The sequence below is a fragment of the Gossypium arboreum genome, chromosome 9, assembly GCF_025698485.1.
Source record: "Gossypium arboreum isolate Shixiya-1 chromosome 9, ASM2569848v2, whole genome shotgun sequence".
Classification (NCBI taxonomy): Eukaryota; Viridiplantae; Streptophyta; class Magnoliopsida; order Malvales; family Malvaceae; genus Gossypium; species Gossypium arboreum.
Window position 1 is genome coordinate 77,100,383 of NC_069078.1, and position 72,089 is coordinate 77,172,471.

At 30.8% G+C, this 72,089-nt stretch overlaps 7 protein-coding genes and 2 long non-coding RNA genes across 10 annotated transcripts in view; 5 read left to right on the plus strand and 4 right to left on the minus strand.

Annotated features, from left to right (window-relative positions):
• The window catches only part of LOC108454813 (exocyst complex component EXO70A1), a 4,385-nt gene extending 3,226 nt beyond the window's left edge, over window positions 1-1,159 (plus strand). The window contains exons 8-11 of the mRNA XM_017753394.2: window positions 1-167; window positions 239-338; window positions 416-666; window positions 788-1,159. The exon at window positions 1-167 is cut by the window's left edge and continues 31 nt beyond it. Coding sequence (XP_017608883.1) covers window positions 1-167; window positions 239-338; window positions 416-666; window positions 788-905 — 636 coding nt within the window. The 3' untranslated portion in view covers window positions 906-1,159. The remainder of the gene's footprint in view (window positions 168-238; window positions 339-415; window positions 667-787) is intronic.
• A 4,823-nt stretch (window positions 1,160-5,982) lies between these two features.
• On the plus strand, window positions 5,983-6,870 carry LOC108455523 (uncharacterized). Its single transcript, XM_017754071.1, has one exon. The coding sequence runs from the start codon at window positions 5,983-5,985 to the stop codon at window positions 6,868-6,870; it is 888 nt and encodes a 295-aa protein (XP_017609560.1).
• A 2,468-nt stretch (window positions 6,871-9,338) lies between these two features.
• LOC108456430 (uncharacterized) lies at window positions 9,339-10,159 on the minus strand. Its single transcript, XR_001866914.2, has 2 exons — window positions 9,946-10,159; window positions 9,339-9,679 (listed from the first exon to the last, which is right to left on the minus strand). It is a non-coding gene; the product is annotated as an uncharacterized LOC108456430 (long non-coding RNA).
• A 7,018-nt stretch (window positions 10,160-17,177) lies between these two features.
• On the plus strand, window positions 17,178-18,300 carry LOC108455819 (NDR1/HIN1-like protein 1). Its single transcript, XM_017754369.2, has one exon. It carries the CDS (start codon window positions 17,375-17,377, stop codon window positions 18,002-18,004), a length of 630 nt encoding a protein of 209 aa, XP_017609858.1. The 5' UTR covers window positions 17,178-17,374; the 3' UTR covers window positions 18,005-18,300.
• Window positions 18,301-25,605: 7,305 nt separating this feature from the next.
• Window positions 25,606-26,791, plus strand: LOC108455990 (NDR1/HIN1-like protein 10). Its single transcript, XM_017754578.2, has one exon. The coding sequence runs from the start codon at window positions 25,897-25,899 to the stop codon at window positions 26,563-26,565; it is 669 nt and encodes a 222-aa protein (XP_017610067.1). The 5' UTR covers window positions 25,606-25,896; the 3' UTR covers window positions 26,566-26,791.
• Window positions 26,792-31,474: 4,683 nt separating this feature from the next.
• Window positions 31,475-32,421, minus strand: LOC108456089 (uncharacterized). Its single transcript, XM_017754683.2, has one exon. It carries the CDS (start codon window positions 32,305-32,307, stop codon window positions 31,636-31,638), a length of 672 nt encoding a protein of 223 aa, XP_017610172.1. The 5' UTR covers window positions 32,308-32,421; the 3' UTR covers window positions 31,475-31,635.
• A 5,820-nt stretch (window positions 32,422-38,241) lies between these two features.
• LOC128280619 (uncharacterized) lies at window positions 38,242-38,896 on the plus strand. Its single transcript, XR_008270712.1, has 2 exons — window positions 38,242-38,278; window positions 38,563-38,896. It is a non-coding gene; the product is annotated as an uncharacterized LOC128280619 (long non-coding RNA).
• Window positions 38,897-49,097: 10,201 nt separating this feature from the next.
• On the minus strand, window positions 49,098-52,500 carry LOC108454709 (protein SMAX1-LIKE 3). Its single transcript, XM_017753255.2, has 3 exons — window positions 50,865-52,500; window positions 50,510-50,762; window positions 49,098-50,390 (listed from the first exon to the last, which is right to left on the minus strand). The coding sequence occupies exons 1-3, from the start codon at window positions 52,055-52,057 to the stop codon at window positions 49,254-49,256; spliced, it is 2,583 nt and encodes an 860-aa protein (XP_017608744.2). The 5' UTR covers window positions 52,058-52,500; the 3' UTR covers window positions 49,098-49,253.
• Window positions 52,501-57,244: 4,744 nt separating this feature from the next.
• LOC108457413 (protein TRANSPARENT TESTA 9-like) lies at window positions 57,245-66,817 on the minus strand. 2 transcript variants are annotated; one of them, XM_053019447.1, is made up of 21 exons: window positions 66,680-66,817; window positions 66,485-66,565; window positions 66,170-66,221; window positions 65,781-65,857; window positions 65,556-65,689; window positions 65,234-65,330; window positions 64,991-65,048; window positions 63,859-63,967; window positions 63,590-63,710; window positions 63,303-63,492; window positions 62,217-62,566; window positions 61,599-61,687; window positions 61,366-61,421; window positions 60,701-60,763; window positions 60,390-60,530; window positions 60,025-60,130; window positions 59,796-59,870; window positions 59,601-59,650; window positions 59,017-59,167; window positions 58,759-58,925; window positions 57,245-57,809 (listed from the first exon to the last, which is right to left on the minus strand). In XM_053019447.1, the coding sequence occupies exons 2-21, from the start codon at window positions 66,535-66,537 to the stop codon at window positions 57,534-57,536; spliced, it is 2,415 nt and encodes an 804-aa protein (XP_052875407.1). In that variant the 5' UTR covers window positions 66,538-66,565; window positions 66,680-66,817; the 3' UTR covers window positions 57,245-57,533. The 2 variants fall into 2 exon arrangements, with proteins under 2 accessions (XP_052875407.1, XP_017611953.1); XM_017756464.2 differs by having other exon boundaries at window positions 66,485-66,811.
• Between the last annotated feature and the right edge of the window lie 5,272 nt (window positions 66,818-72,089).

Here is a 72,089-nt window from a genome sequence, read left to right on the forward strand (position 1 = left end):
GAGTTTGAGGAGAGTGATACGGAAGCTCAGTTGAAGACTTTAACTACAAGGATAATGGATGCCCTACAGACTAACCTTGATGGGAAATCCAAGCAGTATAAGGACCCTGCACTGACACAACTATTTCTGATGAACAACATGCACTACATAGTGAGATCTGTGCGAAGGTGTGTTTTATGTTTTTACTGTGTTTCGTTGGGATGATTCAAAAATAAACTCTTTAATATTTCATTGACAGGTCAGAAGCCAAGGATTTGTTGGGAGATGATTGGGTTCAAATCCACAGACGGATTGTTCAGCAGCATGCAAATCAGTATAAAAGGATTTCTTGGGCAAAGGTTCTGTTTGCCCCACTTATACTATGCATTCATATAGCTAAAATAACATGCTAAGTGGTTCTCTTTTAGTCGTGCAGGTCCTTCAGTGTGTCACCATTCAAGGGGCTGCACCAACTGGTGGTGGTGGAATATTGGGAGGTGATTCCGGCAGTGGAATATCAAGAGCAATGGTAAAAGACAGGTTTAAGAATTTCAATGCCCAGTTTGAGGATCTTCATATGAGGCAGTGCCAATGGAATGTCCCAGACAGTGAATTGCGCGAGTCCTTGAGGCTTGCTGTTGCAGAAGTACTCTTGCCTGCCTATAGATCCTTCCATAAACGTTTCGGGCAAGTTCTGTTTATAATTTTTTTTGTGGCTTCTTTTCTTCCTTTTCACCTCTCTCAATCTCATCATTTAACACTAACTCTGTTGTTTTGGTTTCTTGTGCTTGAATTAACAACACCACAGGCCTATGGCCGAGAGTGGGAAAAGCCCTTGCAAGTATATTAAATACAAGCCCGAGGACCTTGAACGAATGCTAAGTGAGTTCTTTGAAGGTAAGACGTGCGTCGAACAAAAGCGATAAAAAACAAAAAGGCAAATGCTGGTGAGAATCTGTTAAGAAATTTAGATACTGATGAAATGGAGCTTTCAACTAATCATTGTAGAATGACGAGGTTGTGTGTATTTTTTTCTGCAAGGCTTGCTTTGTTCTTCTTGTGTCTTTTTCATCTGAGTGAGTTTTGTACAGTTCTGTGAAGGGGAGAGGGAAAAAATGAAACTGAGAGTTTGATTTCAAATTTCAATATTAAGTTAATAAATGTCCAGATAAATTAAAAAGGTTGTGCATCTTAGTCACAGATATTCTGTTTTTTTTTTTTTTTTGTTCACATTCCAAGTGTTTTTTGGTGTAGCGTCATTAATGAAAAATGTAGTGATATATTATCACTAATTAACTGTGTACTTGGTAAAACTTAATTTAGATTTTTTTTTATGAAAATTAAGTATTGAATTTATTTTTGTTAGGTAAAGAGTAATGAAAATTTAATATATTTAAACTTAGTTCAGTAACCCTTTGGTCGGCATGGGCATGTGATGTCTAATTCACACGCTTTTTGCTCAAACCAAATCTCTTCTCCTCAAAATCATTATTTAATCAATCCTATTAAAATTATTTCCAACACTCTCAATCATTTTCAAAAATGTAAAATTTATAGATGAAATGGGATGAGTTTTTCTGTACAATATAAGTTAAAAAGCGTCAACTATAGATGTTGTAATAGAAGTTCATGAAGCGGTCACAATGAAAAGCACCACTTGTGTACGCTTCCAATATGAGCGGCTCTCGGTTTTCTGCTTCTTGTGTGGCCAGTTGGGCCATGGGGAGAGCTTTTGCAGCGGACGTGCCCAGGATTGGGATGTGACATTGCGAGCAGGGCCTCGCCGGGGGCCAGTGGTGAATAGTTGTTGGTTACGTGGGGATCACAGGGTTCCTCTTGCTAATTTGGGGGTGAAGAATAAAGGGTTTGAGGATGTGGGGGAGGTTTTCACAAGTTCTACTTTTGTACAATATATTAGCCTTAATTTGGAAGTTGGCGGGTAGTTCAAATGTGGGGTTGATGGGTCAAAAGTTGAATGATCAGGGTGAGTTGAGCCGTGTCATGTTCTCAAAGCATAATTTGGAGGACCGACCTGGGGAGGTGGATGATGGTAAGAAGCGAGCTCGTGTGGCATTGGGAGCAACGTCTGCTTCTGACACAGTGGATTCGAGCGTTTTTGGCATCGATCATGTCATGTCTGTTGATCATCCTGTATCAGAAGATTGTGAGTTATGCCAGTCGGGCCCAATGAAGTTGTTATGCTAGAACGTCCGTGGATTGGGGAACCCGCATGCCGTTCAACGCTTTCAGTCAGTACTGAGAAAACATAATCCCACATAGTTTTTTTTCATAGAAACTAAATTAATATATCGTAAAATGGATGGTATTCATCGTAAGCTTGGCTTTTTAAATGGTATTGATGTTGGTTCTTTCGGATTTAGAGGTGGATTTTCGATTGGTTAGAAACTCGGGATTGATATTTGGTTGCGGTCTTACTTGCAGCAGTAAATTGATAAGGATGTGTTGACGATGATGGTGGGATGCCGTGGAGGTTTACTGGTTTTTATGGATCCCCAGACGAGAAGTCTCGATCGACATCTTGGGATCTTTTACGGCAGCTTTCTTCGCAGTCCACAGGACGGTGGTTGGTTGCAAGAGATTTTAATGAGATTGCATACTCGTTTGGGATATCCGGTGGGCAAGTCCAGGATGAGCGACAAATGGTAGCCTTCCGTCAAGTGTGGGATGATTGTAATCTTGCTGATACTGGGTACTATGGATCCTGGTTTACTTAGGACCGTCGGCTTCTTGCTGCTAATAATAAATGGGAAAGGCTTGATAGATGTTTGGCGTCGGCTGATTGGATTGATTTTTTTTCGCATTATGCAGTGAAACATTTGCCGCACAGTGTATCGGATCATTATCCTTTGTTGTTAAGTACTGCAGTTCAATCCAATGATTTTGTGGCACATCAGTGTCGATTTGAAAATTGTTGGGTCTTAGGATTCTTGTGAGGAGGTCAATCGAGCTAGTTGGAGTGGTAGTGTCGGTAGTTTGCCGGTTAAATTATCTCAATTGGGAGCTTATTTTCAAAATTGGTTGAAGAATACTAGGTTGAATTGGCGGCGGTTTACTACTACTTTGCAACAACGCTTGATAATTTGAATAGTTTGGATCCGGATGACTCTGTTTTAGGCAGGTGAAACTGGCTCTTAATCTTGAATCAGGTAAGCAAGAGTTGTATTGGGAGCAGAAGGCACATGCTAATTGGATGAAAAATGGTGACCGTAATATTGGTTTTCCATTCCTTTACAAGGGCTAGAAAGTGACGAAACAAAATTGATAGTCTTGTCAATACAATGGGAGTGGGGGCTAGGAACCAAGTGGAATTGGGGAAGGTTGCGCTGCGGGTGTGCAATTAATACTGAATTAATCGATGGAATTAAATTATTTTCAGAATCTAATTTCATCATATCAATTAAGAGTTTTTTTAAATTTCAATTAACAATTAATTCGACTCGTAATTTGGTAAATAATTAAATTAACTAATTAATCAAAATTAATAATAATAAAATATTATAAGCCTAATATATTTTATAAGTCTAATAAATTAAGTAAGCCCAAATTAAATAATAAGCTTAAAACTAATTGGATTTATACAAATTATTATAATTTACTTAAAATCATAATAGATTTATACATCTTTAAACTAAAAATATATATAAAAAGTGAAAAATAAAAGAAAGGAGCCTTAATTTTTTTTTCTTTCCATTGTCAAACTCAAAACAAAGTCTCGGTGGGCGCTACTTGACACTAGAGCATCTTTTATTCTTCTCGACTTCTTCGAATATATATATATTTTTTGCATTTTCAAACTTTTTTTGATTTCATCACTTAAGTCTTAGACATTCTTGTTTTTAACGCAGTGTTTGTTATGATGGTTTTAAATTAGTGTTGTTATTGTGTTATTTGTTGTTTTTGCTTACTTTTTTAAAATTAGAAATAAAGAAAAATAACATTGCAATGGTATTTTTTATATTTCAAACTTATTTGAGCAAAACAAAAAAAAAAAATATGTAAATTTTTTTATTTTGTTAATAGTTAAAACTTTTATGATTTTGGTTAATTCGATAATGATAATTCGGTTTGAATATTAATCGAATTGACCGTTTGATCACCCTTATGTGTTGTTATTTTTCAAAATTATTTACTTCGTAGGGGTATGTGATTTTTCAAAATTATTTTACCTTACAACTTTTAGTTTTGGGGGTGTTAATTAATTTAAGAGTTAAATATAAAATTAGTACCTAAACTTATCTATTTCTCCTAAATTGATATTTATGAATTTTTTTTTCTAAATTAATACCTAAACTTTTTTTCCGTCCACTATATTAGTAAAAAAAGCCTAATGTCGTTAGCTTTTTATTGACATGTCAACACTATCCAATCACACGTAGCCTCATGGCATCCTCTTGTACATCTTTTTCTTTTTCTTTTTCATTTCCCTCATTTTCTCCCTTTCTTTTTTTCTTCTTTACTTTTCTTTTTCCTACCCTTGTCTTCTTCACTGTTCTTCATCTTCTAGTTTAAGGGACAACTGCAACAAAGAACCAACGCTAGATTCTTGGGTTTTTTTTTCTTGACTTTTTAAGAAAAAATATTAATTTTCGGTATTTCAAGTTCTGGGTTTTCAACATTTTACTTTGAATGAGGTTTTTTTTTTTTTTTAAAAATCCCCTCCCAAATTTTTTCCTTTTCATGGTTCTCTTTAAATGGGTGTTAAATTGTGCTTTAGCTAGTAATCGTAAACACAGTGGTAGTAAACATCGCTCCTTACAAACGGTGCAACATAGTTCATCGTCGATATGGGTTTCGTTTATTTCCACCATCGACATTGCTTTCATAGCCGCTTTTGACGTCGGCGGTTGGTCATTTTGTCCTCATTTCGAAAGGGAACAGTAAGCTGGAAATTCACCGCGTCGGTAGAACAAAGATACGGCTAAGAGATTAGAGGTTGAGAGGGTTTAGTATTTTATTTTGCTTAATAATTGGTTTAGTTAGAAGAGTAATATGATTTATTTAGTTTTTAAAGTTAATAATAAAATTAAGTGATAATGGCTGAGAAACGGTTTAAAAACAAGAGAAAATGAAGGAAATGAAAAAGAAAAGAAAAAGAAAAAGTGTACAAGAGGATGTCAAATGGCGGCAAGCCCATTTTTGTAATTTTTGAGGCTCTAGGAGAAGGGGCCCTTTAAAAAAAAAATTATAGAATGTAATATAATAAAAGCTTAAAAGTTTAGGGGGCTCTAAGAGATGAAGCCTTTTATTGTGAAAATTTAAAAATTTTAGACATTTAATTAATTTATTTTAGTCTGACATTTTTCCCATATTAAAACTGATAGCATTAGGCTAATGTATTAATATAGTAGACAGAAAAAAATTTGGATACCAACTTGAGACAAAAAAAAATCATAAGTACCAATTTGGGAGAAGTGGAGAAGTTTGGTTACCAATTTTATATTTAACCTTTAATTTAATTGTAATTTTAGGTTGTAAGTTATTTATTTTAATTAGATTATTTGGGTAATTGGATTTATGTTTGAGTTTAGTTGGGATAGGTGTATATTGGATATAGCTTATTTGATATGTAATTATTAGAGGTTGAGTATAGCTATGAGTTAAAAAGAAATCGATTTATTCTGGAAATTAAAATAAAAATAAATTATAAAATTGAATAATTATATCGAAAAAGCAATTGAGTTAACCTATTTTTGACATATCTCTCTACATAATTCAAACATAAATAGGTTTTTATGATGGGTACAAAGTAATAGATGTTTCAGAAGAAGTTTGAAGGGAGTAGGAATGAAATGAGATGATTGTCTGTCGGTTACCAAATTGAGGTTTATATGAAAATGAAAATAAAATTATGAAGTTAAAAATAGGTTTGTATCCAAAATATAAGACACGCTCCCCACTCGTTTTTAAGGTTCACTTCTTTAACCTTTTCTCTCTCTATTTTACGTGAGAGAGAAAAACAAAGATTGCAACCCAAAAAAGAGAATGGCATCTGATCATGTAGGAAAACCAAATGAGCAGACGACAGATAAAAATACAACACCCACATCATCACAACAACAACAACAACAAGGACCTCCAATCCAATGGCCGCCACAAAGTCATCCTCCGCAGGTCTGTTATCCTCCAGCAATTGTGCCTCCCAATGCCCAATTCCATGGCTACAATGCACTTCCTCCCCGCGGCGGATACGGCCCTTACCCTTACCCTTACCCTTACCCGCCACCGGGGCCATATTATGGACAGGGTTACATACAATCAGAGCACCGTCATCGTTGTTCGGGAGCTTGTCGTTGCTTTTTGGTATTTTTGATTCTGGTAATTGTGATTTTGCTGCTAACAAAGCTGATCATCTGGGCAACTCTTCTGCCACGATTCCCAGTTTTCCACGTAGAGAACATGCATGTCACAAATTTCAATACCGACGCAAATCCTTTCACGGCAAGGTGGGAGACGGAGATTAGAATTGAAAACCCCAACACTAAATTGTATCTTTATGTGGATGGAATGGAGGTTTTTATGAATTACAACGACAAATACGACGTGGGGTTTACTTGGATCAACCCCATGTTCATGGAAAGCAAGAACAAAACCTCGATGCAAGTTGTGATTAACACAGGGGAGTCGGCTCATCACGCCGTCCCCATTTGGATAGCCCAAGACATGGGCAAAGATCAAAAGAATGGGGGCGTCAATTTTGTGTTGAAAATTAAGGTCTGGGCCACCTTGAAAAGTGGGATGTGGTTGTGGTTCAGGAGGAGCTTGATACTCAATGTTGAATGTGATGATTTGAAGGTTAATTTCGGGAATTCCTCAAGGGAAGGAACTTTGGAATATATTAAAGACCGTGAAGATTGCTATGTTAGCACCTGAATGAATCCTCTATTCTTTTACTTTTAAATTTATATGCAATACATCCTTTCCTGCATCTATGAAGTGGGTTGCTTTGGGATAGTTATGTTAATAGACTAGTATCTTGCTCATTCAATTTCATGTTTTTGTATCAACAAGACCTGCAAAATGTCATATGATTTTTAAGAGATGTAACTTTCCTTTTTCTCTGCTTTTTTTTTTTTTTGGGGGAGGGGTGCATGGGGTGATTATGTTTTCATTTTCCTCCTATTTCAATTTCTATTTTATTAGAAATAGTTACAATACCTTCTTTTTTTTTCTTTTCTCTACCCAACCAAGGTCATGAAGGAAGTTGGTCCATCCAAGAAGGAATGCCACCTTCATTTCCTCTTCTCTTCAACTAATCACTGCAATTTTTTTCAATTATTGTTTATTTTTGTATATTCAACATTTTCTCTTTCGCTGGGTAAATCTTTTTAATGCCACGATTTAAGAAGTTGTTGAGGTTTAATATAAAAGGAAGAGAAATAAATAAAACTTATTCAATTTTAATATAAATTAAACTAATTTAAAAACTCTTAAAACTTCTTAAATTCCAATGACAACTTCTTAGTAAAATAATAGACAAAATGAAATTTCACTACCCATATTTAGTTAAAAACTTAATTTAATTTTAGAGTCCATATTGATTTTTCTTAATTTATAAAATATTGAAATGAAACTATTATAAAAAAAAAGGAAATTCAAAGACTTAGTATGTATGTACAAAGATAAATTACAACTTCAATTTTTTAAATTGAAAATGTAGTATAATTATTAGAGATAAATGATATGGTTTATTTGGACATGAAATGTAATAATAAAATTAGAATAATTTAATGCTAATAATTTCAATTTTTTATTAGTAATTTTTTAGATGCCATTTAATTGAATATGTTTAATTATTGGATGCTATAACTTAAATTTTAATTGATACATAGTATTAATTAAGTGATAATTACAATGCTTATAATTTTATTCGAGTAATAACTCTATTTTACATCAATTAAGTTAGCATAATTTTTTTTAAAGTGAGCACAACTTTTTTACTTCAAAATTTTAACAAATAATTATAAATTAAATTATAATTATCATAATTGTTTTATATATTTTATGCTTAGAGTTATATTTTCAAGTAATAACTCTATTTTAAAATTAGCACAATTTCTTTTAACTAATAATTTTAAAATAAATTATATTTAATTTTAAAACTAATTTAAAATACGATAAACAATAAAAAGTATTCTTATCAATTCAAAAATTTCTTCAAGCTCATACCTTTATATATATATTATAGATAATGACATTCATATTGTATATTTTTCTTATTCTATATATTTTAATATTATAATTCTCTATTATAATTATTTTATTAAATTCCAATTTTGGAAAATTCTTTCTTAAAGTATTTGTCTAAGTGATGCAATTATATTTAATACTTTTTAATATATTAATTCTAAAATATCATTCTTTTAAAAACTTTGATAGATATATATGGGATTTTCATTCTTCATTTAGGTAGATGTGATTAAACTTAAGTTCAGATAAATTTAAATAAAATTTACACATAGAGTGAAAATTAAACTTGATTACTTAAAATTGCAAATCCCCAAACTTACTAATACAAATAAAACTTCATTGACTTCGTTTATCAAATCCTACATATGACTTTCTTTCCCAAAAAATAAATCCTTTTCTTCCCTTTAAATTCTCATTTTCCATCTTTTCCTCTACTTTTGTAGCTTGGATTTTTCTGCAGCCAAGATAATTCCCTATTAATCAAGAGTTCCCTCCTTCCTCTTTCCCTTTTTCTATTTCCTTAATTTTTCAGCTTAAGCCATCAATTTTTTGATGATGGGGGCAAGCTGTTTTCTTCATAGTTAACAGTCTAATAGGACGTGTATTACACGCTCTGAAATGTTGATTATATGACAAATAATCAAAATAGTAAAAATAAAATAAATCTAAAAATTATATATAAATTTTAATTTAATGTGTAATTTGATAATCAATTTTATTTTAGTAGAGGCTATAGCATAATTCTTCATGTTCCCCTAGAAATATCATAAGAGAAGAAAGTAAAAAAGAAGTATAATACGCCTGGTTCACGAGGTTCTACCACTTTCGTTATAGGCCCAATCATAGTCAATAGAAGAGTTTGATCCTATATAAAATAAAGAATTGCAGTAACAGCTTAATCAGCAACTTTGGTACCGACATCCACTTTTTTTTGTTCTATACTCTCCACTTGATGTGGAAGTACAATTATACACAAAACTTTGATTGTGAAACTTTAGCTGTGATTCAAATGTATACATGTAAATTTAATTTGATTCAATTATACATATTTATATAAATAAATTATTCAATTTGTTGTGTCTTTAATATAATTATTTCTATATGCAATATAGAAATATAAAACTATATTATATCAATAATTGTGTTAATAATTTATGAGAATTAAATCAAATCAAATTTTTATATATAAAATTGCACAAAATCAAAATGTATGTATACTGTAATCAGCCAAAATTGTTCGGCCCAAGACCCATAAACAATAAACAAAAAAGAGACCAAAACAGTCCAATTTTTAAGCCGAAAATACAAAAAAATAGAAAACTAAACCACTACCCAAACCCTAAACCCATCAGACCTAAACCCAAAACAAACCCCAACCCCAACCCTTTCTTGCGTCGTTCTAGCAGGCCACCTCCCTCGCGCGCCGAACGCCATCACCCCGCAACGTGCGCCACTCCACCACACCACGTCGGAGTCGTGCTCGATCACGCACCTGTAAACAAGCAAGAAATAGTTGTAAAAAAGGCTATAAAAGCTTTCGAAAACATTTGTAAAAAGGGATCGATTTTTTTCAAAAAATATACAAGAGAAATAGAATACGAAATATAATATAAGATACACATGAAAATCAGTAGAAAAGCGACCAAGAATATTTCTAAGGTGATTATTTACTGCAATTTTGTTCTATTTTTCCTTTTTCTTTTTTTCATTTAGATCCACAGCATATACGAATAATCGGAGAGAGGAGAAGAGGCTTACCGTGCGTTGTGCTTGCACCGTTGGAGGACCTTGCTTCGCCGGTTACAAGGGGGGTTGAAGGCCTGAACACTAGCCTTTCGACTGGGAAACAATGAGAGTGAGGGAATGGAGAAAATAATAAGAAACTTTTAGGGTTTTCTAAAAGCTTCTTAAATGTTTTAAAAATATATATATAAAATAAATGTTTTTTTTTAAATTTGAAATAGCAATATTTGGGGGGGGGAGAAAGAAGCCCGCGTAGTGACCCGATTAATAGGCTGGGTCCGCGCATTTTTACCTTGAATGGGTAATTTTCGCTACCAGTCCTTCCCATTTGCACTATTTTTTAATTTGGCCCTATTTGAATCCTATTTGTTTTTAAATTGCCCCTGGATGTTGCGCATAAACTCATTTTAATCCACGCCTGAACGCTGCATTTTGTGGGCTTGGAATATTTTTCCTATCGGTCCTTCCCCTTTGCACGTGCGCCTACTTTGGTCCCAATTCATGATTTGGTATTTCTTGGTATTTTACGACTTGCACCCCATGTTTCATTTTGATTATGATTAAATCCCAAACCTTTTATAACTCCAATTATTTTCATTTTTTGTTGTGCTTATTAAATATTTTATTACTTATCGCATTACTTCCATTATTATTATTTTGTTTTTGTTTACTATTTCGTTTTTACATGCTTTTCAACATTGGATTGCTAATATATTATTATTATTAAGATTATTCTTGCTATCATATATTATTGCTATTATCGAAACTATCAGATATTATTATTATCATTACTATTTTCGTTATTATTCTTATTACTATTTACATTATTATTATTACTATTTCTGTTATTATCACTTTTACTAATTTTTTCCTATTATTATTTTACTATCATTTTTTATACTAAAGTGTTTCTTTAATATTATTATATTTTCGTTATTCTTATTGTTTTAAAAAATTTATCATATGATGTGTTCTTAAAATTATGTATGATATTTAATTAGGTCACCTTTATGTATTATTACATACACAAAATTTATATTAGCTTTATCTACATACATTATAAATCTCATGTTATTTCATATTTGTATTTTCTTAAGAATTTACTTATATACCATCTGTTTCTTTTAAAACCCTATTTTTCCATATTTTTAAGCACTCTCATCAATTAGTATTTTCTATATTTTATTTTTATTCATTTTATAACCGCTTGCGTTTTAAAAAAAAAAACCCTCTCAACATAAGGAAATATTTCATGTTTGGAAGTTTGAGAGATCCGGCCCAATCGTGCTGGGTTCCGATTTTTTTTTCATTCAACTGAAATATGGAATACCCTTGTGAAATTTCGCCTACGTTTTCTTAAATTAAAACAAGGTAATATTTTGTGTTTGGGAGTTTGAAAGATCGTGCCCAATCATGCTGGGTTTCAATTTTTCATTCGACAAAAGTACAGAATATCCATTTGAAATTTCATCTATGTTTTTTTAAATTAAAATGAGGCAATATTCCGTATTTGGAAAATCGATAAATCGTGCCCAATCGTGCTGGGTTTCGATTTATCGTTTGGCCAAATAGCCAAATATCCTTTTTAAATTTCAAATACATGAGTTTCGAAAATTATGAGGTAATCTTGTATTGAGGGTTTGAAATGTTGTATCCAATCATGCTAGATATGATATTTTATTCCTTCTGAACGAGAGGATCTCGACTTTCAACCTAAACGTTTTTAAAGGAATCGCATTTTAAAATCTTTTTCAAAATTTCAACATTAGGAAGTTAATTGATCAGTACGGTATGAACTTTGGGCATTGCAAGGGTGCTGATCTTTCCTCGTGCGTAACCGACTCCCGAATCCATTTTCTAGTTTTTCACAGACTAAAAAACGTTGTTTTAATAAACCAAAATGCTTTATTAAAATGATCGATCACAGGGTGACCCGATCACACTTGAACAAAAAGGATTGGTGGCGACTCCATACCTCGTTTTAAAGTCGATCCCCATTTTTCAAAATAAAAATGGTTTCGACATATACAATTGCACATTAAATCGAAGTTTATACATAGATTTGAGATTTATCCAGAGAGAGAGAGAGAGAGAGAGAGAGAGAGAGAGAGAGAGAGAGAGAGAGAGAGAGAGAGAGAGAGAGATTAAAAAAAAAGGCTTATAATTCACACATTGGTACCTAAACTATACCCTTTTCACCATCTTGGTACCTAAACTTTTTTTTATCACAATTTGTACCTAAACTACTTTTTTTCCCAAGTTGATACCTCCGTTAGTTAACTCATTAAATCTATTATAAAAAAGGCTTAACTCGCATACCTAAACTATTCCCTTTTGTCTAAGTTGCTATCTAAACTTCTTTTTTTTTGTCACAAGTGGTATTTAAACTATTCTTTTGTTACCCATTTTATGCTAAAATATTATATTCATTATAAAAAAATGTCAATAATAAACTGCTATATCATATAAACTTAAAAATAAAAATTATATTTTTAAAATTCTTTTTTTTATTTTACATTATTTCTCTCTCTTTTTTTTTTCTTTTTTCCTTTTTTTTTTCCTTCTTCCTTTATAATGTTTGACAATAATTGCTTAAAAGCTACCCTTCCAAGATCTAGATGTTGGTGATTAATTTTGATTTTGGACTTCACAACTTACATGCTCTACTTGACGAGATCAAAAAAATTATTTTATCGATCAAAATTATATTTTTAGAACCGGTCGAGATATTGGTCCAGGGACAAGGACAGGTCAATTAACTAACAAACCAATACAATTGATTGAACCAAGCTAAAAAAAACCAGTGGAACCATTTTCTCTGTTTTTAAATATTTTTTATTTTATGTATTTCTAATAATTTATTTGATTGAACCATACGAGTTGGTCAAACGGAGAATGGGTAGCCTGACAGGCTCAACCATTGATATAGTTCTAAAGAAAAAAAAAAAATATATATATATATATATACAAAAGAAGAAAATAATAAAATCTTTTTGAAAAAAAAGTATAATTTAAGCATGAAATTTCAAGTTAAGCCAAAAAAAAAATCTGAATGCAAGAAATAAATAAATAAATAAATAAGAAGAATTGGGAAAATAATACTATAAAAAAAATTCAAAGGGTAGAATTAAAAGTTTTGAGGTTGAAAGAAGATGTGTGGTGGGCACTTGGTACAATCAAACAATGTGTAGGGTGGGAATCAACTTAAATTTCTGTGCCCAAAAAGCTGACTTTTGGGGATCCTAATATCCCTACCCACGAACCCACAGCTCGATCCAAAGGGTATATATCCTTGCCTTCTGCTACTCATTTTTCTATTTCACTATGCTTATCTTGTCCTTCCTTTTTCACTTTGATCAAATCAATTTTTATATTTCTTTTTATAATTTTATTTCGAAAAGTTTTATCTTGAACACGAGAGTCTTAAATTTAATTCAGTAAATTAATTTAATGTAATTTTGACTTAATGGTAAATTTAAAGTTTTGAGAATTTTTAATTCTAAATTTTTATTTTATATAAATTATGTGTAAATTTTAATTTTAATTTTAATTTATTTTAAATCTTACATGTATGAATTATATTTAAATTTATTCTAATTTAATTATTAATCTTATCGAATTTTACAATTTTAAATATGTATTATTTATATCTGCAATTGTAATTATACTTGTATAAATAACTTTAAAAAACCTCAATAAATGAAAATTACACACATGATTTTGGGTTTAATTTAAAAGATTTGTGAAAATTACTTTTAAGAAATTATATTATTAAAATTCTTCTATTTCTCCTATGCACAAAAATGCATAAATGTGTCGTTCAAACATTTGTTTTATATATACTCACTTATTAATTTAAACTGTACTTTGCACTAAATAAAATAAAATTTGTATTATTGATATTTGATAATCTATTACTTACCATAGAAGCTCATCGTAGGTGAAGCTTCTCCAGATCGGCAAACTTCTATCCAATGTTTCTGTTATGAGTAAATAAGGTCCAATGTTTTATTTAGATATATTCAAGTTTTTATACAATATTTATTTTTACTTATAATTCTTTTAAATTCTTAAATTAGAAAAATTACACGCTTAAATACATTTGGATCCATATCTTCATTGTTATTATAATAACAACGGTATTAATTGAGCTAAGGTTGAATTAACTAATATATCCAACTTAGTTTCTTGTGCCCACTTAATTAATTCTAGCCCAAAGAGAATTTAACATTAATGGCAAAGACTAACATCTTAGGTCTTTTAGTACCCAGGTTTGAATTCTACTCTATGTAACTCTCATGTGTGGTTCTCAAATCTCACCATACACAGTTACAATATGAAGATTGTATTCGATTCATCGTCCTTCTATATTTATATTAGTTTAATTCTACTTTTTAATTACTCTAATACATTTATAATGGTTGTATTCATTTATACTTGTAAGAAAAATCTAGACAGCTGTTAATTAAATTTTTTTGTAAACATTGTTGTTTCAACCACCCTTCCAAACCTTTGATATATAAAAAAAAAGAAATTCAAAAATTTGAGATGCTTTTTTGTGCCACATTCAATTGTCAATGGGAATAAATTCCTGGGAAAACAAAGTTACAAGCATATGAATTATGAAATAAGATATTGAAGGTTTTGTTAAGATATCGTTATTTCAAGCATTGAAAATTCAGGCTAGGGGTACAAAAAGAACACTTTGGTTTGCCTTGTTTTCTTGTGTTAGTTAGAGCTTTTACATTTTCCACAATTTCAATCCTTACATACAGTGGGTTCCATTCTCTTCTGTCTTTTGTGCTCCAAGGGAAGAAGTCTTTTTTGCTTTGCTTTCTAATTATTTTATTTTGGGGGGTGGATTCATCTGGTTTTCACATTCCTAAGTCATGAGCTTCGAAGACTAATTTACCAAGGGAACATATCAGACAAGAAGGGTTCATTCTGAAATTTCCAAGCAACCTTTAAGTTTGTTGACTTTTACTCTTTACATGGACGAGTACCCTAAATTTGGAGGTGTAAATGTTAACAATGCTCAAGTGCTATTAGCTTAAATGATATATAATTTGTATTTTTTTTCTTTAAATCAATGAAAATACTATAAAATGTAATTGTTAACCGGACTCAATTATTAGTAATGCTGATAACAGTTGAGGCGATTTGTGAGCTTGTTAATTAAAATAACATTGGTTGGTCAAACGTCAAGTAGCAAACAATAATTTAGCTAGAGAAAGACATTAAAAAACTCACTCTCGATGGATCAAAACAAAAAAGAAAATGTGTGATAGAATCTAAAATATAAAATAAGGTTAGGATTATTGTGATTGATTTGTCGTAAAGGAGGTGCTAGAGGGCGTAAATAAATGGATTCCCCCACCTGCTGTATCATCAAGAAAAGCATAAAAATATGGTATCAAGAAAAAGAGGATATTCGTATATATGAAAGGGAAACCACTTTAAAACCTTTTCAATCCATAGAAATACAAAAGCAAGCGGGGAATGGAGTCATTGATTCCTTGCCCTCCTCCCACTCTTAAGCCTGGGATGGCTGAAGAGAGATGTGGGTGTATATTCTATAGTGGGTGGCCGTGGCTTGGCTGGATATACATATGGAACCTCCAAAAAGAGGGTAGGGCCCCGCTGGTTGGCTGGCTGGCTGGCCGGGAATCCCATGGATACGTGTTACTTGGACTTCCTCTTCTTCTTCTTTTTTAACCAATATATGATATGGAAATTAAATTAAATTTTAGTTAATAACTAATATTCTCAATAATATCATTTAAAAATACATAAAATTTTCATTAAAAATACAATACGCATCTAATACTTGATTAAACTCATCCATCTTTTTTAATCCAATCTTAATATTTTATAATAGACCTAACTGGTTAATCTTTTCATTCGATCCACCTTTACCATTTTATTATTTTAAAACGATAAGGGTAAGCTTCCCTTCTTGACTTCATTATTCATTTCAAATGGTTGTTAATATATCAAGATATATTAAATGGAGAAAAACTAAGGATTTTCATTTTATAAATATCTAAATAACATTAATTACTTCAGAGAAAAATATCTCTTTACAAAATAAAATTTTAACTATCTTTTTAAAAAATATTTTTAGCATGTTGAGATTTAAGATTCACATATTGTAATTGTGAATGGTAAAACGCGAATATAGATATTTAAAAACCTAAGACCTCTGCTTTTTATTTTGTCCAAATCAAGATGTTCACTGTCAATAGCAATAACTAATCTTCTCAATATGAATATTCTTCAAAAAGATAAACAACTGATCATGTCGATTGCTTTAATCAACAATACCAATGCTTTCATATGAAATTTATCTTTTTACCCATATAAGTGTCTCGTAACCTGACACTAATAATGTTTTTGACAAAATTTGATTTCATTAATTTAGTGAAAACTATTAAAAGAATCAAATAAAATATTTTTAAAATATTATACTAGTAATTTAATTATTATTTTTAAAAGCTGTATGTTCAGTTTTCATTTTAATTTTTCAATTATCCTACTTTTCTTTTCTTTTTTCATTATTACTGACTTGTTAATTTCATGCACGTACTAAGTATTAAAAATAATATATTTTAAAATTTTATATTTAATATATTAATGGTGTATAATTTTATGCACGCCATCACTAAAAATATTTTAAAACTAGCTTTAATTAACATTATTCTTATAATATGATATATATAATTTGATTCATTAATATTACATAAAATTATATCGCATTAATGAATCAAATGATAAGGTTTTAACCATTTTAATTTTTTATTCTTTTTCATTTAATTTTTATTTTTCATTAATGAAAACAAAAAATATTGACAAAATTTTGTTGTAACATGCATGACAATCCAGCAAAAGAAAATCAAAGAAGGATAAAATAAAGGGTGGAGACCAATCATTTGAGTATTTTCTTTTCCATGTCTTTGAAAAAGTTATAACTATTAATTAGATTACGACATATTTAGGATATAATATAAAAATAATTGAGGTTTTAATTAAATGATAAAAGTGAAAAAGTGAAAATAATTAAATCTTGAGATTATATTTTCTAGATTTTACATAAAAATAAAATTACCCATCCCTAATAAATAATGTTTATTATTTTATAAAATAACTGATTTTTTATAATTTTATACATGAATTGATAAATAAATATTAATCCAACACTTAAAACTAATATATAAATGCATCGAGATGAATTCATAATATCTATACTATAAATGATTTTTTTTCCACCATGCAATAATAATAAACTCTCATTTTATATTATAGAGATGGTACCCTATATGTAATTATATATATCAACACAGGCAACATCTGTATCTCATTACACAAACCAAAGCAGAGAGGTCCTCACTCTGTTTCAACCCCCCCCCCCTCCCTCTTTAATTTTCACTCACACTTTCTATCTACCATGTCGGCAAAGGAATGCGGCCACCATGGCAAAGGCCACAATAAATTCCGCCGAAGACTCCTCTTCGGCATTCTGTTCTTCATCCTAATTGTTCTGATCACAATCCTTCTCATTTGGGCAATCCTTCGTCCCAGCAAGCCCAGATTCATTCTCCAGGACACCACCGTCTACGGTTTCAACGCCTCCGTCCCCAATTTCCTTACTTCCAGTTTCCAAGTCACCGTATCGTCTCGAAACCCCAATGACAGAATAGGAATATACTACGACAGGCTCGACCTCTACGCCACCTACAGGAACCAACAGATCACACCCCGGACTTCACTCCCTCCCACTTACCAGGGTCACAAGGATGTCAACGTTTGGTCGCCTTTCATAAACGGGAACATGATACCTATCTCCCCGGACTTTTCCACGTCTTTAAGTTCGGAACAGGCTTCCGGGTCGGTTTTTCTTACCATTAAGATTGATGGGCGGGTGAGATGGAAAGTTGGAGCTTTCGTGTCCGGGAGATACCATCTTTACGTTCGATGTCCGGCAATAATTACTTTTGGAAGCAAATTTAACGGTGTTATTGTCGCACAAAACGCTGTTAAGTTTCAGTTTGTGACTAGATGCAGCGTCAGTGTCTGAAGTTTGAACAGACTGAGGATTGAGGAAGAAGAAAGAACTAAGGACGTCAAGTACTATTTGTTTTTTTTTCAATCTTAATATATCGTCTATCCCTTCGTTTTTAGTTTTTTTTTTTTTTTTTTGTAAGGGAATTGTACACTTTGCTATACAATAAATGGAGAAAAAAATTGAAAGCAGAAATTGATAGTAAAAAAGTAGTAGAAATTTTTATTTTCTAAAACCAAAAGAAAAAACCCAAGTGTGATTAATAAGAATCAAGCAGTTTGTGGAGGTTGTGCAGTCTTTTTCATTTAGAAGTGACTTGTTTTTCTTCTTTTCTAGTCGTGGATCTTCAAAGTTTTTTTTAAAAAAATAAAAAAAAAAAAGAATAATTTCAACCTTAATTAGGGTGTCGTTTCTATTCATAAATCCATAATTTTAATTTGATATGATTGGATCCATGCACATGATTATACACCGGATGTATTTTTTACAAAAATTATTTTAAAATTTGGTTCGCTGTTTGAAAATAATTTCATTCAACAAAATGTTGAAAAGTCGTGATGAGTTTAGATGAGAAATAGGAAAAGGACATATAGAGGGCGGTGTTTAATTTCTTTTTAATTTTTAAATAAAATAATAAATATATTTTAACATATTTAAATTCACAAATAATCATAATAATAATAATATCAACATGAACCCTGATTTGTTGAATGTGTGAATCCAATGCATTTCCTTTTATACATTAACCCGAGTTGTTGGTAAATTTGGTGAGCTCCATTATTCACAAAAACTAATCAAAGCTTACCATATCCGTTTTCCATTAAGTATTTGGAAAATGTTTGAAATATTTACAAAGAACCAATATCGTAGGGTCCTAATCTCAAATGCAATTCAATCTTTTCTACTACCAAACCAAAAGTTCACTGGAAATTTGCTAAACATTACAAAATAAACAAAAAGGCAAGAAAATAGTGATTGAATGTGGAGGTCAACATCAAACGGTTGTGCTGTCTGGCCTTAGAATTCACAAAGGTTGAATATTCTTCACTTGAATCGGGGTTACTACAAATTTAGCATTCATCCAAGAAAATAAAATAGTGCCTGCTTAGTTTTCGTAATATATCTCAATTTTAACTGAATTCCCCCTTATTATTATTATTATTCCAAGTACTAATAATTACGTGTTTGGGAAATGGGTCTTTCCCCATGTTACTGTAGTGGCGTCGCTTTCTATGGATGAAAAATTATATAAAATAATATTTATAAAATTTTATATAAAATAAAAAATTAAAACTGATGTTTTATAAAAAAAGATAAAACCACGTAGGATTATTTATACAACTCTACTCCGATGAAATCATATTTTCATTTAAGGATAAGAGTAGAGTAGAATGAGAAAACGAAAGGGGTAAGCAAGCAGAGCATATGGAGGGGTTTGAATTGTTTAATGTGCCCAATATTTTTATGCAAGGAGAGGATAGTTTATTAAGGAATTTTAAGGTGAATAACATGCAGTTCATGCACCGCCATCTTTGCAGAGCTGGAACAACACTTGCTTTCACCAACACCTAACTACCGAATATTAGGATTATAAGTGTTTTTGTGTTCTGAGTTAGGCGAAGTTTGAATTTAAATAATTTATTTTTGGGTTTAATTTTGACGGGCTAAAATTGAATATGTTTTTAGATGGGTAATGTGTTTTCTTTTATAAAGTTAAAAATAATAATGACGATAAAATTAATTACTATAATTGTCAAATAAAAAATTTCACTTGTTTTTAACTGATTTTGGAGATTAGGCGTGTTTTGTATTATAACAAGTATGATTCTTCCGCTTTCGCTTGGAATTTTTCATTAGAAATTATATATTAAATAATATTATAAACCATAATAATATAAATAAAAATATGAGTTAGTATTTAATATATTTGCAATGTTTTTTTTATTATTTCGCAACTATCTTTAAAAATTGTCATGCCTCTTTTTTTTTTTTAAATATTTATTTTTTCTAATATTTTACTATACTCTTATACAATAATTGTCAACCCCTAATTCTTTATGGAGTCTAAAACTTCACTAATAGTGTACTAAATATTTTCTCTAAAATATTAATTAATGGCTAAATCAATATATTTTTATTTTAAAATTATAATTTTACTTTTATTAAACGAAATTTTACATCATTATAGTTTTCAAATGATTTAATAAATTTCATTCATTTTTTATTACTGCTATTCAATATATAGCTAGACGTTCAATCTGAATATTCAAAATTTTTATTGTTATGGATAGCTTAAACTTCACTAATGAATTTAAGTAAAATATATCCATTTTTATGTTCATGTGTATTTTAAATCAATACCAAATAATAAATTTAATATTCAACTATGTAATCATATATATATATATGGGCAAAACAATTTGCTTGTTTTCACAGGGACGTGTCTAGACAAAAAGATCTAATTTCAGTAGCTAAGGTACCAGAAAATTGGATCAATCTCTACACTAATGGGGCTGCTCAGGTTGTTTCTGGAAATGTTGCAGCTAGGGGAGTCATAAAAAATAGAAACGTGGAGTGAATTATGGGATATAACAAATATTTGGACAAATGCTCAGTCTTTGATGTTGAATTGTGGGGTATTCTTGATGGATTGGCTCTCTTTCAAGACAAATGATATGATGGTGTGCTGATTCAAACAGATAGTTTGGAGGCGGTCAAGGCCATTCAAAATTCCTCTATGACAAGTTTGAACTTTGCTCTCATTAAACATATTCATCACCTTTTGATGAATGCGTGATTTTTGGTCATTCAAGATTCTCTTAGGGACCTCAATAAAAATGCTAATTGCTTAGCCAAAATGACATTTGAGACAAACCAAGGACTAAAGATATTTGAGGAGATTGCAAGGGAGGTGCTAATACTTTCTCCTATTATTCAAGCAAGTGACACTCTTGCTCAAAGAATTCTTGTGTGGTTAATTTTATTTGTCTGTTTTATTTAAAAAAAAAAAAAAACTATACACATGAAGGTTGAATTATATTTAATTATTTAAATTATTTGAGTTATTCAAAAACCAAAATTGTACATTTATTATCTAACTTGAACTAATTATTTTTACTCAAAAACTTAAAAATTAATTTAAATTTTAAAATCAATTTTACTCAATTAATTCATAAAAATAATTTTAAAATGTAACATTTAATAACTTTTAAGTTCAAATCTTAACATATATAATTTTTAACTTAATTTTATGATTGTTTAGTAGAAAAATACTTTAATTAAACAAAGCTTTCAATCACCGGTAATACCATTACTTATGGTTTGTTTGGACAACATAGAGTAACCGAATGAAAGTGTAATTATTAGGGTAGTAATTACACTCTTTTGTAATTACAAAATTGTAATTTCCTAGACATTTTTGTTAACAACGCGTAATTACATCGTAATTACCTGTCATGTTTGATATTACAAATTTTATTTACACAATAAAATAATTTATGTTTTTTAAATATTAATTACTATAAAAATATTAGTATGAAAAAATAATTTCTAAACAAGTAACAAAAATTAAAATTAAATCATTATATTTATCATATGTTAGTCTAAAAAGTAATTGATAATACGATTACTAAAAAAATAATAAGAAAAATAAGCATATGCAATTTTATCTAATTGTTCTAGTGCATATTTTTGAGTTATTTCCTATTTACTATTTAACATATGCTCATTATCATCAATTGTTGATTCTTGATCGAGTTCATTATCATGTAAATTTGAATTTGCATCTTTAAAATTATTAAGATCTCATTTTTCATATATTCTTCAAGTATGGATATCTTATTCTATCTATGATTAAAGTTATGATATATGCAACACGCTAGTACAATCGACCTTGTTTTTAAGCTATACTAATGTGATGTTAATATGAGAAATATTTTTTTAGAAAAACAAATATATTCTCAATCACATTTCATAGTCTCAAATGTCTCAAATTAAAGAGTTCACAAGATACCTATGATGCTTTTGTCTGACACCATTCTTATAAATGGTATCATACTGTACGATATGATGCAAGAAAATATTTTCTATTTGCATAATTAGTATCAACCTTAAGATATTTGAGTTCACAATCCAAATAATATATAACTTTAATTATAAAAATTTATATAAACTTAATTTGGAGAAAAACTAATGTTTGGTTGTATATCTTTTATTATATGTAAATTAAGTAAAACATAATATATAATTTATAATAAATAACCTTTATAAATACAATTTTATAAAATGCCCACTAACTTTCATAACACTTCTTATAAATAATAGATTTTTTTGTCATAACTATAGAAAGTTATTTTTTATATATATAAATATATTATAACACTTTTATAACATGTAAATTACTTTTTAGAATAAACTATATTTTCATAATTTTAGAAATTTTTTAGGATTTAAATAATATAACTTTTTATAATTTTATAAAATACATAAATTATTTTTATAATATAAGAATTTTTTACCATAACTATTCAAAACACTCATACATATTCATGCTTATAATATAATTTTTAAAACTTGTATAAAATATATATTTTTAAAATTAGATTTGAGTGTAATTACATGTATAATTGCTCCAATTCTTACCTTCCTCTTAAGAATTGAAAAATGTAATTAGAGTACTTTAATTACACCCAATTGATAGAACTCATCAAATACAATTACAACCCAAATATAGCATTCTTATATAAAGATAAATAATTTCATTCAAATCTAATTAGGAAGTTACAGTTTGATTTCGTTTGGAACAAGTCTCATTGGGCTACGCCACTTCCATACTCTATGCTTAAAACCGAGTTTTAAGTTGACAAACTGAAATCAAATTAGGCCCAAATACGATAAAATGCTCCAACTAAAATACTAAGGGACAGAACCCAAAAAGGGCTAGAACGACCCTTATTACGTACCAACTGCGCGAATTATGAAGGGTTAGTGATGGGTGGAGACACATTACAGGTTGATGGTCTTGCAAGTGCGCAACTGGCAACAGTAGCTGCTATCGAACATGCCCGCAACAACGGCCACCGCAATAAGTTCAAGAAAGTGATTGGGCCACAATCATCACCAAGCTTTCGATCAATCCGGGTGCGTTCTCCGTTGCGGTCATAAAATTAAAAATACTTGATTTTAAGAGATAAAATATGGTCAAAAAAGTATTTTTCACTCAAATATAAAAGTTAAAGAGTTAAATGTTTTTAGCTTTTGCATATAAACTTAAAATAAACTACATCTATGATTGCTTTTGTTTACTGCAAATTACATTTTAGTCATTTATTTTTGAAATATTATATTTTAGTCACTTGCGTTATCGTGTTGTAACATTTTAGTCACTGAGTCGTTATTGTTGTTAACGGTGTAACAATAAGCTGATGTAGCACGTTATAAATTATCATTTCAAACAAAATTTTTAAGTTCAATGATACAATCAGTCCCCCTTTTTTTTTTTGAGTAATTTTTTTTTTCTTTTATGTTATTTAAACTTTCTTTTTCTTTTTTTCTTTTTTTTCCTATTCTCTTCTGTTTCTCCTTTTGTTTTCCTACATTTTCCATTTCTTTTAACATATCAGGAAGTCAAATTGCCTGTGAAGAAAGTAGGAAGTCAAAAGCCATCATTGCCTATAACCAAAACCCATACCGTGCTTCTTTCTTCACTACTAATTTGACCTTTTGCTATGTTCAAAGAAATTCAGAAGGTAGGAAAACACAGAGAGAGAAGAGAAAAAAAGAATAGAAAATAAAGAAAAAAACGAAGTTAAAAGAACATAAAAGATAAAAATTAAATTGCTCAAAACGAAAAGATATGGGGACTAATTATACAATTTAACCAAATTTTTTACTTGAAATGATTATTTAACGTGCCACGTCAGCTCACCATTACACCGTTAATGACAATTAACAGCTACGTGACTCAAATGTTACAACACAATAACGTAAGTGACTAAAGCGTAACGTTTAAAACATAAGTGATTGAAATGTAACCTAAAGTAAACAAAAGCGACCATGAATATAGTTTACCCATAAAAATAAAATTATCAAAAATATTCTTATTTATATTAACTATTTAATAAGTGTATAAAAATTAGATTAATTCTATATTTTATGTATCATTATATTAAATTATTTAAATATTTCATATCTCTTTATATTAAATTATTTAAATTTTATTTATTATATTTAAAACTTTAAAATATTTTATATAGCATTAATTTTAAAAATAATTTATATTAATTATTTTTATAAAATTTATATTAATTACTATTTTAAATTTATATTCCATGCATCATTAGAAGAAATTACTTAAATATCATCTAACTTAATTAATTTTTTATTATTTATTATCATATCTAAAAGGATATTTTAACTTTCAATTGTAATTTTAGACAATAATGGAGATTACTAAAATTAACAAACCACACTTTTTCATGGTATTTTTTTACCACACTTCTTCCAAAAACACTTTTGAAATGCATATTTCAATTGCAACAGTAATAGAGAACGAGCCTTTAGACTATTTTGTATTAGGTAAAATTTTTTAAAAAAGTAAGATGCATGTGCAAAGGCGAATCTAGTGGGGCTGGTAGGGGCTCTGCCCCCTAAAATGGAAAATTATTATTTAAGCCCTTAATTTTTTTAAAAAAATTTAAATTAGTAAAGATAAAATTACACTTTGCCCCCTAAAATTATAAACTAAAATTATAAAAATTTAATTTAATCCTTTAAAAATCATAAAGATATAGATTATAAAAAAATTAAAATTTCATTCAGCCCCCTTTATAAAATTGTTTTGGCTTCACCCCTGTGCATGTGCTTGTGTCTTATTTCGAGTGTATATCTTTTCTCTTTGTACGGAGATAAAAGAAATAAAGTTACACACTGTCTTGCTAGCATGGCTTAGAAAGAGATATTTTCTTAATGTTTGGGATAAAAAATATCTGAAAGGGTATTCATAATCTTATAATGTTTGATGCTATCAGTGATGATTATAAAAAATTATAACGTAAATTAGAAATTTTAACATACACATATGTATGTGAAAATTACATATTTAGAATATATATGTGTTTAAATTAAAATAAAGTATTGATTAAGTGGTAATTTTAAAGTTTTAAAGTATTAATTAATTGTAAATATCAATATTGAAACAAATAAGCTATCTGAAATTAAATTAGAATGTTGGTTTGAGTAATATGTCAATCTGAGATGGTAATTTTCACAAGTAGAGTTGATAAATTAGTACCCAAAACAAGTAAGAAATTTCTTCACCTAATGTGGGATTTGAATTCAGGAAGATGGGTTTTATTCAACCTCAGCTCTCAACTTTCCCATCTTTAGACTACGTAACCTACCCTCCCAAACCCAACACTTAAATGACTTATTCAAACTATTTGGCATTACAAAAAGAATTTAATCCGTACACGTCAATCTCAGATACCCTTATTATTCAACACCACAATTACCTGACCCTCTAAACAGGAGCATTAAAGTCAAAGACAAGGAAGTTGGAAGTTTCCAAGCATCCCCAACCCAAAGCTTATATATTACACACAAGATTGAAAAGGAAGTTGCGGGGCATTGTATTTTATTACATAAATCCCGTAAAACCTAGGGTGTGAGACTTTGCCCTTCAAAGTCTTAATGCGCCCAGACTTGACAAAGCAACCGCGTCTCATCGATTGACCACGCGGCCTTTCCCAATTTTTCATTGCCCTCTTTTTCATTACGCTTCCTATTCCTAGTTCCCACCCTTTGCCTCTCTATAAATACCTTCCTCTATCTTTCATATTCTTCCATTCATTTCTTCTCTCAGCTCAGCTTCCAAAACAAGCAGATTTTCTCGGGGTTTTGTAGTTTACATGGCAGAGAAACAAGCTCATCTCAATGGAGCCTACTATGGCCCCTCAGTTCCACCAGCTCCCGCGAATTACCGCAGCCATCGTCGTAGCTCGGGTTGCGGATGCGGCTGCTGTCTCCTGAAGCTACTGTTGAAAATCATAATCACCCTTGTCATCATTATTGGCCTTGCAGTTCTCATCTTCTGGCTCATCTTCCGCCCCAACGAGGTCAAGTTCCATGTGACTGACGTCTCGCTCAACGAGTTCAACCTCGACGGTAACAACACCTTGCGTTACGACCTTGCTGTCAATATCACAGTGCGCAACCCAAACAGGAGAATCGGAGTACACTATGATCGGATCGAGGCTAGGGCTTACTACGAGGACCAACGTTTCAATACCCAAACTTTGCCCTCGTTTTATCAAGGACACAAGAACACTAGTTTCTTGAACCCTGTATTCAAGGGCGAGCATCTGGTTATCCTTGGTGCGGATGAAACTGCGGAGTTCAATGAAGAGAGGGCTAGTAATATTTACAGCATTGATGTGAAGCTGCATTTGAGGATAAGGTTCAAGGTTGGAAGCGTGAGGACTGGCAGGTTCAGGCCCAAGGTTTCTTGTGACTTGAAGGTTCCATTGAACGCAGCCAATGCTACCTTTTCCACCACCAAGTGCGATTGGGATTTCTGATTCATGATCTATATCGAGTCTTTTGATTGGATATTTCCATTTTGGGATTCACACACTTTATTCTTTTGTACCTTGATATGTAAACCAGTGGTATTCCTTTAGGAGATACATGCACTGATGATTATATTTTGTTTTGATTATATTCTTCATTTTTGTTTTCATTTCATGGCCTTCCATTTTGTTACGTTTGTGTGAATAAATAATGAGTTTTAGTGACTCTTTTTTATGTTTACCTTTTCTAGCTTGATGATGATGAGTTGATGGTGCCTACTTTCTTTTATCTTAATCCAAAGTGATATTTGGAATTAGAAGAATAATTTCAACCTTTGAAAAAGTAAAAGGCACCATGGGGAACGGTATATTGAGCTTCCCATTGAAAAATAGTTGTTCCTATTTTATTTGTTTCATCAATCTGCTACCTCATAAACTAAAAATATTGATTATTAAAGGTTCCGGGGTACTCAAAACATATGGATTATAATATAGAGAAGAAAATACTTCTGGGAATTGGTACAAACAAAATCTTTCCCTACCTCAAACCCACTCAATTTTGTTCCTCATTACCCTATTTCCAATAACACATCTTTTACCTTCACTTTTTAGAGCTTGATGAATTCGACGGAAACCTTAGAGTTTCCTAAATTGGATGGATAATTTTGTGGGGTTCTTAAGATTGAATTCCAGAATGGCGGCTTACTGATTTTTATTTTTTATTTTTTATAAGTTATTTACTATTTCGCTCTTTTAAGTGTATTTATTTTCTCATTTTGATATTAACTTTTTTCTTAATTTAATACTTAAATTACACTCTCTTCTTAATTTGATTCCTAAAATATGTCTCTATTATATTTTTCTAGTCTAATTTTTAATAGACATTAAAAACATTGATCCCAATCACATGGCACCATGTGTCATCGTTTTGTAAACAGCAAGTATTTTTCTTTTATCATATGTATATAAATATAAAAAATATAAAATAGAAATAAATATATAAAGAAAATTCAAATATATATAATCTAGGGATAATGGTATATTTGGTATCTGAACTTTGACAAATCTTTTAATATAAGAAAATAAATATATAAAAATTCAAAATAAAAATTGATTCGGTAAATGAAAATACTTACTCTTTTACAAAAAGGACACCACATTATGTTATGTGATTTGGCCACTACCCTTTTTGCTTTAACCTCTATTAAAAATGAATTAAAAATATATAACGGGAGCATACTTAGTCTTTAGGTACCATATTTGGAAGCAAGTATTATACATTAGGTGTGAATTTGAACTTAAAAAATTTAGACACTAATGAAAAAATAGTATATTTCTAAAGTCAAATCATAAATTAAACTTTTTATATTTAAAAATTATATATTTTAAAAAATTTAATATATATTTAAATTTTAGATGATGGTAACTTCATTTACACGTGTCACAAACTTAGGCCGTTACAAAAAAGTGTTAAAAAGGAAAATAGAATTGATATCAAATTGGAAAAAAACAAACATAAGTATCAAATTGAAAAAAGCCTACCAAAATCCAGGACCAAATGAGTATTTAAGGGTTTCTTTTTCCTTTTTTGTAAATTTCTTTTTCTACTTCTTTTCTCACTCCATCCAATGGGCCAATTCAGCTTTGCCCACACAGATTTTTTTAAGATCGGTTGATGGTCCACTCATCTTGATAGATACAATTTGGATTGAGTTTAAGTAAAAGATAATTTAATATGTCTTTTTGATCCAAATTATTGTTAATCTTCAACTAAATAAAAGGTTAAAACATGATATTTTATTGAATTTAATTAGAATAATTTTTTAACATTATCTTTAAGTAAAAAAACAAACTTTACCGATTGAGTTTTAGTTGATATCGGTACTATTATCAGTATAAGAGGACGTGAGTTCAAGTGTATTGAAATATATTAACCTCTTATTTAAGGGTTGAAGAGGGGTTATAGATAATTTTAGACACTATATAAAAAATTAAAGATTAAGAATCGTGATGCTACACTCATATAAAAAAAAAAGTAAATTTAAAAAAAAAAAAAGCTTGAACAGTCATTTTCTAGCAAAATGGAGATGAAAACGTGGCGAAAGGAGCAAAGATAATTGAGTAGAAAACGGTTGGTTCTTGGAAATTTCTTATATCTACTATTCTCCTCCTTACCCCTGAGAAAATCGATTTAAATTTTGAACCAAAATTTGGTTAATTTTAAGATATTTTAAATAAATAAAACGTGTTAAGTTAGAAAAATAATATAAATATGATAACCATAAATAAATTTTTTTTTATATAATCTAGTAATTTAAACAAAACTCATAATATGAACAACACACAAATATATTATTTTTAATTTAAATTAATAAAAAAATTACGAAGAAAAACCGTAAGATGCATTGATATACAAGATGAAACATGACCTGAATCATGCAAAACACATTTCTCTCTAAATTTAATCATTATGCAAAACAATATAAAATAGCAATAGCATACACATTACGCCCAGAGCAGGCCCGCAGCCTAAAGGTGAATTTTTTTACCCCTAATAAACTAATGGCCTTTGCGAGTCCATATCATCACTCGCCTTTAATTTTATTTTCCTTCTTTATATTATTGTAATTTTTATAATGATTTAATTTCATAATTACATTTCATGTTTTATGCCGGTTAAATTTTACTATTAATTTATGTATTTTGCAAAAGTTATTAATTTAATCTTTATACTTTACTTAGATTAATTTTAATTAATTTATTTTAAAAATTTAAAATTTTGGTCATTATAATAAATTCATTAAATTAAATTTTACTATTTTAAAAACTTGATGCGACAAATATATTAATGTATGTATAATGTCATAATTTTAATCAAAATTAATTATTAAAAGTAGTAATATAAATAACTAAACTAACCAACGTATACTTTTATAGAATGCGAGACTCAAATATGTATTTTAATTAATTCATTTATCTATTGAATATATGTTCCCCACTGATATAATGTAAATATCATATCAATTTTAAAATCCAAATATACAATTATAAGACTAATCAACGGTTGAACTTTCTTCTTAACTAATATGATCAGATGGTAGGCAACTTTGTTTTCAACTTTGGAGAAAGTCAAATCTCTTTTGATTGCATTAAATACCACTTAAACACCTTCATTATTGTATTCAAATTCCACTATATGTAATTATAACTGTCATTTTTATTCATATATGTAATTAATTTTCCTATATGTGGGATGTATGAGTTAATTAAAATATTTTAATATGGTAAAAATAACTTTTAGATATTTAAATTTGGTAATTTAAAATTGTTAAGAAATTTTTAACTTAATTCATTTCTGTTAAAAATTACTTGGAAACAATCATGTTTGAATTGTTAATAGTCATGCAATTGGGGGAATGCAAATATTTTGATAGATAATAATAAATTTAATAGATAATTATGATAAAAACATTTTATGTTATATGAGATTTAAGAATTTTGAATGTAAAGGAAGTTGAATTTTCTTTGAATATTAGAATTATGATTTTGATGTATAATAATAATTTTAAAACATAATTATGAATATTGAATCTAAAATATTTTGTTTCAATGTTAAGATAAATAAATGTATGCACATTTAGGGGTTAATAATAATTGTTTTTGTTGTTAAAATTTAAAACAGATACTTTTGAATGGAAATATTTAAATTCTAAAGATTGAGGTATTTCTAGATCAAATTTATTTTGAATTTTTATTCAAGAGAAAAGAAATCAGATCAATGTTTTATTTTTTTAAATTTTTATTAACAACTTAAAAGCTATGCTTCATATTTGAATATTGTGTTTTTTTTTTTTTTTTGCTAGATTGAGAGTAACAATTTTTATTTTCACATCCAAATTAAGAAATAATCATATTTTTATTTTTTATTAATTTTAAAATTTTCATTATACTCTAAAAAAACGTGTCTTTGTGAAGTCTTAAGTATTTTACTGTAAAAATGTAATAGTTTCTCAGCTAATTATATTTATTTAGGATTAATCTCACAGGAATATGCATGTTGGAAAATTTGCTTTAGATGACCCAAATATATATATAGGAGTAGGTAGCCCAAAGAAAATATAGATTTTCCGCTTTCTTAAATTCAAATAAATTTGTGGGGTTCAATTCAAAGAAAAAAGAATAGAAACTAATAATCAATGAGGTGAACAAAGGGGAAAAAATGATGGTTTGATGAAGAAAGGAGTATGAAGGTTGGAGGAAATTGTGATTTCATAGAAAAAGTTTAGAGATTCAGTGAGAGATTGATAAAATCAGCACATGAGTTATATGCATGACTCTTTTATAATGGGAAATAAATTTAGTTACATATCTTAAGACAATTGACGTAAAAATCTGATTTAATATCTTTAATAATGACGGTGATATAATGTTTTAAGATAAGAGATATTATGACAATAATCAATCAATTATTCTAGACTTTCATATAATACTTATATAGTCTTGCATAATTTTGAAATTCGTCTCATTGTGATTCACAAACTAATTACAATTTTATAATATATTAAAATAGACGTATTAAACTCTTTATAGGTGCTGGATAAAAGTTCACTACAGAAACAATAAAATAACTTGTGTTTTTAAAAAATACACTACTTACCCAAAAACAAAAATAGAATAAATGTAATTGTAGGATTATTTTGGGATAAAAAGTTAAAAAGTGTGAAAGAGATTTTAAATACAAAATAAAGATGGTGGTGGGTTTTAGAAACTCAGATGCCTAGACGGAGGCCCACAAGCAACGGTTACCTTACCGATGTGCCCTTGCAGTGTCTTAAAATCAAATCGTACCCACTTTTAATGTTCACCTCTCCTATTTTAGTTCCTTCACCTACTTTTCTTTTTGCCTTTAATAACGGGATTTTATATTTGCAAAATGTTGATGGTGTGTATTAGTTAAAATGATATAGATTCACAAAACTTGTTCAATCTTACAAGTAGAAAATTACGAGTCAATTAGAATATATTACATGCTAAATATATTATATTTTATAACACTAAAAATGGCTGACTTTTACCTCACTACCCTTCAATTCTTAAACTCACAAACCCAAGTTTTCCATCTGACAACACATCATTTTCCGGCGAGCTTACTTCGTCAATTCCCGGTGAAAAGATCAGAACCCCAATATCACGATCAGGAGAAGGCGAGGGTGTGAAGTAAGGAGGCGATGCGCACGGCGTCGAAAATGGAGTCTCCACGTCACCAGCTGATTCTGTCCCGCCCGAGAAACAAGCCCGCTTCTGGGTTTTCGCTTCACTCTGATCAGCGGAGTTCTCGACGCTGTCGTTTCCTTCTCTTTCCTCTTCTGTTATCGTATACAACACCCTCGACTGCCCGTACAACGCCTGCCACTTCGCTAGCTCGTCGTCATCATCTGTACCGGCTGCCTCTGAATCCGGCGCCGTGGCAGCCTCCGTCGGCGATGGAGACACCACCCCAGAGGAAGGTTCCACACGAGCTGGTTGGTTTTTCCAGCAGAAGAAGTAAAGAAGTTCCTTAGAGGGAGCAGCAGAGTAAAAAGGTGAATCCGAAAACTCGGAGTCAATGGAACGTGCGCCGCCGCTGACGATGCTGCGTTGACGAAACCTTCGTTTACTCCAAAGGACGTAAACCAGTTCTAGGAAAAGAGCTAAAAGACATGTAGCGAAGATAACGATAAGGGCTATTCCAAGCTTGCTCGGAGCATTCATGGCGACTCACAGTTTTAGCAGTATGTTTAATGAAAAAGAGTCAACTGAGGTGGGGGAAGGAAAAATGATAACTTTTTATTATTTTCTTAGGGATGAAAATGATGTGGGTTTTTTCTGGGAAAATGTACGGGGAAAAAGTAAGAGTGAGTAATGACGTGGAAGTAGAGAAGCTAGTGACGTGGCCTTTTCTTTTTTGGGATTTTAACTTTAAAAGACTTTTCGAATTAGCTAGGCCATTGGAAGTTACATTCTTCTACTAAATGTCCAAACGCTATTGTGTATCATATGTTTAAGAATTAGTTTTTTTAATCATGAAATGGGTTTGATTGTATTTAATAATTATTTTTATTTAGCAGTGTACAATAGGTGTGTTATTATTAAAGAATTTAAGTTATGCTTAAATAGTCTTAGAACATATAATTATATAATTGTAAAAAAGAACCCTCAACATTTTGAGGTTTGAGCCCTTAACTTTTTTTTATTAATATTCTCAACGTTATGATTTTTTTTAAAATTGGTCTAATTTTAACAGTCAATGTATGTTGACCGTTAATCAAACTGTAGGTTAACATAGTAGCCTACGTGGCATGCCATATAAGCACACGACATCATAGATGACAGTAATATCTATTTAACAAAATTCTTTTTTTTTTTTTCATTTTCTTTCCATTTCGCCTCTTCTGCTTACATTTCTAGTCCCAAAATCCATCGACATAGTCGCCTTCATCTGCCACCACCACCAACAATAGACGGTTCACATCTAACCCTCTTCTGAGTTACTTCGATGGATCTGTTTCTATCACCAATAACAACAATGCAAAAAAAAAAGTAAATTTACTTTCAAGATGATTAACGAAATATAAAAAAAAATGATATCCTAAGATACCCAGATCTAAATACCCCCACAAAATATCAATTTTGCTTAAGATACTCATGGTTATTTGTGAGCTAAGGAGGTTTATAGGCTTAAGCATTTGCAAAATAGAAGGAGATCTATCAATGTGGGTTGGGACTGGTTCAGGTGTGGTTTCAGTTTCATTGGTTTGTTATTGAAAAGAGATGGAAATCGGCGTCGGAATATGGGATTTTGGCAGTGGTGGTGGTGGAAGTAAAGGGTTGTTGGGATCTGAAAGGGTAAAAGTTGATGTATTTGAGCCTTTGTAAAACAATGGGGATGGAAGGAGTCTAGGATTGTTTGTGAAATTGGACCGATTTTTTCAAAAATTGTAACTTTGAGGGTGTCAATAAAAAAAAAAAGGTTAAAGGCTTAAACCCAAAAGCTCCCAAACATTGAGGTTTTTTTTTTTTTTTTTGCAATTATGCCAAAACAATACATACTTACAATTAGAATTTGTGAAATAAATATTGATCCGACCAAAACCCAAAACCAAATTTAAAACTTTTAGATTAAAAGATAAATTATGTAACTAAATTAAAATCAAAGTTCATGTGTGATTTTAATATTTATTCTGTATTAATTCTTAAATATATGAATTTATCCATCACAAATTATGTAAAATATGAGAAGAATTGAGAACAAGAAGAGAAAATAACGGAAATATTATAAAGTAAGAGAAATATAGAATAAACAAGAAAGAATAATAGAAAAATGAAAGGATGATCCAACTATCACTTGGATATCGAAAAGCTTGTACATGCCCTCTATTTATGGGGCCTCAATCACCATAGGTTACAAACATATAATAAAGATAATTGTAGTATCCTATAAATTCTTTAAGGGGGAGGGGGGTTAAGATTTATATGGACATTCATTTAGATTTGCAACATTCCTTATTGGATGTTAATATCTTGTTAGGGAAACCCTGTGGGATAGAAACATAATGAAGGAAAAAAAGTACATAGCCTCCTATTACAAATTGCCTCGTTAAAAATATTTACTAGGAAAACCTAGTAAGATAAAACGTTGGTTAAAGGAAAAGAGTACAATGTGTTTTAGACTCCCCTTAATAACATCACATTACATCTTTGAGAAAACGCATTCCAATCTTGTATGCTAGTCTTTGTGGTTGGTAATGCCTTGGTAAAAAATAATCAAATTATCACTAGAACAAAATTGTTAAACTTCTTTACTTTTTTTTTTCTCAAGATTATGAGTGAATAATAATTTTAGTGAAATATATTCCGTTTTGTCACATTTGATGTAATCATCCTTTAATTGAGCTATACATGATGCATTATCTTCATATAAGATTGTTGGTATCTTTTCCTGTAGAGACAAATCACATATCTTCTCAATATATTAGTTCAACAACCTTAGGCAAACACACTATGGGCTTGCCTCATGTATTGCAATTATTTGTGCATGATTTGAAGAGTGATTTTAACTGCAAGCATATAGTGTCAGTTGTAATATTTATAGTTCCGATGGAACACAGAGTATTCCAAGGGATTGAACCCAGAGGAGATGACAATTGAGTAATAAATAGCGTGCATTATAGAGTCTAAGCGGCTACTGGTACGATTTTATAGTACAACAATCATAACAAGAAAATATTGCAAAGAAATTAAATATGCTACTCTACGGACTAAACTATAAAGAGTATAAAACTACAAAATTAACCAATAAATGACTAACGGTGATCGGTTGACTTTGATGTGGTTCGTCGATCTTCGAATGAGAAACTTAAATTGCTTAAATTACTAAGGTGGTTCAATTTTATCTTTCGGTCTCAATTTTACCAAATTAGACAAATTAGTTCGATTTATCTCTCGATCTCATCGGGTAACTCGGGACTAATGAATTGGTGCACAAGAAGATTACCTCTCGATCTCACTTGTTTAGATGTTCCCTTAGGGGCATCAATCCTAAGCTTTTAGGTTAATTCTAATTAATCCAATTTATTATGATTTGGTCCTTTATCCAAAAATCAGCTCACAGCATCTGCATCAACCAGCCCCCTTAAAGGTTTAGCTATTCATGTTGGAACTACAACTAACAACCATAGAAATGAAAAGTAAAGAAGTCATTAAAGTAAAGCTTAAAAACAATATAAAAGTTGAGATTTTTATACAAGAAAGCTTAAAAAACACGAAACAAAAAGCATTCAATAAGAAAATCTAAAGCAATAAATATAAAAGGAACAAACTTTAATAGATTTAAAGTAAAAGAAATTGAAATACATTAAACTAAAGTTAGAAATGTCATTACAACCAAAATACAGGGACTGAAAGTCTATATAAACCTAGGCTACAGTGATAACTAACTTAACTAACTATAAGAACACCAAGAACAAGAAGAAAGTGCAGTAAAATAAACTTTAAAACTAAGAAAGGAGAAGAGAAAATATAAACCTTAGAAAAAGTTACAGAAAAACTAAGAGAAAACCTAGAGAAACTAAGACTAAAACTAAACTAATGTGTGTATCACCTTTCTCCTCGACTAAAATTGGTTATTTTAGGTTGATGGCTAATGAATTTTTGTTGCCAAAATTGCCCCTAAACGAGCCTTGAGTGATTGGTGCTGCGTTGGTTGCGATACCCTAGTCAATTTTGAAATTTTAAAGGTCAATGTGGTCAAAGATGAAAACGGTTAACGGAGGGGCTTAATTGATTATTTTAGTTAATGACAATAAATTAATTGAGTGCAAATTTAATACTGAGGACTTAATTATTATTATTATTATTTACATTTTGTTAAGACCTTTTTAATATATAAGCCTATATATATGATTTGATATATGATCTATATGATAATTGATGCAATTATATTATTGTGGAATTCTAATTTTAAATTCTAATTCTAATTATAATTTAATGCATTATATTTAAAGTTATTTATTATTAATGGTAAAAAGCCACATTTAAAACTTAATATTAAAAATGAGATACAGTTTAAATATAACTAAAAATCTATTTTAGAACTCAAAACACTATCCCAAAACTTAAAAATTTCATATATATTCTTTTATATATATGATATAAAATATAAGTAAAGTTGGTGAAATGAGCACGTGAACCGGGCTAGTTCCTGTGAATGCTTATATACTTTTTACAAATAGAACTTGCGGTCTGTATTAATGTGGTGACTTCTTGTCCATACAACAAGGAACTCTATTAAGGTTATATGAATCACAAAAATAAGTTTTAAGGTACATAAATAGTGCTTGCCCTCCCATATTATAGCTTTACTTCAAAAAAATTGGTTAAATATGTTTTTTTAAGTATTTGTACTTTAGAATTTAATTTTTATATTTTTTTAAGAGTTCTGTTCTCTACTTTTTAGGTTTTAAAATTTAGATTCAACTGTTAACACTATTTTTTTTTGTTAAATTTTTAATTACATGACTATCAAATGAGTATTTTTTTTTTCAAAATGTCACACCAATAAATTTAAAAACAAAAAAGGTTAAGAGTATTAACAGTTGGGTATGAAATTTAAAAAGTAGAGGGATTAAATTTGTGATGCCTCGAATTTAGGGTTAAAAGAATCAATATTTGTAGGATGAGTCACTGGGTGTGATGGTACTTTTAAATTTGTTTTCGTGTTTTAAAGACAGAATGAGCTTACTGGTTTAGTGATAAAATGCTTGTTAGTTTACTCTTAAATCTCGTGTTTGAGTTCTCGTGGAAGTTAGAGGAGGTTAATTTTTTTGAATTTTAATTCTGTTATAAGAAAATGATAATTTCTAAAAGGTTAGTTTTATTTTAACTTATTTTAATTTTTGAATAGAAAGAAAGAAAAAAAAGAAAATCCCAAATTTTTCTGTCATGTGCTCCTTTTGCCATCGTTTTTATTTTTATTTTTTTATTCTTTTCTTTGATTCACCATTCCTTTAGTTTACCGATTTTATTTATTTGTTGTTTTTTCTCCAAAGCTCTAATAATTTTGAGCCACTTTTTTTTGTTTCAATATAATTGTTGATTGTCATTTCATTGGAGTTCATTCGTTTTCTTTTTTTTTTTCATTGTTGGCATCAAAGTTTTATCGAATTAGTATTGTGGTGGCAAATCAGTCGTTTGTTAGTGTTTGGGAGCACATTAATACTCGTAATTGCGAATGAATATTGTGGTTTAATTTCATGCTTTGCAGTAAGGGTTGGTGTGGTCCTATGTTTGCAGATTTTTCAGCATTTTACAATTTGTAATTTTCAGTTTCACCTTTCTTGCAAGTGTATTGTCAGGTTATTTTATTTTATTTTTAACTTGACTTACAACCTGCATAACTATTTTGATAGACTTAAGACCTACCCGTTAGCACTCATCTACTCTATGGTGTGCGAACCACAAACGAACTATTCTGTATTCTTGGAGTTATTCATTTCTTATGGTTTCCCACTATTAGCTAATTTTAGTTTTCTTTTCTTTTTATCATTTCTTATATTACAAAATACTCATTTATTATCATCAACACAAGGATTTTTCATGCATCCAATTCTTGACCGCTTTAGATCCTGCATTAGGCTGTTTAGTTATTAGTAATGTTGGTTCCTCATTTTTATTTACAAGTTATCTTTGTATTTTATGTGGATTAATTGTCTTTAATGTCACACTCAAAACTGCTTCTCATGAATTCATTTATGCTTTCTTTCTTAATCACTTGTTATAATAATTTTGTAATATGAGATTGATTAGGAGTGTTAAACAAAATTTACGTATGTCGATGATTCGACTAATCGGTGTTGGTTATAAATATGTTTTGAGAGCCGTTGGTAACTGAATATGAGAATGTTCAATTCTGTATATCTGCATGTATAATACCATTTGCATTTGCATTTGTGATTGGAAAATGGTTTTGAAGTGAAGGAAGTTCGTATTAGCAGTTTCCCTACATCTTTATATTTTTAGCGGTATTTCCGCATAAGTGGCATACGACCACTTCATGGTGTGAATTGGATGGACTGGTCCACCATAACCCGATAGTGGTGTGTAGATGATGGAAGGGTTTAGAAAAAAAAAATCCTATTTTTGGTGTGTGACGGTTGATTGGAGATGATGTGTAGAGACTGGATAGGTGGGATTTTTTTGACATTTTGCATTTGAATGCAATTTGCATGTTTGTCTAAGGATAGTGTGAAATCATGCATTGAATTCGATGTGATATTTGAAAATGCATGCGTTTTTACTTAACTGCTAAGTGTTATAAAAATGCGATATGCCAATTTGATAAGATTTCTGTTAATGATTCGATTTAGTTATTTTGTAATATTTAGTGAACTATTCGGCTCTGTGCAATTACGTTTGCTTAAGATTCAAACTAAGCTTTTGTATCTCACTCCCCTAATTTCTTCTTTTCAGGTAACCTTCATGTTTAGGTGTTGGACTCGGCGTATCGGAGGTCTCAGAATTTTTTATTCAATTCGGTTTGGTTTTTAATAAATTTTTCGTAAACTTTGATAAATTGTTTTCATACAGACTTTAAATAAATTTTATGGGCTGTGGTATAAGTTTCATTCGGACTTGTAAGTTGATGTTTGGTGTGAATTAAACTTGGACTTTGAAAGATATGGGTTTTCGTATTGGAACTAAACGGGTGTTTCCATGCATGATTATTATAAAAATAGAAACATGGATTTTTGAGACTGTGATGATTTAATAAACGATCAATATATGAAAGTATTATTTTTATGAATTTCGAGTAATAGTAAAATAATGTGTTTTCCGGTGCTACATTGATTTTGAAATATCGGTTAACAATTAGCAAAATTTGAAGTGTTTCCAAGCCGAACAAGGAATTTTAACTTCTTTTTTTTTTAAAATTTTAGCGACAATTAAATCACTGTTTACAAAACATAAGTTAAGTTTTATCGGATTCATTAAACATGGGAAGAAAATGATTTTCAAAAAGGAATTTAAAATTTCGATTAGTAATTTGTTTTTGGGTCACTTCAGTAGTTAATATGACCTTCTGAATCTAGTCGAAACTTTTGAATAGAGTTTTGAAGTGTTACAAAATTTTTAAAAAATAAAAGTATAGGGATTAACTTCTAAATATTTGAGAAAGTATATATTTTAAGCAAGATTTTTGACTTTAGCTTCATTTTTAAGAGTTCACCCAATAATAAAAAACACGATTACCAAGGAAATGAAAAGAAATCATATGGGTTGGTAAATTTGGAATGTATGGTGATGGTCTAAGCAAGCTTCCCAACGTGTAGAACAGGCCCAATGATGCCAGCTGGTTTTGTGAAGATGGGCTCAACATAGCAATTCCTTTCCCAATATAATGGACTGTATGAAACATTCGAGGCCAGAAGAAGATTAATAGTGTTGATGTGTATGATGAAGATCCTCTCTCACTTGTCCCAAAAAATGGATTAAGAAAACGACCCAACAATCATCATGAAAAGCAGCATCAAAATGGTAGAGGGGGTTTTATTGTTGATTTTATATATAGGCGTGTTATGTTGTCCCAGAACTATCTTTTTGACCAAAAGGGCAAAAAACTATAACAGAAAACAGCAGCACATGAAGTACTATATGGCATCTCTTTATTCTCTCCCTCACCTCACTCCTTGGATCCCTCAATTCTCATCACTTTCAAATGATAAAAAAAAAAAAAAACCCATACAAAAGCAACACTTCTCCCCCTCAACCCCCAAAAGATTAAAAAAGATGGAAAAAGAAGCAATGAATACAAATAACTGGGTGTGGGTGGGAATTATGGGAATATCTATGCATGGATTGTTATGAATGAGACTTTAGGGATCCCAGATTTCCCTTACTTTCATGCAATGCAAGACTCTCCCTCCTCCCTCATCATAATTTCAAAAAAAGAAGGGAATTGGGGACAGCGAGTGACCCTTATGGAAAGACCCATACGTTAGCTCCCCTTTTCTTAAAGTCTGCAAAAGAGGGGGGGGTTTAAGGTGTGTGGAAACTTTGTCTCCATGCTTATGTTGTCTTTTGTAGATGCCAACACTTCATTGGTGGGTCTTTAAAGATGGGGCCTTTCCCCTTCTCTTCTCTTCTCTTTTGTTTGTTCATAAAACCTGGAATTCCATGCAAATTACTGCATTGCCCCCCCCCTCGCCCCCTCTTTGTTTCAATCTTGTCTCTTGGGAAATGCTTTTGAATTCATTTGGTAAGAGATGTTAGAGTTATAAGTTGTAGCCAATCCAAATATTACTTTGTTTCAGAATTGAAAGGTGGTTTCTGTTCCCAAGTTGTATGTATGCATGTATGTATGTGTGTGTTTGAACCCTTCCTTTATAGACAATCAATGATATTAATTTACACAAAATGATGTTTTATGGTGGGAGGATTAAACAGTCTGAATTCAGGGACAGCAACCCTCTCACCATTATTATTTCATAATAAATAATTAAATAAGTTGTCCTTTGATGCTAGTTGTAAAAGCAATATATGCTTCAAGGGTCTTAAAAGAATATATATGAAAGCTTTATGATAAAAGAGCACCATGATTTGAATATAAGGCAGAAAGAAAAAACTATATATGAAATGAAGAAAGAGAGTTCCCCAAAAAGTTATTTAGTTATGAATTATTAATTGTAATGGTTGTTAGAAAAAGGTTTCCAAATGAAAGGAAAAGATAGATAAATAAACCAAGGGCACCTGGAAAAGTAAAAGCTAAGGTTAAGGAATAAGCTTAATTGGCTTCCAAAAAAGCAAAGAAGGGTTGTTGCCTTAATGAGTATGTCTGTTATCCTGGTAAGGCTTTTGGCTCAAGTTTTAGACCCGCCACTATGAATAATGTATTGTATATTAATATTTAGAAGAAAAAGGACCCTTAAATTGATCCCTTTTCTGGGACAAAATACTGGATTTTCATTTTGGAAGAGAGGGACAATTAAGGGGCTCCACCCATTTTGATGGGCCAAATTTTAGTCCTTATATTCGTCAGTGTGAGGGAATTTTTGGACTCATAAAACTGATATAATTTTACTTATGTTTCAAAAGAAAGGGACATGTTTATTCCCTATTTAAAAGCTCTTCAGTTGGATATTTCACATATTGATGGTGAAACGTTTCAAGTGAAATTTAGATAGGGTTATGTCTTTTCCTTTTTCTTAAAAATAATAAGATACCCACAATAAATGTGATGAATTTTCATATAGAGATATTTGTATGTAAACTATATATATATATTCAAGAACCAGAATATCCTGCTGATATCCAAATGATGATGCAACATCAAAACCCCAAGCATCTGCAAAATTCAACTTCGCAGGCTTTATTTGATCCAAAGGAGTGGAGTACTACATATATAGGAAATAAATTATAATTAGTCGTTGGTTTGAGAGAAGTAGAAGGTAGGTCATGGAGACTATTAAAATCTATAGCCCTTCAAGGGGAAAAACTTCAATTTCTTTTTAATCAATTCATCTAAAGTTTCAACACCTAAAACAATCTTTAATTACGAAATTGGGGTGGATAGGGATAGCCATAACTGATGTTTACGTGGTAGCCACAGCCGCAGCCCCAGCCCTCTCCAGGCTGGTCGAAACCTTTGAATTTCATTTGTTCGTCAACATGGTTGTTTTATTTATATTGGCTATTGGCTAACGGAAAGAAAGTTAAAAGAGTTAGGTTAGGTTAAGGATAAAGTTGATCTCCTTTAATTTGATTAGATTCCTATTCTCTGACAAAAAAACTACTTCCACTTATACCTTTTCATATTTGCCATATATTTTTCTATTACTTAATCTCAAAAGAAGAAAAACAGGGTAAAGTTCCTTCTTTTTTTAGATGGTAACTTGGTAAACTTCTTTATAAACTTTAATTTTAGGATCACTACTTGCTATCCAGAGAAATGATTGTATGAAACTGTGACATCACGTCGTCTATATTCATTTCCAATAGTTTTATGCCACATCAGTATTCTTATCTTGAATTTCAGTATTTTAATTTAAATTTAATTTTTTTCAAGATAAAATCCTAAAATTTAGGATAAGAATACTGATGTAGCATAAAACTATTGAAAGGGACATGATGACGTGACGCCATGTTTCATACAATCTCTAATATTTTAGAGTGATAAAAGTGTAATTAATAGGATAATAATTATATTTTTATTACAAATTAATTACATTTTCTTGTAATTAAAAATTTTTAATTTCTTATATTATTTGACTAACAAAATGTAATTACATCACACATTAATATACGATTTTAAATTCTAAATAAAAATATTACTTACTTTGTCCCAATAAAATGTCACCATGTCAAACTTTTAAAATTTGACATCAAGTATTTTAATATTTTAATCAATTAAATTCTATAAAAATATATTTAAAAATATTTCATTGAGATTTTTATAATAAATTTTTGAAAACTTTTATCCATATTAAATTTTAAAGAAAAATAGGTAAAAGTTAAAATATTTTATTAGTAAAAATTTAAAATGTGATAAATTTAGTAGGACGGAGGAATATTAATTATTTTAAAAATTATGAATAATACTTGAAATAAATTTTCTAAACATATATAAAGCTTAAAATCAAACCATTGTACGTAATATATTAGTTTAAGAAAGTATTCGAGAATAAGAATATACTAAAATTAAAAAGAAAAAAAAATAAACGTCCTACAAAATTTTATTTAATTACTTTAGCTTCCATATTTTTGGGTTATTCCTTTTGTAACATTAAACAGACATTCATTGTTATCATCCGTTGATCCTTGACCACTATAAATAATTAATAATAAATACCATATAATTTAATTAAAAGCAGTATAAATAATTTTAATAAATACTATGTAACTTAATTAAATATTTAATAAGTTAAAATATATGAAAATTATCTCTCATTAATAAAAACTTCAAATTATTTAAACAAGATTAATAAAATAAAATAAAATTAGATTTAATATGTTTTAAAATTAAAATTAAAATACTAATATTATTTTATAAACTAACTTCTTAAACATAAATAATGTGTGGGTGTACTTCAAAAGCCACAAACTATTTTAGACAAATTTTTTTTTTGTCTATAGTATTATTTGTGTAACTAAGTTAGTGTTCAGAAATTATTAAAATAATCCTACATACTTTTAAATAAATTATATTATTATAAAATATATTTATATATTTTTATTTCGAAAACAATAAAAATATTATAAATGTTAAAATTTGGACTTGTACCATCAAAAGTATAAAATTATTTCTTTACTCTACTTAAATTAAAATTTTATTAAAATTTTTATAATTTTAATTTTCTAAACTTCCGTCCGATCGAGGATCATCGTCAATATATATAAAGAAATCAATGAAATTTGTCCACATCTCAAATCTCTGTCAACTTTTTCCCACTCTAAAACACATTGTTCATTGAGCGAAGATGGTTCACCTTTTTCTCCCATTAATGTAATTGCGACGCCTCTCGCTGAGTGATAAAAAAAAAAAGAAAAAAAAGAAAAGTGAAGGTACAGAAAATGATGAATAGATTTGCCCCTGCAAGGAAGTATTCAATTCCAACCAGGAGAGGGTTTAAAATAAAACAATATAAAAAAAGAGAGAAGAGCTTTTGCTTTTAAAGGGACACCCACTTTCTGTAGGTTTAATTAACATTTTGTACATTGTTTTTCTTTCTTTCTTTTTTTTTTTTCTCTTTATTCTTAAATCCATCTCAGCTTTATTTTCCTTCTTTCCTTCCTGCTTTTGAGGGAGAAAATAGATTCCACAATCGTTTGTATCTTAATTATTAAGATAACACTCTTTTCTACAAGATATCTACCCACATATTTTTTATGTACATTAAACTTAGTTACATCTTTTTATGAATAATTATCATTCATTTAAAATGATGTTAAATATCTTTTTAATTATTTAAACTCGTTTATATTTTTTTTACTTCACTGACAACTAAAAATAGGAAAAAAATTAATTTATCATTTTTTATTAGAAAAGATAAAGATTATGTGGAATCACAATTTCTTACCATTCTTTCTCCAATAACAATAAATAAAATAATTATTCTTCTTTTATATGATTTTTCGCTCTAAAATAAGAAATGAAACTATGTACGTATATTTCAATCAAGAAGCGAAACAATGCCTAAAACAGAATCCACCCAGATTTCATGTCACACTCAATCTAAATTACACAATTTCTTTACTTAGCACCTTGATCCGTAGAAATCTCTAAATTATGCAAATATCTCTTTTGAGCAAAAGAACAATTGGCTTTAGTTGATTAATTGAAATTTCTTTCCAATTAAAAATCTATTATCGCATTAACTAGTGTTATGGATTCCCCTATTAGATTTGACTCTAATCCGGTAGATTTATGTTACCCTATTTTTAGGATTGCATACAATTCCACTCAATTATGCAAGATCTAATATTAAACATAGTTCATTCAACCGTTGATTTATGCACATCAAACATGAATCAATAATCTAGAAATATTAAAGTAAAAATTAAGCACACATAATTGAGAACAAGAAACTAAATATTTATTGCGTAAAATAAAAATCAAACGACAAAATCAATCATAGGGTTCATCACCCCTATGTATTTAGAAAATTAATTCATACTTGAAAATAAAAACATCCAAAACACAATATAACTAAAAGAAATAAAAAAAAACTAATGATAACTTCTCAAGGAATCAACTGGGAATCTTTAATTTTGACGGAAATTTGCTTTCAAGTCGAGTTCAATGGTGTTTTTCGAGTTATTTTCTTAGATATTCTTTGACGGCTCATTCGTATCTTTTAATTTTTTATCATATATATGTATTAGAATGTTAGAAAAACCTAAAAATCATGATTTTTTGCAGTTTGGTGTGCAATCTTATGAAATTGACACGACCTACCATGTGATCGTGTGGAATGATTCAGCCTGTATGGCTCTTTTAGCTTGCTTCGATGTTTCGATTTTCGCTCTTTTTTGCTTCCAAGTACTCTATTAAGCATCAAAACATGAATTTAATAAATTGAGAGCATAAAATTCATAATTAACATTGGATAATCACCTAAAAATGCGTTAAGAATGAGGTTTAAACATGTTAATTTTAGCACTTATCAATCTGATTTTTATCCGATTTAAGAATTGAGAGAGATTATGAATAAAAATAAACATAGTAAGAATTGTGTGTTGCGTTGTAAGGGGGTATAATAAAAATTTGAGTAAGAAAGTAGAAAAGATGAAGCAATTGAAAAGGCATTAATATGGAAGAAGTAATCAGAGGTTAGAGAATGTTGCCACCTCATTAAGCAATGAAAAATGGGAAGAAAAAGGTGAAAAGTTGAAAGAAAAAAAAAAAAAAAAAAAAAAAAAAAGGGGGAGAAGAAGAATTAAGAAGGTAAAGAGAAAAGGCAGTCTTAAATGGAGGGTTGTATCTTTTAGAAAGGGAAAATAATAAAGGAAGAAAAGAGTTGATTAATTAGAATATAAAATCAGCATTAAGTTGGATTAGTTAAAAGAAGAAGAAAGAGAGGTATGGAACCTGAATAGCACTAATTCCTATTACCCTAATCTTTTAAAAAAGCAAAAAACGACAAATTCCCTTCTTATGTCTAAATTAAAGGTGTCATCAGATAATAATATCTTTTTGTGATTCTAAAGTAGGAACATCTTTAAGGTTTAAAGAAAGAGATGCTTATCTAAATATACCATTTCAATTTTTTACTCTTTCCTTCACTTAATACATTTTAATTAAGGGAATAATATATTAATTTTCCCTGTTTTAAAAATTAAATTGCTATTTTCTTTTTCTAATCTTAATTTAAAATCACCTTTTGTTTCACTGTTAATAGTAGTAAAATATAGATATAGTTACTTCCCCCAAAGAAGAGAGAATGTTTGGGGTTTGCGAAAATAATTAAAGAAAAAAGTTATATATTCTTTTAGAAAACAAAACGCATCAGAAATTAAGCATAAAAAGAAGTGCTCATCTCTTTTCTCTTTTTCATATCAGTGAAGATTTTGCTTTTCTCCATTTTAATTCCAAAAGCCTAAAGCAGAAATAAAAAAGTTGCTCCTCCTTTGCACAACCCTTACGTTTTGGATTATACCCTTAACCTTAAAATATGCTCCCATTCGTGTCTTTAGAATTTAGTTATTCTATTTTTCTTTTAAGTAATTTATTTTCTTTATTTTTAAATTCAAAAATATAAGTCCAGTTAAATTTAAGTTCGTCAATTTTTCGTTACATGAACGTTAAAGAATATCTTAAAATTTTAAAATTTAAAAATAAAAAATTATATTCTAAATATACAAAAAAAAATACAGGACTTTAAAGCATATTTTACCAACAATATTTTCAACTCCAATTTATATTTAATATAAATTATTTTTAGCACCTATATCATATGTGTGACACGACTAACTCCTCCACTTCTAGTATTTATGCAGAATATACTAATATTCAATTCCTTAATTTTTATATACATATATATGCTATTCTTGGTATATATCCAAACCATTATATACAAGTTTTATTGCTGTTTTTCTTATTATACATCTTTCAAGATTTGTTCATTAATTCTACAAAAAGAAAATCAAACTTCTGATCAAAGATTCATTCATTCATTCACCCTAAAAGAAATGCAAAAGATTTATTCATTAATTTTTTATTATTATCTTGATTGTCAGAAAATAGGCTGCATTTAGTATTGGATCAAGTCAAACAACAGGAATTAAACGCTAGTGAAAAATAGGAATGTAGTTAATAAGCACGACAGAAGGGCAACTTCACTTTCAGTTCAAGTCAAAAGCAATAAGTTTCCATCTTAAAGCAGCTCCATTTTCTAAGCCTAAGCTACACGCCATATATTCTTTTCTGCTTCTCATTTTATTAAATATACACTAAATTAATCCTTCCAATTGCATTTCTGCTTAACATACCCGCATTCATTTTTCAATTTTTTAATCTAATCTTTTATTGTTATAATTATAAATTAAAAAAAAAACATATTTCCTCAACATTTTGTAAAATATCAGTTTTAAAAGTTAGGGTGTGCTTGGGCCTTGGATGAATAAAATTTGAGTGATACGACGGAATGAAAATATGAAAAGAAAATAAATTTTTGAGTGTGCTTGGTAGGAAAAATAATAAGAGAAATAATTATTTTTCATTTTAATGTATAAAAATTGAGAAAAGAAAATGAGAAAGAACTGTTTATTAGATCAAAATTATGAATTTTTTAAATGTTTTATTTTCTTTCCTTTCATTTTCATACTCTACCAAATAATGAATGTTCAGTTGAATGTTGCTATACTTCATCCACTTTTATGATAAGTAGAGTGTTAGAGATGAGTAAGAATCAAATCTGTGTCATTTAAAATAAGACGTACTAAAGCATGATAAAAGTTATTGTCTTTTTTTTTTGTGAATTATAATAATAGGGTAAAGTCCGAACAAAAAATGCGATTAATACGACTCTAATTCAAACCACATCTGAGGTGATGAATACCCTTAACTATCAAATCATCATATGGAGTTCAAAAACCACTTGGTTTTAAAGGAATAGAGATTAAGGTAATGAAGAGAATTTAATAGAGAGATGCCCTTAAATTTCCCCATTGAAGTTGACTAGGCCATTAATTAAAGTGTAGTTACATTTGGTAGACATTGATATTGATATCTTGACATTGACTAACGCTCACAAAATTTAATAAATATTAATATTGTTATAGACATATTTATATTTTTAGGTAATATAGGAATAATACAGAGAAAAGATCACAACGAAGTCATGATATCTAAATAGAGGCGGGTCATGAATCTGATTTGATTTGGATATTTATATTAAATATTTCAAATTAATTATAGATTTATATTTTATTATTAAGATAGTAACTAGAGTGTAATTCATTTAATTATTAAAATTTATCTTAAATTTAATAGATAATATTTAGAATTATTTATAATCCTTTTTCAACTCGAAAATAAAAGGATAAACAAGTTTTAAAGTATTTGAACTTATATCCTGTTACGCAGATAACAATAATAATATCAATTGATACAACACAAGAAAAAAATTGGATGTCAAAAGATTTTCATTTGTAAGGTTTTTCAAACCCTATAATCTTTCTGATTTGCTTTTGCAAGGAAATAGAAATGATTCTTATCACTTTATATATATATATGTACTTATTGGAAGCATCCAATATTTTGTTACCAAAATATTTCCATAATGCTGTCCTCTGGTTGAATCATTCAAGAAAAATAATTTAATAAAAAAGATATAGGGAGTTAGGGACCCATTTTTTTTTTCCTTTTAGACGAAGTTAGGGACCCATTTCTAAAAACCCAAAGAAGATATAGAAATAAAAAAAAGGTGCAATGGTTGATTGTCTATGAGACTATGAAGCATATGATTGTCTAAACTGAAACTGTGGAAGAAGGCTATTTGAGAAACAACTTTCAGTAACCAATATCTCTAAATTTAGAAATAAAATAAATACATGCAGAGATTATGGCTTGTTTGAATAATATATTTAATTGACACCATTATTCTTCAAAATATAGAAATGAAAAAAAAGGGCACTTTGCCCAGTGGTCGTATTTCCAAGTTGTTTCCCTCCATCAAACTTCCTTGTAATCAAAGGTATATATATATTGATATTGTGCAATCAAAATTATCTCCTTTCAAATATTGTAATCGTTTAATGCCTATCACAATTAGAACATCCCTGAATTAGAAAAGAACCCTAGTTGGCAATGGCATCTCATCACTTCATGAATTGACCATGCCATGGCATTTTATTACATTAATATTTAGTGGTGTACATGTTAATAAATTAACGTGGATGGGTACTCAACTTTTTGCTATCCATGATAAATTATTATATTTTATTTTTATCAGATAACTAATTTGTATGTAAATAATAGAGTAGAAGCTTAAGTGATGCACGTAAAGTAATTTTACAAAAACAGGCAAGTTGGTTTTTCTTGTATTAATCCAGCCCTAAGAAATGTCTAAGAATCTAAAGACTATTTGAACAAAGAGAATTTTCACAAAAAAAAAAAAAAAAGGAAATTACTTGAAAGGGTTTACAGGATTTTTTTTTTTTAAATTTTATAATTCCTGAATTTTGAAAACGATCTTCCTGTCAACAGATTCAAGAAGCCCAATATCATGGATTGATTCCTCTTGGAGACTATCATCATCAATGGACATATTCAAATCCAATGACCCACAAGGACTTGTTGTGTCCTCCAATGCCAATGCACCCACTTTTTCTTCATCGGATTTTAGCTTGGCAGGAGGGGAGCAAGCTCTTGATCTTGAGCTGAAGCTTTCACAGCTCAAAATGATGATAGCATCGCTAAGGACAGCTTCTTCTCCATTTGCTTTGCTTATTCTTCCTCTTTCAATAGCTCTTTTGAAACCCATTTGAGAGCAATAATCTGATTGCTCAACATCTTCAATGAAGAACACTCGATGTGGGTTGCTGGAAACTGCTTCAGCAAATCTCTCCATGTAACTGCAACTTTGTTCATCTCTTGATCTCTTGCTTCGACTATCTTCAGTCGAATCTGCTCTTGTGGATGAGAAGCTGCTTAATTCAATGGTGACGAAGTTGTTTTGTGAACCAAAAACAAGCCTTGCCAACTCTTTGGCTATCTTCTCCTTAGCTTGAACGTCAACACCTTGGAAAAACAACCAAGTTTCTTCTTTACACTCACCGTCTCTCAACTTGCCTTTCCTTCGCAACATCCCTGACCTGCATTTTAAGATTGTGCTCACGATCTCAGGAACTATATCTTTCTGCCATGGCACCTTCTTTTCCAATGCAGTGCAAAGGGTGGTCAAGTTCTCCGCATTTAGCTCCTTGAACTTGTGAACATATTCCATCTCCATCACATCACTGGAAGAAGCTGAGTTGGGGGTGGAATTAGGGTTTGGGGTTAAGAGTTGTTTGGGGTCCTTGTAATTATGTTCTGGAATATATAATCTCAAACTAGCACTGGTGGGTTCAGCAGTCTTTTCAAGTGTTTCAGAAATCCATAAAGGGTGGTCTCTCCAAGCCTGTCTAGGTTCAAGCGCAGGCCAGTCATGGTGCTTGTCATTTGAAAAGAAACAAGTAGAGGAAGGAGGAGAAACAGAAGAGAATGTTTGGGTTGTTTCGGATATGGGATATGGCTGTAACTTATGGACTGAATTGCAAAACGAATTCCACTTTTTGCAAAGTTGTCTGACTAGGGCAGAGTCCTGGGAGGTAGAGAAAAAATAAAAACAAAAGGAAAAAGTTAGTTTTCAACTTTGTATATGGATATGGTTTGGACACAATAATTTGGTTTGAAGATTATCCTGGGGAATGTGATTATAACCTTATCATTGGCACCAACTCCTCTGCTATCTTCCTTGTATTGTTTAAACCATGGAGGGAGACTTGAAGTGGTGGTGGACTCACTATTGCATGCACTGCTGCTTTGTAAGCTTCCAACTTCATTTTCGAACTTGGTGGAGCAATCACCACAGCAAGTCAGCTGTTGCTTATTCTCATCCCCTCCATTATCAAGCGAAATCCACCAGCTTGACCCGTTTTCTACTTTCTTGCTTGTGACCTGACTTTGCGCATCACTGAACAAGAATTTTTTTTTAATTTTAAAAAAAGCTATAAAAGATTGAATAAGGCCGTAATAAATCTTATTAATTGATTTATGAAAAGATGAAATTAATTACCAGTCAGTGATGAGAGTCAAGCGTAAGCTATCAGCAGGAAGGGTTAGAGGATGAAGACCCCAAACAGTTTCGAGGGATGGATTGCCAGATTTGTACCTCATGTAAGTTTGGAAGGTAGAAACCCCCAGGAGCCTCAACCTCCTTCCACTCTCCCCCAACAAATTCCCAAGCTCCATGATCATATGCTCCACTGGACAGTAATATCCCCTACTTTGCTCACTTGAACTTGTCCTGTACTCCACAGCCCATTTGAGATCTCCTAAATTCAAAACAATCCCTGTGCCTAAACAGCTCCTAACCTGGCTCTTTAACTCTTCAAGTTTTTGCTCAACCTCTACTTTGTTTAGATGCCCAAAACATGAGAAGGGTAGGTTTACAAACTTGGTATCTCTTAAAGACTGAGGAGCATCTCCTTTGTCAACTTTGTCAATCACAGCTCTAACTACACCTTGTACGCTTGAAATACACTCTCCTACCACCACAAAACTTCTTCTCTTTTCCTTCATCAAATTCTCTATCACAAACATCACATCTTCGTTCCTAATTATAGGATCTGATCCTCTTTGTTTCTCCACTTTACTACTCCCAACCTGAGAAGCTGTAGGAGATTGAGAGAGGACTAAATTTCCATTGCTACTTTCCTTGGATTTACTGTTTGTGGAAGGAGCGTTTTGGGAACAGATTTCTAAGGACACAGCTTGTTCCACGTTGCTTTTGACTTGTGTACTAGAGAACCCCGCTTCTCTCATCACTCTACTTACGCTAGGATCGTCTAATATAGATATTATAAGCTGCTCCAGCTCTATCTTAACTGCTAACAGTGGTTGTTGCTGGTTTTCAATGGATCCACGTCTTTGGTGAGCCTGAGCACGCTTGAAGGCAGCAACCAAGGCATTAGAGATTGAAGGATACTGGGAATGGGCTCCCAACATGGGACTGGATGACGAAGCGGGGAGGCGATTGAGGGCAACATTGAAACAAAGCTCTAAGGCTCTACACTGAAGGGGATGGGAGTGGGATTGAATGCAAGCCGTGCGGAGCAAACCAGTAGCAGCTGACAGCATGGTGCTTGCTACATGGAGGGGAGTCACTTGGGCATGGCCACGCCGTCTAGCAAGATTAACAGCTTGCTTTACGACGTTAGCAGCCTCATTTGTTAGAGCTTGCTGCACTGTGCAACCCCCAGCTCTCATGTTGCTGTCTCTCCCAAAACCCTTTTTTTATACAAAAGTATGTGGTGAAAGGACGCTTAGGAACAAATGATTAGATGAAGGAAAGTTGGAGAAGTTCAAGTTTCATGGATGCTGCAGCATGAACAGAAGGAAAAGATGAGGGAAATCATGAGATAGGATGATAGGGGTTAGGGCGGCAGCAGAAAACAAGAGGTAGTGCAGTGGGTGAAAGGTGGGAGAAGGGAGTTATGTAAGGTAGTGTAGTGTGTAGGATGAGAGATTTAGATTTTGGGGGGTGGTGGTGAGAGAGAGTGAAATATATGAGATGGTGGGCTATGCTTTTCTTGTAGGTGAGGTTAAATTTTGGGGTCCAAAGTCGATTTTGTAGTGGAAAGTGGAATGCATGTGCTGACAAGCAGGACGGATGCAGCAGTATCAAAGGCAACTCAGCTTTGCTTACTCTCTTTTTCTATCTCATTTTTCCATATTATATATATTATATGGTATTGCTAACCTAAGTGGGTCTCTCTCTTTTATGCAATATATAAATATAGTAAGTAAATTAACATTATGGTATATTTACCCTAAAAATGATCAACAAACGACTCCTTTATCTTTCGAGTGCAGTGCACACCAACAAAATCTAGACATAATCATTTCGATTTTGTAACCTTGAAGCCTACACAATCTTACAACCTTTTTAATTAATAACGTAGCTCAAACAGACTCTTTTTTATTAACATGAAATCAGCCAAGTGAAAGTATGTGATGTAGCAATTACATGGTTGAGGAATTAATGTAAAAGGACAAAAGAGGCCTTGTAGTATGAAATGATTTAAGTATATAAAAAGCGTGGGCAAATGTGGAATTGTGGAGAAGCAAACTGGTGGCTCTAAAGTGAGGCTGAGAGAGAAGAAAGGAAGCTTTTGCAGTGAATTTCAATCCCTCAAAACCCAGAAGAGAGTGGGGTTTAGCCTTAATAAATTGCATAATTTCGTTTCTTGATTTATAGCCTTAAAATGCAAATATTACATATTTTTCATTGGGATTATTAAGAAATATACACAACTCCAAAGCACAACTCTCTCTCTCTCTTCATTATTTCGTAAAGTTAGGGGAGCTTTTGGACCCTCTCTTTAGTTCAAAATTAGGGGGAAAAATGAACAAATCATCAAGTTATAAAAGCAAAATTTAAAAAGAAAATCATATGATGAGGAAGTTCCAAAGTCCGGGCAATTTTTTTTTCTTTTTTTATGAGTATGGTTTCTTTTTACCATATCCAATTACATGGTACCAAATCATTTGGAAACAAGGCAGTTGTGGTGATTGTACTAAAAGATTGATTTTACTATAAGTTTTTGATATATATATTACATAAAAAGATTAAATAAATGAGTTTTTTTTTTTTAAAACTCTCAGACTTAATTTGCATGAATTGGAACATATGTTCCACTAAATCATATACGTTTGATTAATGGCTTCCATTAAAGAAGAGAAAATGGGGTTCATATATGATTCTGCTATAACAACATGTGAATATATATTATTATGAGCCATGCAAAATACAAGTTATAAAAGGGTGGGTGAGTGGGAGATATAGGCTTTTGGTTTGGACCATCTTAATTTACTACTGCTCTTATATTCCTGAGTGACAGCGTGCCATTACATGGAAAGAAGAGATACACTCACACCACTATGTATATCTTGGAATTCTCATATACATATATATAACTAATATCAAAGCATATTTTTGTTGCACAGAAAACGAGAGATCTCCCTTTCATTCCTCAATCATCTAATTCTAATTCGAACTCTTCTCCTTTTTTTTTTTAATGCACAACATTCTCTCTCTCTTTTTTTTTTTTTTTGCAGAAATGCAAAACATTCTTTGTCAAACCGTTCAATATTTGCAGTCTGATAAGAAAGATATTAGGCTCACATGGTTTGTTAATGAAAACTTCATAGCTGCCGATATAAAGAACCCCCAGAAGAAAAACTAGAAGAATGTCCTTTTGTATTGAAAGCCCAAGAAGGTATTTAGCATTTTAAATGAGTTGACATGATGACATACCTGCCAAGGTTTGTCGTGGTTTCTTTGGGTACCGTTCTTATATTCTTGAAAACTAGCTTTAATGTTTAAAGATAAAACACATTTTGAGTATCGTTGTAAAATATATATTTTAAATGTGAATTTAATAAAGCCGCCCTTATTAAATACTATTATTTAATTTATTTTTCTTATTTTAATTAGTTTATTTTAATAATTATTAAATTAAATTATTATAATATTATATTCTAATACTAGTATATTTAAATATAATGTGTTTTTCAATTCAGTTCATGTATTTTTGAATAAAATTTCTAGAATGATAATTAATTGTATTTAATTTTTGTTCATTTTTTTTGGGTATTTTTACCATTGCCCTAACCATTTATTGGTATTTTTTCTTCTTCTTTATTTATTTGTTTAAATAGAATTTTATTCAAATAAATATTAAACATTTAAACTTTAATTAAATTATATATTAAATGTGACATGAATTCATTAAACTATTTAATTTTTAAATGTAATAACTAAACATATTTAAAGTTTTGATGATAAAAATTAGTTAAAACCAAAATAAGGAAAACATATAAAATAATATTTTATCCTCAAAAATTAAAATGATATTTTAATAATCAAATTAAATTCCAATAGAAATATTTTATTTTTTTCTTTTCCTTTGTTTTTTGTTGTTATTTTAATAAATTTTTTACCATCAAACCTTATAAATTTTAATGATTATTTTGAATAAAAATAATTTAATGAATCCATCCTAAGTTAATAATATATACAATTAAATTAATAAATGTAATTTTAAATTTTACTTAAAATATAGCTAGATTAAAATTTAGTTTTATAGTAATTCAATGTAGTTTTATTTCGTAATTAAAATGAAGAAAGAATAACAATAAGTATAAAATACATGGTTAGTAAAAACAAGGATATAAGCATCTCTTTTATAAATAAAAATTACTTAGTAAATAATTTTCGGGGTAAATAAATATATTTTCAAACTATATAGAGATAATTTTTTTTTTTTGTGAAACCGTAGGAGATTGGTTAAAATCCAAAGCAAAACATCATATGGTTTTAGTGATGTAACCATTTATTGACATGAATATCCATTCTTCAAGGATCTTGATACATATCAACAGAGCTTATTGAATACTACATAATATTCTCGATGCTGTTGAGACGGTCACATTACATACAATATTTATCTTCTCTTCATTTTATTTTGAAGTACTGATACCCAAATATACATATGTTAAAAATGAATATGAAAAGTTGACATAAGAAAAAAAAATGTTGATGATGCAATTGCATAATAGCTAATAGTATGTGAGGGGTGTAGAGAAAGGAATAGGAGAGAAGTAGGACCCAAGGAATTGCTTACAACAAATAATCCAAAACTCTCAACTGTTTATTCTTTTCCCCAGTGAGTATTTTTCTGCAGTCAAAAAGCTTCGTCTGCACCTTTGTTGGCCTAAAAAGACAAACAAAGGGGAGAGGGGGGGCACTAAATTATTTGAATGCAATGCAAAGCAATTCTGAAATGCTAGAAAAGGAGTGTTTGAAAGAAAGAGAGATGGGAATATATGCAGTTTCTTAGGCCATACCCCAGGCCCAGCTAGCTACCTATAACCGTTAAAAGTTTTGTTTAAAGAAGCTAAGCATAAATATACAACAAAAGCCAAACCCCTACTGTTTCATGCTAATCTTTGTTTGGAAGACTAAAAGAGATGAGATGGGTCTCAAAAGTGAAAGTTAAGAGGGCAGGTTATCTTTTCTATTCTTTCCTTCTCCAATCCTTTAATTTTTCCCAACGGAACCAACACATTGTATTGGAGCTCCTAATTACATATATAAATATATACATAATTTTCGTTTCTTCTTTTGCTTAAAGTAAAGCACTCTCTCATAAAAGCAAATATTAAAAGTAAAATATGGCATTATCTACTAAAAAGGGACGCTCATTTTTATGCTTTTAAGCTTCAAATGAGCATCTTTTGGTCTATAGGTGGCCATGTGGAGGAAAGCAATATCCAAGAGAGGGAACAGAACCCTCTAAAAGAGAAAGGGAATTCCTAAATAGTGTTTTTTGGGTGGCCGCCCAGACTTTTTAAATGTTTTTAACATTGCTAACAAAAGTTACCCTAATTTTGACATGACAGCCTTGTTAATGTAAAAGGTGATGGTATTACGTACCACACACTCCTTTTCTAAAAAGTTTCCATTATTTTATAATCACTCATATCTGCTTATTAGGTGTATATATATATATATTAAAAATTAACTTTTGTAACTGCATTTATTTCCATCAAAATACCCCCTAATTCTTTTATTTAGTTTTTTATTCTCTGCACTAATGAGCATGAATGGAACAAATTCCTGCTGCTTCTTGATGTGCATATGGAATTTATTTGTGTCCTTGCCTGAAATGAACATATGAAAAGAAAATCTCGTACAATGGAGGATGACATTCCGCATCCCCTCCCGGTGCATATATTCTACATCCATGGTGTGTTGCCCAAATAATTACTTACATCAATCATATAATCAAATAAATGTGTACGTGTTACACACATCATTGAGATAGACATAGGCTAAATAAGTAGAATATGTGATTGTTCTTAAACTTATTTCTTAAGTAAACTTCATACAAATAACCACACGCAAAATTTAAGACTCTCTCATAAATGATGAATTTAGATATATGAACAGAAGATTTCACATAGTCCAATTTTGACTATTCATGCAGGGCTGGAATGCAGTGCAAGGATAAGGGAAGAGAGAGGGGGAGAGAGAAGTTGACGCACCGTGCACATGCAAAACTTCAGACAGGAAGGCAGGGGCACCATAGCTGCACTCCTGAATATGATAAGACAGCAAATGGATTTTTACATGAGATGCTTCGTACAAGCCAGTAAGCCACACCAAAAATAGAAGATTGGAAATCAATAAGTTACAACACCAAATCTGCAAGATTTGAATATATGCGTCCCCTGAGTTTCACGAAAAAAAAAAAACAGATCATATGGATAATCTATTCGAGCATACATCAAAATCATGAGATAAGATAGAAGAAAGGGTTTCTCATTTCTTAATGAAGTATGTGTTCAGAGGGCAAGGAAAACAACAAAAGAGTAAATGGGTGCAGCTAATTTTCAAATTCGCAATGTCATTTTAACTTATGTCTACATATATTTCATAAAACATGTCAACTACAAATTCTTCTTTTACACACTGACAACAGAATAATGCCTGAAGAACAAAATAAGATCCCTTGACAGAGTTACGTGAATTAGATTTTAAAAGGGGAAAAAAAGAACACCACAGTAAACACCTATTCCTTTGCAAAATTGTACAGAATTCTTCGGTGAACCAACCCGCTGCAAAATGAAAATCCATTCTCTTTAGTTAATAAGCAAACCTAGAACTAGGGCTGGAGCTTTAATCGCCTTGTCTATCCAAAACATTTACTAGATAATCTTCCCGAAGCAGTGGAGCAAGCATGCTCTCAACGGAGGACCTCTGCTTACAAGTCTCTTCAAGAATCAATAACCGAGCAGTCTCACAAGCCTTAGCACTATGAAAACCAAGTGTCCATCTCCCATCAGCAGGTGGAGTGGAAACCTTAGATTCGCTGCCTTTAGCTTTAACGAAATTTGGTTCGAATTCTCTTATCTGAAGATGTAACCATGTTGGGTGGTCCTCATCTATCCTTGGCTGCTTCAAGTGAACAGGGAAAGAAACAACATTGCTAATTAATCAGAGGAATTAATTCAAGCTTCAAGTCTCTAAGTAAAACAAAGCCTTTTCATCAATTGCATATTTCAAACAACACAATTAGTACACAAGGCACAGAAGCTGCTTCAAGTGAACAGGGAAAGAAACAACATTGTTAATTTATCAGAGAATCAATTAATTAATTCAAGCTTCAAGTCTCTAAGTAAATCAAAGCCTTTTCATCAAATATTTCAAACAACACAATTAGTACACAAGGCACAGAAGCTGTCCATTACATATCACTATGATTTATTAATAATAAAACAGATTCTTCCTAAGTACATGAAAATTCAAATGACTTTGCCCTATAACTGTCTCGACCATGATTTTGCATTTTTACTAGGCGTTTTGTTTTACCTTGAAAAAATAAATTGTATGGATAGAAAGGTATTGAGAAAATAAGAAGGAAGAGGAAGCATATTAAATGACAAGACCCTCTATATACACCAGAGCTCATTCCTTCGTTTCAATGATAACTTTTACAGTTCACAATCTTCAGCTCTACTTGTAATTTTCCAGCAATTGACCTTTTAAGACGAGATATATCTGATATAGTAACGATATGAAAGTATAAGGATTGACTGGGTCACTAACAATATTAGTCTTTGTTTTGCAAGAAGCATAGCCTTTCAGGTGCACCAACTTTATGATGAATAATAGATCAAATACAGGACAGCACTAACTTAGAAAGGAGTCAGTAAAGAGATGTATTAGGAAATCTTAGAAGCTATCCAAGAAACACATGTTTATTTCTTTATTATGCTTGTCATTTTGATTAGAAAAGAACATGCCCAAGTAAGTGGTCATAGGAAACAAATCTTCAATTGTCCTCATTAGAATCACAGTAATTGGAAAAGAGGAAAAGAAAATCAGCAAAATTCTGACTCACACTTAACCCTGCCAGTGGAGCAATGGCAATCACAATGCCACGTTGACTCCGGAATGGATGCTTCTCAGCAAGAATCAATTTTCCAGAAATTCCACGGGCCAAGGCTACTAGGTAAATATCCCTGACTCCAGCATACGAGAAAGCAATCCTGCAAGGGATTCCTGATCCTACAAAAGTTAAATAAAAGGGAAGAATGAGGATATATATGGTTATAGAAGATATCATGGATAGCAGACAGAACATGATTCAATGTCCAACCTAAAGAGACCTCTGACCCAAAGCTGGCAGATGAAATATCTCTGCTATAAGTTTTACCCAAATCACTGTCACTTGGTGACTCTAGTGAGGGTTTTTCAAGTAAACATCCCATGAAAATAAGTGCCTTGAGTTGAAGATGGAGAATGAAAACCTACATTTATTAAGTTCTGTGAGATCATTAATGGGAAAACAACAGTGAGCGCTAAAAAGGCAAACTTGTAGGGAATATGTTCAGATACATAAAACAACAGAAATTATATCTCAAAGCACATAACTGTATAATTGAAAGTCAAACTGCTAGTAACAAAACTCATAGTTCAGTCATGTAGACACTCAAAGGAATAATTATTTCAATCCTACACGAGCACAAAACCATATTCTTATTCTAAGTTTCTTGTATGTAAGCAGCATTTTGAACACAAACACTAACTTGACTTCCTTTTTAGATACATTGTATGCATATGTCCACAATTGACAACAAAGGCAACTCAATAGCTAGGAACTCTAATAAGGCTGGGAACACAATGCATGAGCCACTAAATAAAAATTAATTCAAAAACTATATATATGGAGTTATAAAAAACCTTCACTGCATCAACCATCCTCTCCCAAGCAAAGCAAGAGTTAAAAGTGCCTGCAATGTATAAATGATATAAAGCAATACGCGTAAGAATTTTATGAAGAATCACGTGAGAAGAACTTTCTATTAAGCTTTAACACACAAATTGCACATGCATCAATAAATGAGAAGTAAAGAGAAGGGGAGAAAGGCCCAATACCATCAATTGCTTGCTGGCAGATTTCAAGCTCCAGTGTAAATAAGGGATCCTTAACATGGAATTGTAGTTCAAGTGCTGTATGAAATTACAAAAGATAAGATCAATTTTAATTCCATTTTGCAGAAGATGTGTACTCACCACATCCCTCTAAATCCATATCTTGCAAAATTTTCACCTTTTGTTTAAGAAGATGAAGTACAAACATGAATTGGATCACTGTAATTGATACCTTTTTTACAGCTTCCCCACTCATGTCCTATGGTATCTGGGATATGATCAAACCAGCATCCATCAAGTTCCTTTTGAAGACATTCACGGGACTGCTCATATGAAGTCTGTCGACAATAACTAGAAAATATAAAACTTTAGAAAATTTTCACATAACACAAATTTTTTGAGAAATCCAACCTGCTAAAGATGGTTTATACTTTGTAATAATATCAGGCTACGACTAAGTAAAGGTTTCAACATCTCACCATGCATAAACAAGAAAATCTCATCCAATTTGTTCTAATATGAAAATGTTGGAAGCAGCAATACTTCCATTGGCAGTATTAATTTATAGCAAGCATGGCAAATCGGTAGGATGCTTACATTGAATAGGTGGATATTGTCATCAGTGAGCTTATTTCCTTGACATTGAAGTAGCTTTCTCAAAAACCACCCTGTATGCCACTGCATTGGTGGGGAAACCGGTGGTTGGCATGCTAAAACCTTCAATAATGTCTTCAAAATCTATTTTAAAAAGAAGGAAAAGAATAGAGAGAAGTCATATAATATAGAAAGGTGACAACCATGAACGAGAGCACCAAAATCCAGGAAACGTCAATCAACAAATGAATGTAAAGTGCAGAGAAAACGGTGAGGAGTGGAAGAAAAGTAACAGTACCCAGTTAATGCACTACCTGAGGCATAAGTCCCACAAGAATACTTCCATCCACTTTCAGAAAAGCTGACTCACAGTTGTTCTGAGAGAGTAAACCAGCAAAATATCATTTTCCAAGACAAAAACTTTTAAGTGACATCATATTTTCAGATACTAACCATAACTAGATAATTCTTATTCCCTATACTTGAAAAAGTAAGCATTCTCAAAATAATTTATGCATTAAATAAGAAATAAAATATCATCCAAAAGGAAGAGAGACATGCATAGGAAAAGAAAAAGAAATCACCTCAAGACAATAAATGTATAATTTTTGGCGACTTCAGAGTTGAACATTGCTAACATACCACTTAGCTAATGATAATTTTTTTGTTTGTTTGTTTGTTTGTTTCGAAATAGGAATTATAAAACAACTACTAAATATAGAAATCCCAACAGAAAGAACTTGATGCAATCCCTCTAGTACTGCAACAGCAATTCTCATCAGGAAAAGTAATTTTTATACCCTTCAGACCAATGAGAATAAGAAAAAGGAATAACATGATAGCTCAAGGAAGAACAGGTGGTCATCCATCCAAATAATTATTAGACAAGCTTGATCTAGTATATAGTTTCAGACATAATAAATCTATTCAGTTTCAGACATAATAAATCTATTCAGACATATATGAGATCCATTCTTACCATCAAGCCCTGACTTTGACTCATTCCAAGCAGTGATGCTGGAAAATGCTCCAGATCTATAGGATAAGCCAAAATTATAATATTCCCTTTTTGTAAAAATTAAACATTAAAATAAAAAGGTGCAGTGAAAGAAATAAAAAAAAAACAAAAAACATTGATGCAAGGATTTATGTCTTATATCCAAAGAAGAATACTGTGATATATATAGTGAAAGGACTAAAAATATAAGATACCTTTGTTTTCGGCAAGAGTGAGCAATAGAAATAAAGATGCTAATGATATACTATGATTGTCTGAAAACAAATACGCAAATATCCCAAACCTGCACCAACAATAATTTCAAAGAATCAATACAAATTATAATTCACTGCAATCTTGCAACCATAGTAGGAAAAAGTAACTATATAAAAAAATGTTGCATCACCTACGTATTCATCACATATATAGTTGCTTTCCATATATTTTCAGTTATGAGAGTGCCTAAATAGTTGTCTGTGATTTCTATTTCCCAAGTAATGGTCAAATGTTTAAGGCAGCAAATGAATATCTAATGCCACCAAGTAATGGTTAACTCTTTTGAGAATGAACTAAGCCTCCAGACTGGTGAAGCCATCCCCAAGTTGTAACACAAATACAATTTTATTTTTAGTTGGAGTCAGCTTAGTGGTGAAACAAAATACTGCCAGTAGACCTAAGTATACACATTAATCTCTGCATTACTTCTTAAGAAAGAAAATAAAACCATAAGAAAGAATTTATCAATATCCCCTTCTTTATGAGACTTAAAATAGTTTATTGACACTGTAAAAAACTCAAGATCAAATATGACATCAGAATAGAAAGATACCAACCTCTCTATATACACATTATCATCCTTAGGGCTGCCATCAAAATGAGAATTTGAGGATGTTTGCACATTTAAATGTTGAAGTAGATAGTTTATATTGATTTCTTTTTCTCCTTCAGCCTCATGATCAGATACCTTGATGTTTATATCATTCAACGAGTGGAGAAGAGGACTTGCATCACCTATGCTACCAGCAATATCCCCATTTGTAGCAATAGCATCTCTCTGACATAATGCCATATAATGATACAAAAGAAGACCAGCCACTCCATTTATCAAGTGTTTTCCACCAACAACTTGAAGAAGGCGAGAAACTATGTACAAAGAAGTGACTGCTGAGATGTTGTAGCTACCCTGAAACAGAAAATTATTTGATGAATGAATGTTCCATGTGAAGAAATCTCAGAATAACAGATTTCAAATATCACTAGCATTACCACAGCTCACATACAGGTGTAAAGATAAAATTATATATTCCACCAAAAAAATTCTACTTTGATGCGGTATTTTTCCTCTCTATTTCTTTGTTCCAATTTGTGTCGTCTCATATCCTTTCCATTGTTTTCTTTGTATTCCTATCTTTTTTTCCTTTCAGAGGAAAGGATGAAACGTTAAATATGGCGTATGGACCAAAAACCAAGCCTACAGTACAGTCACGGAATACTATTCTACCTCATTTGCAGGTGGTGGACAAAATTTAAAAACCAAGAGGAAAGAAGATAAGTCCAAGACCAAATCTAAGAACATCCAAGGAAAATAATATTCTCATCCCCTTGCCTCTGTATTCTGCTCATAATGGCAGAGCACTGCCTGACTATTTAAAACATGACAAAGTAAAAAGTAATGATTGGTCCAATAATGATAATCAAAGCATGAAACTAAAAGAACCAGACAGCTTGAATTTGGACATCATGAAAGAGTTTCGAGATATTATTCCAAAAATACAAACCCCAACATGTAAATAAGCAAGAAGCAGATCTATCAGAAATTTAATTGTCACACACCAGATACCTCTATTCTTTTAAAGCATTTGTAAATTTCTTTAGAATTAGAAGTACAAAACCAAGAACAAAAAGAATCATAAACTTACTTTATTCTCTCCTAACTTCAGTAGTGGAAGCAACAAGGGGAGTATAAGTAAACTCTGAAGGTTTTGGGTGACAACTCGACTTAGACGAGATTCGCCAACAGAAAGCATGTCCTTGAAGTAGAAAAGATCGTCTACAATTTTATCGGTTTTCAGAAATATGTCCTTGTTCCTTTGATGAGTGCATTTATCCCTGCCCATTGTAGTTTTTGCCTTTAAAGTTAAGGCTTTAAAAATTAACAAGAGAATTAATTATGAAACAATTCTCTAACAAATTGAAAGGAACATACTCTGAGGAATTGACAAGGGCATCTAGTTGTAGACATTGCTTCCTTAAACTAGAAACCAAGTCTGAGAAGTAAATCGAGGCTGGAGGAGTTGTTATAAACTGATAGACATTATCATCACAGACTGCATAAACCAAGATAACAATAAAGCAAACATTTTAATTTTTAAGATACCAGAAATTCAATAAAGTAGCCATTTTAAGATACCAAAAAGTTATGGACAAGGAATTGAATCTCTTTCATCATTTAAGGAGACAACAGTTGATTAGTACTATTGTATATGTTGAGAGTTAATGCTCGTATAGCTGTTTGAATCATCTTTTCCTCATGTTGAGCAAATTTAAGAGCTTCAGTGTACATGGGAAAGGAGACCACTACATCCTGCAATTACAAAGGGTTCAAAAAGGTGAAACAACAGGAGAAAAACTCAATTTAATTAATTTAACAACCAATATAGAAAATTGAAGATAAATCATGCAAGTTTAGGAAAAAAATGCCTAGCGGCTAAAAAACTGAAAATAATATATATATTTAAAAAATAAAATCAAGACATTAAAGAGAGAAGAAAGAGTGTTCCATTCACAGAAGTAAATGCAAGGAAGGTGAAGACAACATATCCTGGCTAGTTAGGAAATAGACACAAGCACAAGCAAATATATAAAAGAAATTCTGCTAAATAATTTTAACCTGAATATTGGCACCTAAATGAAATGCACCCATAAAACACACAATAGATCGCATTTTATCATCTATATATAAGAAAGTTGTAACACACAATAGATCGCATTTTGTCATCTATATATAAGAAAGTTGTCAAACATATTTTGTATTTCTTTTGGGCTATTCTACAATCTCCCTATCTTAACATTAAATGATAAAAGGCAATTCAGGTAGGTGTGAAGATGAACTTAGGAGTCTCAAACAGTGAATGGCAACCATGCCTTATAGGCTCAACCAAAATCCATGAGTTATTTTTCTTTTTTCTGATTGAACAACCAAAAAATGCACAAGCCTATTCAATAGACCTAACAAAAGCTTCAACAGGAAGAAATTCCTCTTTCTTCATCTGCTCTGTCTAAGAGCAAAATATACCACTTTGCAAATGGTCAACATCAACAACTCTATTAAAGGCAGCAGGCCTATATATAATTGCAGGTAGAGAAGGGAATAAAGGTTAAAGGCATCACTTAAACAATGCCATTATATAGCATTGACCGCATCAAGGTTTCTTGTTTAAGCTAAAAATTTAATTGTTTGAGCATTCTATAAGCATGAATTATATGGATAAAGAGATTATAAAAATATTCCAAGTTACATCAACCACTGAGCACAGACATAGTAAAACTTAAAATGAAGTCCTTTAGAAATGAGCTATTGAACTCTAGTTGAAAAGCTTTAACTTACCCCATGAACCTTAACAAGAAGGCAAAGTGTATCTCTGCTTATTTTGCTACTCACTGCTCTGGTTTAACAGAAAAAAAATAAGATATGAAAACCATGAAGATAATATTTTGTTTCCATCTTTAATAATCAAGTCAGGCGATATTTTCAGCAAGAAAAAGAAATCAGTGGAAAATTCTATTTCAATAAATAAAAGATATATTGCTATGCTTCAGAAATATAAAGGAAAAAGAATAATAACACAACCTTAAAAAAGACACATAATAAAGAGCAAGATCTCCTGCATCGAAGTTATATGGATGTGCTACAATGTTGTTGACATAGTCATTGCTTAAACAATAGTCTGCATCAAAAAATTGTATGCATCACCAAAGTTGCAAGAGCAGGCATAAGAGAGAAATAATTTCAGAGACAAGACAAACAGGCAGAAAATTTAAATGCAATTGTCTACACATGGAATGTCAACATTTATATTTGATATCATTTCTGGAAACATGCAAATAGAAAGACAGAGAGAAAAACAACCAAGAAGTTTTAACATACATATCTATGGCACTAAGCATCTTACAAATTGCATGTTCACTATCCATGTTTTGGATCATTATGCTTAGATATTGAAGCAATGGAGCCTCAATTGTTGAACTTGTACTGATCTTTAGTACCCGTACAAACTCTGCTAAAACTTGGTATTCCATGAAACATCTACAACAAATTGATGGAACTCAGATTTATTCACAAATATACCGAGAGACATTATCATTACAAGAGAAGACGTTTCCTGAGTAAGGCATACTCAAATATTAATGGATCTTGTCTGTCACCATATGTCACTATCTCTACAATCGTTTGTAGAAGATCTACCACTGTATCCTGCACAAGAGAAAGAACAAAGAGGGATATTTTGGGAAGAAGTTCATATACTAATCATTATGAATATTATCCAATACACCAAGACACTAAAATTCAAAAACTCCACAAGCGGGTTCAGTAGTCACTTGCCCATTTAACTATATATCCGAACTTAATCAGTTGAAATTTGACGTCCTTATTTATAATTAAACAGATACGTGGAGAACATATGAACCTACTCATGGAGTTTTCAACCTTCACCGTCACTATATACAAAGAATAACACTCTGAAATAGCACTACCATAAAATTCTTTAAAAGTAAAAGAAGTTACCCTGTTCTGCGCATTGACAACTTTGATCTGCCGCAATTCGGTAATTACAGATCTATATCCACGAACAAGAATTTTTTTTTTAAAATCGTTAAAATAATAATCATCGCAATGACAATCGACGAAGAATCGATACGATAATGTGAGGAAAAAGTAACTGCTGAAACCTAATTAAAATAATCACAATTACGAGAAACATTAACAAAATTCAAAAGAAGAAAAATCAGCACCACATTGTAATTTAATGGAATACACTTAATTAGAGTTTGAACTTGTGTAAGCATAATAAAATATTTGAGAGGGAGAGAGAGGAATTACTTGAAATGCTGAAGAGAGAAGCGATCGATGGATCGCCAAAGCGAGCGCCACATCGTGAAAAATGAGAGAGATCTTGTTTTTCTATTATTATTATTATTATTATTATTATTATTATTATTATTATTCTAGAGAGGAAAGAAACCCTCGAGGAATAGAAGAAGAGAAATTGCAGAGGGGGAACAAATTTTGGCTTACTGGAAGATGAGATTTTACGGTTGAGTTGGGTCCGCGCGGCATGGGAAGTGGAGTGAGGCTTTTGCTTTGGTTTTGGTATAAATGCCGTGTCCTGCTCGTGCCAACTAACGTTCAACGTTTTTTAAATTTCACGTCAACTTTACTACTGGAACCTATAACCAAATCGAAATCTTCTTCTTCTTCTTTTTTTTTTTCCTAAAATAGAAATTATTTTATTAACAACAAATGTTTCTTAATTTTTTTTCGAATTTTGATTTTACTAAAAAATAAATACATTAAATTAATTTTATATAAAATAAATATAATTATTTATGTATACATTATAAAATATAAAATATAAAACAATTTATGAAAAATAAATTAAATTAAATTTTATATATAAAATTATAAAAATTAAAATTTACATATTAAATCAATATTTATATATATTTTGAGGTTTATCACACTTTTATAAATACAGATAAAAATCATATTTATATTTTTTAGAGATTCATTGGCCTAATCAATTTTCAAATCTTTACACAGAAAAGAAGAATAAAATTGCAACTCAGAGATAATAAAGTTCAAAGAAATACAAATCAAAAAGTATGAACGCATGATTGAAAATCTAAGTTATATCCAAAAAAACATATGATTTAGAAAAAAAAGGTGGAAAAGAACACAACCGCCACAAATTCAAACCATGTCATGAGCTTCTACATTCTCATATCATGAGCTTCTGCACATTTTCAGGCTGACAATCAACTGTTGTTTTCCCTTTAAAATTTTTAAATAACATTTCATCGTTAATTAATTTTGAATTTATTGCTATAAATAATAATTAACTCAACCTTTATTTTAAATATTAATTTTTATTATTAACTTAAATTGATCGAATTGAACTATAAAGATTCTTATCTTTATGATAAACATATATTCTTATGAAACATCACAAATTTATAATATTTTTTAAGAATAAATATAATCTATACTATATATTGAGGGGCTAATTGAGTTGGTGCTAGCTATTAATTGGATTTCAACTCTATTAGGAAATTACTAAAGGCTCATTTCTTTTGCAAAGCAACAAATATGTATCATTTTGATGGTATTTATATCTTTATGTTTTTTGATAAATCTATTAGGAAATTGCTAATGCCAATATGGGTTCTTCCCAATCAATCAAGTTTCGTACTAGGCTAGAATATAACGGACAATATTATTATAACGTAAGAAATTATTCACTCTATGTATAAAAAATCCAATAAAGGTGGATGGTTGTTAAATTTGATTTAGAGAAGACTTATGACAGGCTCGATTGGGGATTCATTGAAGACATTTTGTCATATATTGGGCTTCCCACTCAATTGATACATGTTATCACAAATTATGTTACCTTTTCGACTATGCAGGTTATTTGGAATGGAGAGTTATCTAGAGTTTTTACACCATCTCGAGGTATCCGTCAAGGCGATCTTTTCTCTCCTTATATGTTTGTTCTTTGTATTGAGAGATTTGCTCAATTGATTACTGAAAAAGTTAAGAATGGGTATCGGAAGCCTATTAAGCTTGTGCGGAGTGGGTTGAGTATCTCTCACTTGTTCTTTGCAAATGATTTATTTTATTATCAAAGGCGTCAACTGAGCAAATGAAACTTATAAAGAGAGCATTGGATATATTTTTTGCTAGTTCACGACATTAGTAAGTGTGGAAAAAACACAAATTTTTTTTCTCTAAGAATGTCTCTCCTCATCTGTGATAGGCTATTAGCAATAGCCTTGGGTATTCACAAGTTTAAGATTTAAGAAAGTACCTTGGTGTCCCTTTACATCATCAAAGGGTCAATAAGGTTACCTACCAGTACATTGTTCAAAACATGCGACAACAACTAACTAGTTGGAAGGTGAAAATGCTCTCCCTAGCTAGTCGTACTACCCTTGTTAAGGCAATACTAGTAGCAATTTCGGTGCATCAACGGTTATCCCTTGGGGTGTTTTCCATGAGACGAAGAAATTTATATAGAGGTTTTTATAGGGTCATCCTGAGAAGAGGAGAGATATACACCTTATAAGTTGGGAAGATTTGTGTAAAAATACAAGACAATGAGGTGTTGGCTTTAAAAAGATAAAGTGTCAAAATAATGTCTTACTTATGAAGATCATATTTAATTTGATTAATAAACTGGACCAATTATGGGTACAGGTGCTAAAGACAAAATATAAATGGCAAGGAGTAATCCTAACATCTTTCAATACTTATCATTTTTTGAAAGGGTTGTGTGGAGTCAGGGGATGAATTTAGGAGTGGAATTCTTTGGAATGTAAAAAGTGGCATGAAGGTGGATTTTTGGCATGTTAATTGGCTTCAGGATGGTGGACTTTTGATTCATAGTTGTACCCAATTATCGTAAGTTATAATGGCCATGTGCCCTACTATAGTTATGGTGACATTGGAGGGAGAGTGGAGATGGACGGAGTTTGAACATATGATCTCACCAAGTGCAATATTGTGTACTGTGGCTCATAAACCTTCTGATTTTAACGATATAGTGGATTTTTCAGGATGGATATTTGATTCTACGAGGCATTTTCAGTTAAGTCAGCCTATGCATTTTTTATTGGTATGATTGATGCTGTGAGGGACAGGACTTGGAAGCTAATTTGGCATTTTCTTGTGCTGCATAGGATTTGGAGTATTTCTCTAGTTGGTAGTGTCAAACAATTTGCTAACAAATGAGCGTTGAATGCAACAACATATAGTTGCATGTGCACGTTGTAAGTTTTGTAGGGATTCCATATAGAGTATTAGCCATATTTTGAGACATTGTATACCAGCTAGAGCAATTTAGGAACAAGTTGTGAAAGCGGGAATTGTAACACCCCTAACCCGAATTCTTCGCCGGAAGGGTTACGAGGCATTACCGAAAATACGCATATATTCATATCAATCATAAGTAATCATTTTCTTAAACTCTTAAATCAATCAAAGATCTCATTAATGAATCTTATAAAAACATACATAATCGAATATGCATCATCTTTATCTAACCCTATTCGACACATGAACATTACTACTTGAAATATCCAAAACATCAAAACCACAAACAAAATATCAAGCATAGTCCAGACTTATAATATACTTTGGTTGATTCCTCAACATCTGTAACCTCATTTAATCAAAGTACTAAACTAATTTGACATAATAAACAAGCCATTTTCGCATGGCTTATATGTGTACAAATCAAATGAATCGTATCGAAACTAGCCTATACATGCCACATAACCAATTCTCAAAACACTTATTTACCGAAACGAAAACTGGATAGTGTGAAGACGTCTCCCAGACTTTCAACCCGAGCAAATCTCCGAAGCTCTATAGACATAGGAAAAACACACAGAGTAAGCTTTGAAAGCTTAGTAAGCCATAAGCAAATAAATCATTTCAATGATAATTATAATTCCATAACACTAAACTGAATTTATAAATATAAAAACCATGCATCATAATATCATCATCTTAATATCCATTTCATGTCCAGATTTCAAATTAAGACCTAGTCATATCTCAAAACCATTTTTCTTATTTCATATTTCCCATGTTCAAATCATGGGACCACAGGCTATATAGCAAGCACATATATCATATATTCATCTGTGTACCTTTCATTCATTCATGGTAACATGTTTCACATATCATTATTAAATACATAATCACTTTACATTTTTGAGTTTTAAAGATAATTCACATGTACCAAAATCATATATTTACGAACACGGTTACCATATCACGTTTCCTATATAATTTATTTGATTATAGTCACTTGCCATTAATCACATCTCATTTTCACATAGACCATATATTATATAATCATAATCATATCCACTTCCAATCCAAATAATCATAATCATCATACATACATTTATCCGTATAAACAAATCCAAAATTCATAGTATAATATCACTCATATGTATACATAGCCTACATGGTCGATGATACCAAATCATGTAAATGTCATTATACATTCAACTATAATTCCACTTATTTATGCAAGCTCACAAGACAAGATTTAACTTCATATACAATCATCACTTAATTGGCCGAAAAATACCATTGGGAACATACTTAATCTTAGCTAAGTGAACTTGGTTGAATCTACTTAGCTAATTTCAACATCACATGATTTCTTACTCATAAGATCAAATGTATAAAATTCACTACATTGTTTATATCCCGAAATGATGAATAGGTATACATGTATAAATTCAATATATCATCACATGACATTTAATAATTCACTTCAATAGATTATTTCACAAGGCCGAGTATACAAACCCTGTATAATCTCATGTATATATATACAATCGAATATGTCACTTCATTATAAGTTCATACCTAATCACATATGCCAAATCACTTTAAAATCACATATAACCAATTATACCAAATGTTCATTGACAATCGAATTCATATACATACTTATTTCACAAATATACACATTTTGACAATAAATATCGAAACACATACGTACCTTATTTCAGATAATTAATAATCCAATTTCTCCAAACCTTTAGGGCTCGTTTACCACATTTGATCTCACATCGGTGTATAGCCTTCTAGACTTATAACTTAATACAATTCACCGGCTCAAGGCCTGCTAGGCACGAAGCCCGATTTTATTCACTGGCACGAAGCCTGCTAGGATTATAACCTGAAATCTTACACTGGCACTAGGCCTGCTAGACTCAATGTCTGATATTTAATCACCGGCAATAGGCCTGCTAGGCATAAAGCCCAAATAAACTTAACACAAGACTTGCTAGACTTTTAGCTTGAATGAATCCACCGGCACAAGGCCTGCTAGGCTCAAAGCCTGAATATCTCAATCACATGTCTTACGCTATCGATCATTAACAGAACACTATCAAAGTCTTTGAATTATCATTTCCAACTCAAAATCACATCGGGCCATCATATTTAACTCATCACAATATTATTCACCCTTATAAATCACATTCGGCATTCACATTGAAACAGAACAAATATCCTTCATATCATAAGACACATTCGACTTTCACATTGAAACATAGCATATATATTTTTCACATTATAAATCATATTTGAATACCTCAATATAGATCCATTAAAACCATTCATCACTTTAGATCACCTTCGGCATTCACTTTTACACCATAATAATATCATTCACCTTACAAAATCATTCGGCAGTGGTATAACAATTTCTAACAATTCAATTCGGCACTTATATTTAACATTTATTTAAATTTAGTACATAACATAGCTTAAGGACTTACCAAACTCAATTTTTTAGCATGAAATTAATTCACTCCCTTAATGCTCAATATCTGATTTCGCACACTTAGTGCTCATAAATTAATTCACACACATAGTGCTTAAATCCAACTCACACACT

Bases quoted from the DNA above. Each gene is read 5' to 3' on its own strand.
- LOC108455523 (XM_017754071.1), top strand. From the start codon at position 5,983: ATGGCATCTGATCATGTAGGAAAACCAAATGAGCAGACGACAGATAAA.
- LOC108455819 (XM_017754369.2), top strand. From the start codon at position 17,375: ATGTCGGCAAAGGAATGCGGCCACCATGGCAAAGGCCACAATAAATTC.
- LOC108455990 (XM_017754578.2), top strand. From the start codon at position 25,897: ATGGCAGAGAAACAAGCTCATCTCAATGGAGCCTACTATGGCCCCTCA.
- LOC108456089 (XM_017754683.2), bottom strand. From the start codon at position 32,307: ATGAATGCTCCGAGCAAGCTTGGAATAGCCCTTATCGTTATCTTCGCT.
- LOC108454709 (XM_017753255.2), bottom strand. From the start codon at position 52,057: ATGAGAGCTGGGGGTTGCACAGTGCAGCAAGCTCTAACAAATGAGGCT. The intron at 50,763-50,864 runs GTAATTAATTTC...ATTCTTGTTCAG, and splicing joins TTGACTCTCATCACTGACTG to TGATGCGCAAAGTCAGGTCA. The intron at 50,391-50,509 runs GTTATAATCACA...TCTACCTCCCAG, and splicing joins GAGTTGGTGCCAATGATAAG to GACTCTGCCCTAGTCAGACA.
- LOC108457413 (XM_053019447.1), bottom strand. From the start codon at position 66,537: ATGTGGCGCTCGCTTTGGCGATCCATCGATCGCTTCTCTCTTCAGCAT. The intron at 66,222-66,484 runs GTAATTCCTCTC...TCGTGGATATAG, and splicing joins TTCTCTCTTCAGCATTTCAA to ATCTGTAATTACCGAATTGC. The intron at 65,858-66,169 runs GTAACTTCTTTT...TCTCTTGTGCAG, and splicing joins TTGTCAATGCGCAGAACAGG to GATACAGTGGTAGATCTTCT.